General features: G+C 42.3%; 1 long non-coding RNA gene across 1 annotated transcript; it reads right to left on the minus strand.

Annotated features, from left to right (window-relative positions):
• Positions 1-19,139: 19,139 nt before the first annotated feature.
• On the minus strand, positions 19,140-44,940 carry LOC146007109 (uncharacterized). Its single transcript, XR_014444238.1, has 3 exons — positions 44,872-44,940; positions 42,942-43,021; positions 19,140-19,161 (listed from the first exon to the last, which is right to left on the minus strand). It is a non-coding gene; the product is annotated as an uncharacterized LOC146007109 (long non-coding RNA).
• Positions 44,941-72,089: the final 27,149 nt, after the last annotated feature.

Here is a 72,089-nt window from a genome sequence, read left to right on the forward strand (position 1 = left end):
TTAACTCAGAGCCGGCCTTAGGCATAGGCCAACTAGGCAATTGCCTAGGGCATTTGGAATGCCTAGGGGCATCAGCAGCTTCTGCTGATTAAAATGATATGCAGCATGCCTATATTCTGTGTGTGAGTGAGGCTGTATCTGCATATGAAATAGTGTATACATGGAAATCACTGTAACATAGCGTTCCGTATGCAGGTCCAACCACAGTGGCCCACAGAATATAGGCATGCAGCATATCATTTTAATCATTGGAAGCTCCTTGTGTGTGCTGGTCATAACAATGCAAATAAGACGAATTTTCAGCAAAAAAGGCACCCAACGTTAGCAGAACAGGCCAGGAGCTGCATGGCCAATTGAGGCAAGATGTATGAGGAAACATCTGTATCTAAGCAGAGGTAGAGGTCACAGTGTTAGCGGCTGTGCGAGTGCTGTCTGCGGGTGGGTTGGTTGTGCAATAGTGTGTCATGTATAAACACATTATTAATGTGCGACATATGTGTAACAGGCATTATGTGTGTCATGTGTATAAGGGCATTAATAATGTGCAACATATGTGTAAGGGGCATTATGTGTGTCATTATGTGTATGAAGGGCATTAATAAAGGTTGGCATAATGTGTAAGGGGCATTATGGTTATAAGGACATTAACAATGTGTGTCATTTGTAAGGGGCATTACTGTGTGGTATTATCAGGGGTGCCAAGAGAAAGGGGTAGGGGGTACAAATTACCCAGGCCAAAGTCTGATGGAAGGGTCCAGTGGGGGCCCCGGGCCCCCTCCCCTTAAGTGACAGCAGCAGCTGCAGCAGCTCTTCTCCTCTGCCCAGCACACACTGCTTTGTGCTGGGTTGCAGTGTGGCCATGGAGGTGCTTAAAATACAATATTTTCTCAGGATTTTTTCTAAGGGTATAATGTGAAGAGTAATGTACATAAGGTAAAGTGGTACTACTGTGTGATGTAACGTGAATAAGGGACACCATCACATGATATAATGTGAATAAAGTTGCACTACTGTGTGGCATAATTTTAATTGGGGGTACTATTGTGTGGCCATGCCCCTTCCCATCAAGAACACACCCCTGTTTGGGCTGTGCGCCGAATGTGTGCACTGTTTCTATTTAAAATATTGCGGGTAGGGGCACCTAAATGATGACTGCTATGATCAGGGTTGATGGTGCTGGGAAAGGGGAGCAGGGTCAGAGGCGGAACTAGTGGCGGTGCTAGGGGGCACCAGCCAAAATCTTGCCTAGGGCATCATTTAGGCTAGGGCCGGCTCTGGCTTAACTAAAAGTTTTGCGCCCCCTGCCAAAATTTCAGCAGCCCCCCCCCACAGTTAACCCCCCACAGTTAACCCCCCACACAGTAAAGTTAAAAAAAGCTGCTGTAGCAGGTTCCCACACCTTGTCTGCCGTCCTGGCTCCCCTGTCCGCTCCTGGCTCCAGCTTCTACTGAAAACGGACCATCAGAAAATGTCGGCCCCTATACAGCAGAATGTTTAGAATGTTTAGATGATCCATTTAGATTAGAAGCAGAAGCCAGGAGGGGACAGGGGAGCCTTGACCGCAGATAAATCTTCTGTGGTTCCCGGGCACCGGGCAGAGACGTGGCAGATGAGGTCCAGGCTGGCGGCAGTGCCATTACAATTGCCCCGCAGACCCCTGGTGCCCACACCTACACAGCGCCTCCCCACCACCACGGGATCTGCAGGGCTATTGTTACACCACTGGCAGCAGTATTGCTTCCATACCAGACTGTTACACAGTTAGTCAGTAGGCTCTCTATTGCGCAATGATAAAAGTTCCTAACTATGGGCCTTATTTTGGTTCATTCTTTCTGACAAAATCCTTCTTAGATGGACAAAACCATGTGCACTGCAGGGGGGGCAGATGTAACATGTGCAGAGAGAATTAGATTTGGGTGAGTAATTTTGTTTCTGTGCAGGGAAAATACTGACTGCTTTATTTTTAAACTGCAATATAGATCTCACTTTGAAGTAAAACCCCACCCAAATCTAATTCTCTCTGCACATGTTACATCTGCCCCCCCTGCAGTGCACATGGTTTTGTCCATCTAAGAAGGATTTTGTCAAAAAGAATGAACCAAAATAAGGCCCAATATCTGTAGACAGTTGATATATCTTTAATATCCTTAGGAAAAAAGGCATTGGTGACCAGTCAACCAGGTGTTTTACCTTCTCTTTATAGGATGATTCATTATTATTACTGATAAGTCCAATCAAGGTTGTGTCATCTGCAAATTTGATGATAGGATTTGATGGAAAAACAGGCTTACAGTTATGCGATAAAACTGAAAAGTGAAATGGAATTAACACACAGCATTGTGGTACTCCTGTATCAAGTGTTACAGGAGCTGAGCAGGTCTGACCTGACCCAAGATACTGAGGTTGATTAGTTAAAATATTCGCAATCCAGTTGCAAATGTGACCATTTATGCACAGGGCATGTAATGCCACCCTTTCTATAGCATACATTATAATGTGCCTCCCCTACACTATAGTATACAATGTGATGTGCTTCTGTCCCACTGTATACAAAATAATTTACCCACAGCAAGTATTGTAACTTACATTTTCTCTGCTTGTCCTGTTCCTTTGGCAGCTAAAATGACCACTCCTCATGAGGGATGCTAATCCCTGGATCAACAAGATCCCAGGATTTAGGCCATTTTTTGGCTGTATTTCAACAAATGGAGTCTCCTATCCCAGGATTTTTCATCTAAATGTTCATGCACATTTCATCCTTTTGTGCCAGGCAGAACTGAGGGCCGACATTGCTTGGCGCAGGTGCTGCCGAGGAAGCATGTTGTTGAGGCTGTGCACCCACCTCTTCCACCGTGGAGTGCATCATTAAGTGGATGATCCCGTGAATCCCCAGATTGACTATTATTCAATCTCGGGAATGAAAAAATGGTGGGTCTCCACAGGCAATATCACCATAGCTCTCCCTCCCTAGTTACGGCCCTATGATCATGCACAATAGGGTTAATTTTTGTTGGAAGAAAACTAACCTAATAGTATATTTTTCGATTGTGGGAGGAAATTTATATAATAGGAGGAAACCCACCCACACAAGCAGCTACGCACAGTTGTAGATTTATGAAGCAGTGATAAGGGAGGAGAAGTGAGCCAAAGGAGAAGTGGCCCATGGCAACCAATCAGCTGCTCTGTATAATTTTATATTATGCAAATTATAGCTTTTACTTCAGTGCTGATTGGTTGCCATGGACCACTTTTCCTCTGCCTCACTTTTTCTCCCTTATACATCATACATCTACCACACAGTTAGGGATGTGGTGTTAACTGAACCCAAGACCTTAATGCTGTGCAGCAGTTACACCATCCATGCTGACTGCCATGTCAGCAAATACAGCCCAATAATATTGTGGTCATTTGCAATGAACATAAAGAGAAAACTTTAAAAAGAAAAATCCTAGTGATATAAGCAGTAATCGTCTATGGCAGTGGTTCCCAACCCTGGTCATCAAGTACCCCCAACAGTGCACGTTTTCCAGGTCACCCAGCAGGTGCACTCATTATTCAGACACATTTTAAAAGATCTACAGGTGGAGCTAATTATGTCACCCGTGATTCTGTGTGGAGACCTGGAAAACGTGCACTGTTGGGGGTACTTGAGGACCAGGGTTGGGAACCACTGGTCTATGGTCTGAAAAATAACTTATCATAATCACTGAAATATGTAAAGCTTAAATAACCAAAGATTTAGGGGGTTATTCAATTACCCATAGGACTATTCAATTCCTTCCATTGACTGCCGGTAGGCTAAAATAAACACCAATAACAGCCCTATTAGCCCTGTGCTTTTAAAAAAAAAAATAATAATAATCTGTGATGTGCGAAAACAATGCGGGAAAATATATTTCTACAAAAAAATAATAATAAAAAAAAACAGCAAATGGCGGAAATACTGCAGTTTTTTCCACCCAAATGTTTTTTGGGTCTGGCTTAATATATTAAATACTTTTCAGAAAAAGGTATTACAGTATAACAATTTCTGTCAGTATAGCTCATTTTCATATTGAGAAAACACTTTCCCTACTTTTATCCAATTGTAATAACCAGAATTAGTTCATTTTAAATAAATACTATTGACCTTAGTTAATTAGTTCAGCTCAGTTTACTGCAGCTGCAACCAAGTAGGATAGACAGCAACACAGTATTATCATACTGTGAAAAGCTGTCTTGTTGGCAGATATCATATGTACAACAAGAGGTCACACAGAGAAGGGATGAAAGGGTTAAGTTCCCACTAATCAATTAGTGTTAACAAGAATATACTGTTGTTAACATAAGATAAAATGTAGATGAGCATATGTCTTGGTATTGGTAGCAGTTCCAGGTTATAACTATAGAGCTGAAGATGACTGATTCTATTCTGGGAGCCCTCTTGTTAAAAATATTGCAGTCTGTGTTTCACTTCAGCTCGTTGGGCAAAGATAACTCTTATTTCTCGCCAAAAAGGAAAAGAGACTTGTGAAAAGGCCTGGAAGTACAGCACCAGTACTTATATGGCTAATCTAGCTATGCCTCTTGTCTACACTGATCATACCAGGGGCCCAATTCAGACCTGCTCGCTAGGCAGAGCAGGTGAGTGAGAAGGTTAATGCTGCCTGGCAAATGCATGCCCCCCCTCTTCCCTTCAAAGCCATCCCTGTGCAGGGATGCAAACGGATGTGTAAGTGGTTACTTACCATCACATGATGTCTTCTACTGTTCCCTGCACTTGCAGCTGCTGCGTGATCCAGGAGTGACTTGGTGGCTGCCTGTATTAACATTAAACATGTAAAATTCGGCGCGGTAGACGACATCATGCACCTACCGTGCCCAGTGTTTCTATGGGCGCACCCACCCGCATACGCACACAGTGTATCGTGCGCATGCATGGTCTATCAATGTTTGTATGGGCTGCAAATTTACAGCCCTTGGAACGTGTCTAAATTGGGCATTATATTCCGTGGAGTTGTTTTTATATAGTGTGGCGAGCGCAGCGAGCCACTGAGCCTGAAACGTGGCTAGCGCAGCCAGCCCCACGAGGGGACGCGGAATACATGTAAAGTAATCCGGGTCCCCTTGCGGGGCTTGCTGCGCTCACCACGCTACGGGCTCGGTGGCTCACTGCGCTCGCCACACTATATAACTAAGCTCCACGCCGTCATGGATAGTGGGGTAATGAAAAAGTCGGAGGACGCGTTCCGCCGCCCCTCACGGGGCTTGCCACGCTTCGGGGTGGTGTGGATAGTGGGGGGGGGGGGGGGGGGCGTGCGTTACATCTAATTTTGGGACATACAATCATATTATTGTATACCTAATGTCATGGCATCGCACACCCCATAAAATCGCATGAGATTTTGCGGGACATGCGATGCGATGCAATGCGATGCGATATTGTGGTGTAAAAAAAAAATACATGAAAAAATCGCATCGCTTGCCGTTATAATGGGCCATGCGATGCGATTTCCCTATGGTGCCGTACGTATATATATAAAGATATATATATATCTATATATATATATACAGGTTGATGGAGGCGGCGGCACTCAGACAATAATTTACACACGGAAAACCAGCAACTTGTTTGCCAACGTTTCAAAGCCGTGTGGCTTTTTTATCAAGGCATACTGTGAAGAACAAACAATACATGTAGACATACTTACATAAATAGACTCTCCAAGATCCGTTCACGCGTCCTGGCGCGGCCCCAGGCGGTCCAACATCTGATGACGTCATTCCCGTCGGCGTCTGCCAGGGGGCGTGGAGGGAACAATTGCACCTGACCCAAACGGGCCAATCAGCGCTGCATAAGTTGCTATGGAGATATAAACAAGAAAACCCGTGTTAAAAATAGAAAATCAACTGTACAAATGTGCACAAAGTTACATGCAAGGGCACCATAATACATCCATTGAATACATAAGTAAATGGTTTCTTCACTAAATGACATTATTATGATAAACTGACAGTTGCCACTGTGCAGACCGCTGTCAACACTTACTGTGTCTGCTGTCAGCAGTTATATGTGGGCGCACAGTCAGGGGCGAATTTAGGGGTCAGGCCGCCCCTAGGCACAACATTTTTGTGTCCCCCCCTATTTTAATGTAATCATATATGTATATACATTATTATTTATATATTTCATAAAAATGTAACTGTAGCCCACCTTAATATTTTTTTAAGCACTCTGGACTGCTCACTGTACGGAGGACCCAGAGGGAGGGATGCACTTATTAGTACAGTGATTAGCACAGTGTCTCTGTCAGTCTCTCTCCGGCTCACACACTGTGACTAACAACTGAGCGCAGGGGGGATCTGTGTGCTGCTCAGCTCAGCTACTGGATACACAGCAGCCAATAGACTGTGTGTGTGTGTGTAGAGTAGCCAATGGGCGGGAGCCGGCAGCAGGGAGCCTGAGCCATTTTTGGACTCGCAGGGACCCAGCCACTAAGCGGTGATGTAATGTGCATGGAAGAGTGGGTGGGCAGTGGCGGGTGACGAGCGGCGCTGCCAGCGACATATGATAATTCATGTCTGGGGCGCTCGTCACTCGCCGCTGCCCACATGCTGTGCCATGCTGCTATTTAACAGAATGTCAGCCTGCCTGCCGCCCCTTAATTGGTGCCGCCCTGAGGCCGGTGCCTCACTGGCCTAGGCACAAATCCGGCCCTGCGCACAGTCCTCAGTGCGCTGAGCCTTACATGCAATAAATGTCCAATGTATTCCTGAACTGATGGCAGACATGCTATTAATGAAGGAATGATGTTAATAAAACAAATAGCAATATCATAAAAAACATGAAAGACCAAGGCTTTCATTAAGCCCTCTGGGCGCAAGTGTATCCAGCCTATATATCCATCGGCTTTCTGCTTGTAACAACAATTTAGATCTATCCCCGCCTCGCTTCACGGGGGGGGATATGATCAATGATCCTGTAACGTAGTGAGGTGAGTGTATGACGTGCTTCCACGAAGTGTCTGGCCACCGGTTGATCACTGTGGCCAGATTGGATTGCCAATTTTATGGCAGATCTATGTGCCGTGGCTCGAATTTTGAACATACCGTCGGTTTTGCCGACATAATGTCGACCGCACGGACATTCAATTAAATAAACAACTGACTTAGTGGTACAACTTACTCTATGTCGGATTTTAAACTTTTTGCCAGAATAGGGATGATGGAAATTGTCACCCTGGACCATGAAGCTGCAGGTAACACATCCGCAGCAACGATAGCAGCCCAATTTTGGTGTGCCCAGAAATGTAGGGTTGGGCAATGGATATTTAACATCATTTTTTACTAAATGATCTTTTAGATTTTTTTCCCGCTTGTAAGCACACATAATGGATTTACGGTGCAGTGACGGTAGAGCAGGATCAGTAGTAATGATGGGCCAGTTTGATTGAGCTAATCGACGGATGTGTCGACTCTTTGAATGGAAGGAGTTAACCCAAATAATTTTCTCCTCTGTTTTAGATTTTTTAATGGAGGTAAGGGTTTGTTCTCTGGGCAAATTACAAACTTTTTGTTTAGTTTTTAGTAACTCAGATCGGGAATACCCCCTAGCTGTAAATTTTTCCACCATCTCATTGAGAGCGCACTCCAAGTTGTTTGCATCACTGGAGATACGCTTGGCCCACAGCATTTGCGAAAAGGGCAATCCCTTTTTAAGTGGTTCAGGGTGATGACTGCGAGAAGTCCAGATTCCAGCCGATATGCAAACAGAAGAATTAATCTTCAATTTATCAAATCGACCGTTATCAACAATTGAACACCAAGTTTTGTCTAAGGGACTGAACTTTGTACCTGTAACTAAAATGGATCCATTCAAAGTAAAAACTGAATTATTTAAGCTCAATCGCCAACTCAAGCTACGTGAGTTTTTTCAGGACAAAAATGCGGTTGATCAATTATCATGTGAATATCCCAGTGTATTAAAAAAGAAGTCGAAGTTTGATCCGGTATCGTTGAATCCGGCAATAAAGACTTTCAACAACATGATGGAACATGGCACTAACTGTATCGACACTACAGCAGTAGAAGGACATTCTAATTTTAGCCCAGCAGAATGGAAAGCTCTTAAGTCCTTGAGTGATGACCAATCCATTTCTATTAGGCCGGCTGACAAGGGGGGAGCCACCGTCATCCTCAACATGAGCGATTATGTTGCTGAGGCAGACCGTCAACTGCAAGATGTCGACACATATATGTTATTGGATAAGGATCCAACTATGGATTATAAAATCGAATTAGATAAGATATTACAAAGAGCAACACAAGAAAATATAATATCTAAATCCACCATGGAGGCTTTAAGCACTCCCTTCCCCATTTTGCCTTTATTAGATATAATTCCCAAAATCGACAAAAGTCTAGTCAACCCCCCGGGCAGACCCATCATATCTGCCCGGGGTTCCTTATATCAAGCCATTTCCATCTATCTCGACTACTTCTTACAGCCCTGCATTCAAGCCACAGAAACTCACCTGAAAGACACGAACTCTCTACTTCTTAAGCTGGCGGATTTGACGAATATACCTGAACATTGCCTTTTGAGCACCATAGACGTGTCTAGTCTCTATACGTGCATCCCACACGATATGGGTCTGGAAGCAGTGCGAACCTTGATTACTGACAATCCACTATATACAGGACCTGCCATACCACTGTTTATGCAATTGTTACAACTTACGCTTAAACGTAATTATTTTACATTTAATGGCAGATTTTATCTGCAGTTGAGGGGCTGTGCGATGGGGTCCTCTGTGGCCCCATCGTTCACCAACGCGTTTATGTACACCATTTATTGCAGTCTTTTCACCAGGAACCAAGCAGTAACATCGTCTGTCTTTTTCTATATGAGATATATAGACGATCTGCTGTTGTTCTGGGTGGGAGACAGGACTACCTTGGTGGATCATTTAGAAACTCACAAGAACACGCAGTCTCCTGAAAAATTTACTTATGAGATAAATACCAGTGAGGTGCATTACCTCGATGTATGTATCAAGGTCACTGATGGCAATATTAGCACATCGTTATTTACAAAAAGCACTGATAGGAACAACATGCTTCTCGCTTCCAGTCATCACCCTGAACCACTTAAAAAGGGATTGCCCTTTTCGCAAATGCTGCGGGCCAAGCGTATCTCCAGTGATGCAAACAACTTGGAGTGCGCTCTCAATGAGATGGTGGAAAAATTTACAGCTAGGGGGTATTCCCGATCTGCGTTACTAAAAACTAAACAAAAAGTTTGTAATTTGCCCAGAGAACAAACCCTTACCTCCATTAAAAAATCTAAAACAGAGGAGAAAATTATTTGGGTTAACTCCTTCCATTCAAAGAGTCGACACATCCGTCGATTAGCTCAATCAAACTGGCCCATCATTACTACTGATCCTGCTCTACCGTCACTGCACCGTAAATCCATTATGTGTGCTTACAAGCGGGGAAAAAATCTAAAAGAACATTTAGTAAAAAATGATGTTAAATATCCATTGCCCAACCCTACATTTCTGGGCACACCAAAATTGGGCTGCTATCGCTGCTGCGGATGTGTTACCTGCAGCTTCATGGTCCAGGGTGACAATTTCCATCATCCCTATTCTGGCAAAAGGTTTAAAATCCGACATAGAGTGAGTTGTACCACAAAGTCAGTTGTTTATTTAATTGAATGTCCGTGCGGTCGACATTATGTCGGCAAAACCGACGGTATGTTCAAAATTCGAGCCACGGCACATAGATCTGCCATAAAATTGGCAATCCAATCTGGCCACAGTGATCAACCGGTGGCCAGACACTTCGTGGAAGCACGTCATACACTCACCTCACTACGTTACAGGATCATTGATCATATCCCCCCCTTGAAGCGAGGCGGGGATAGATCTAAATTGTTGTTACAAGCAGAAAGCCGATGGATATATAGGCTGGATACACTTGCGCCCAGAGGGCTTAATGAAAGCCTTGGTCTTTCATGTTTTTTATGATATTGCTATTTGTTTTATTAACATCATTCCTTCATTAATAGCATGTCTGCCATCAGTTCAGGAATACATTGGACATTTATTGCATGTGAGGCTCAGCGCACTGAGGACTGTGCGCCCACATATAACTGCTGGCAGCAGACACAGCAAGTGTTGACAGCGGTCTGCACAGTGGCAACTGTCAGTTTATCATAATAATGTCATTTAGTGAAGAAACCATTTACTTATGTATTCAATGGATGTATTATGGTGCCCTTGCATGTAACTTTGTGCACTTTTGTACAGTTGATTTTCTATTTTTAACACGGGTTTTCTTGTTTATATCTCCATAGCAACTTATGCAGCGCTGATTGGCCCGTTTGGGTCAGGTGCAATTGTTCCCTCCACGCCCCCCGGCAGACGCCCACGGGAATGACGTCATCAGATGTTGGACCGCCTGGGGCCGCGCTGGGACGCGTAAACGGATCTTGGAGAGTCTATTTATGTAAGTATGTCTACATGTATTGTTTGTTCTTCACACGGCTTTGAAACGTTGGCAAACAAGTTGCTGGTTTTCCGTGTGTAAATTATTGTCTGAGTGCCGCCGCCTCCATCAACCTGTACATGCAAGGACCGGGACTCCACTCCTGTCTAGAAGGCACCAGCGTTTTTTCCTTTTCTTACCCTTCAAGCCTGTCGGAGTGCCTCCTCAGGGACTTATATATATATATATATATATATATATATATATATATATATATATACAGGGCTGCCAAGAGAAATCCTGGGCCCCGGTACATCAACTTCCAGGGGCCCCCATGGGGGGGTTTACGACCACGGCATGTTAAGGACGTGTTTAGCACATGAGAAGAACCCACTCACAGAAGTATGGCATGCATGCCTCCCAGCAGCTGGGTCATAAGTATTTATATATATATATATATATATATATATATATAGCTTAAGGCTGGGGTAGCCAACTCCAGTCCTCGAGAGCTACCAACAGTTAATGTTTTCCAGGTCTCCTCACAGAATCACAAGTGAAGTAATCAGCTCCACCCGTGGATCTTTTAAAATGTTTCAGCTAGTAATGAGTGCACCTGTGCAGCAGCTAGGTTGTCTGGAAAATGGGCACTGTTGGTAGCTCTCGAGGACCGTGGTTGGCTACCACTGGCTTAAGGGGATGCGGCGGCACTCAGAATGAAGACACAGCAGGCAGTTTTGTCCCCCAACAGTTTCAAAGCCACAAGGCTCCTTTATCAAGGTGCTTTAGAGAACACACACACACACACACACATATATATATATATATATACAGTATATATATATATATATATATATAGACGACAAGTCGGAGCAGCACACCTTAGTAGGAGTCAGGTGCGGTGCCTGCCATGGTATCCCCTCAAGGATCCGGTATACACAGCAAGGTAGTGGTAGCACTCGCTATAAAGAAATTTTCAAACGGACAACGATTCTGCCAAGAGTCGTTGTCCGTTTGAAAATTTCTTTATAGCGAGTGCTACCACTACCTTGCTGTGTATATATATATATATGTATATATATATATATATATATATAATCCTCCAAAGATGGCAGCACTCGGTCTATAGCGTGTGGGTGGTCCGGCACTCCCAACGAAATTAACAGCTATTCCGGTGCCCTCACTAAAACAATTTGCAGACGCTGTAGGACGCTGTTTGCACTCAGGACAAAATATGCGCTGACACTTGGAGACGTATTCTCGTAGTCTCCAAGTGTCAGCGCATATTTTGTCCTGAGTGAGTCCACTATTATGTCGGCACTCCACCTTTCCAAGGTAGTGGAACTGGTGTACTCCAGAAGTCTGTACAGGTAATCCAATGAAGGAGGCAGACAAGGAATTATGCAGAAATTACTGTATTAGCGCCTAGCGCCTTTCAGGGTCTCTCTTGTCCTCAGGGCGATACAGAATAAATATACACACAAAAAGATATTCACTTACCCCTATAAATACCCCACTGTAGTCCCATCTCTCCATCCCCGCCGGGCGCACGGGTCCGACCTACCGGAAGTGCTTTGCACCGTACTTTCAATAGTAAGGACACACTCACGTGCATTCCACTGATCCCCCTCCGCGTTCCACAGGCCGGCAGTACCAAGCTACATCATAAAATCCATAAGATCCACGGCACTCATTCACTGGGGTCTAAAATCGCCTCTTCTGTTACAGCTGGGTGCCGTGGATCCGCCTGTCATGAACTGGGTACTGCCAGTCAGTGGAACGCGGAGGGGGAGCAGTGGAATAAATGCGAGTGTGCCCTGACTTCCTACTGTGCGCGATACGGGAAGTATGGTGCCAAGCACTTTTAGTATGATGGACCCAGGTGCCCAGCGGAGACTACAGTGGGGGTATTTATATGGGAAAGTGAATGTCTTTTTGAGTGTATACAGTATTTATGCTGTATCGCCCTGAGGATGGGGGAGACCCTGCAAGTGCTAGGTGCTAATACAGTCATTTCTGCATAATTGCTAGTGTGCTTTCTTCATTGGATTATCAGTATATAGATATATATCTATAGATATATATATATATCTATAGATATATATAATTTGATATATATATATATATATATATATATATATATATATATATTGATGATCCAATGATGAAGGCACATACTGTATACACATTTATATGGAGAACAATTTAGTATTAAGAAAGGCAGGGCAGAACAAAAATGCACTTACAGGGCAGGACTCGAGTCAGACAGTAGATTCAGGAGCTCCTCCGGCTCCAGCCTCCCTGTCACATGCCGCGCTTCGTGCACCTGACCTTCGACCTTCCCCTCGGTCTCACATCAAGTGTTGTGAAAGCAGCTGCAGTCTACAGACAAACAGAGTTTCTCTGCAGACGCTCCGCAGCAATTTCAACGAGTGAAAGTGACACAGGCTGCCGCTGCTGACCCGCTCTCACCGGCCAGCCGCCACCAACCCTTATCCCGCCCACGCTGCTGCTACACCGCTGCCATAAAAAAAAATGTAAGTGTGACTGTCCCCTGGCCCGGGCCCCCCTGACAGGCCTGGGCCCAGGTAAAATGTACCCGCCCCCCCTGCCTCTCGGCGGCCCTGTATATATATATATAGTAGCAAATGCTCAGTTAGTTTAGTAATAACACTCAGGTGCATGAAAAAGAGGGGTAATACTGGGTAAGTAAAAATACATTGTTCCCGTCAGCTCACTGAATGGTATTAGTAACCAGTCTAGAACACTACATAAAATTTAGAGATATTGGTTACATATATTTGTGTAAATGTATGATATGCCCCCAAGAGTACACATCCGATTGCATTTGGCTGTACAAAGGAGAAATCATTTGATGGTTACTTACCATTGCATGACGTCTCATACTGTGCCCTGCACTTGCAGCTGCTGTGTGACCCGTGAGTCATTTGGTGGCTGCTTGTTTCAATGGAATCCGGGTGTGCAATGGGGCATGCTCCCGCCCCAAACAGGCAGGGGTGCACCAGCATTTGCTGGGGTCTGCCCAGCATTTCTATGGACTCGCCCACCATATTTGTGGACACGCCCATGAAAAACCGGGGGTCACCTGGCATACAGCCAGCAAAGGCTAACCTTTGCACAGTCCATATTCAAGGGGAACCCACACATGCACACAGTGTACCGTGCGCATATGCGGCCTATCGATGTTCGGAAGGGCTGCGATTTTGCAGCCCTCCGAACGGGTCTGAATCGGGTCTCATAATCTATGCTGAGCTGTCCGTAGTGCATACACATGTACCTAGTTTAGTTAGCAATGTTTAATGATTTATGTAATCAGATAAATGGTGCCCATACACGATGCAATGGTGAGCGACTTTGCATATACATTTATGCGCATGTGCAGCCGCTTGGTGTGATCGGGCACAGTGAACTGCTTCTTTGCTGTCCCGTTTGCACCTTGCAGTGCAGGCAAAGGGGGGAGGGGGCAGCGGCGACAGGCTGCGCCCATGGGAATGCCCAGCGTTTTATGGGTCTTCCCATGAAAACGCTGGGCGTTCCCATGCTGATGCGTCTGTGATGCACATGTGGGGGGCAAGCAGCTGACGTCAGCGGATGTCAGCTGCCCCTCCGCTTCCTCTAATGTGCCCCCGCAGATCTAAGGTACCGCAGAGGTGTCTTAGATCTGTGAGCGCTTGCAAAATGATTCTGGCTCTGCCTATTAAGCATTGTGTATTGTACAGCTATAAGAAATATTTAACCTGCTTTATCTGCCTTTTACAGTGTCCACATGCTTTAATTAACCATTAGTTAATTAATTAGTGTTACAGATGCACTAATGTTTAACCATAAGTGGGCATCACATGTTTTACCTCTGCTAGACTCATTCATTTATTGTGCAAATTATCATTATTCCTATTATTAGTATTCCTTAGCAGTGACAGGCTGTAGTAGAGGTATACCTAGAAGCGTATCATTAATTATAGTAAACATTCGTTTCCACCTCGTCAGTTTGTAGTTACTGTGAGCCTTCACAATGAGTTAACTGAAAGTAATGGCAATTAGTAAAAAAATAAAATAAAATAGTTTCAAAGCTACAATAACAGCACTATAGAGTCTATTTATTCTCCCTGTGCCATTGCTGTAGACACCAGGTTAGTTTTCTTGGCGCATACTAAGCTGAAAACAAATAAACAGATGTAGAGAGCACTATTCATCTGTCCACAAAGCTGAAAATAATTGGGTCTGATGTTCCTGCTTTTTCCGCATAATGGTGTGTGTCCCTTTAAGGCGGATTTGCTGATCCTCCATTCTTCTAATTGGATGCAGGGGTTGTTATGGAAACATCTCTCAAAAGCCAGTACTTTGCTCACATAAAAAGCAGATTCTATATGCACAGGAAAAATGTAAACGTAGAACCTAGAAAGAGATAGAGAGTGGGGAGTTGGTGACTACTCACAGATTCTCTCCCAATACATGCAGTATATACAGAGCAGTTGTGGCTTGTTGGACTCATCTATCTAATCAAAGTTTCTGAGCAGTACATACTGTATGTGATGAAAATGTGATCCATCCTGAAATAGCTTAGATATTGTATAGTATATTATTAGTACTGTGCTAATAAGTGAATGATAGATTTTAGCTGCTAATATATATATATATATATATATATATATATATATATATATATATATATATATATATATGCAGTATTGTTCATTATTCAGACATACTCTTGGTAGGATTAATGGATCTATATAATTTAATTTTTAAAGCATTACATGTCCCTAGCATGACTTGATCAATGACTAGGTTTATCATTTGAGTATAATATAGAGTTGATTGACATTGGGTAGCTATTTATCATGTCATAATACAATGTGTGCATACCTGTGGTCAGTTTCGCATGTGGTGATGAATCCAAGTTACATATTAACTGTACTTTTAATTTTAGTTTATACAACTAATTGTCCATCTGAACTCACTGTGCAGCCAAGATCATTTTTGAGGGCGACCCTACTTCCCTGGGGAAAACATTATGGCAGGGGGACCTCACACTGCATGCCACCCTGCTTCATCACTATGCACATTTTCTCACTATGTTTTTCGCTACCAGTGTTAAGCGAGAGTCAGGTGACATCACTGACAAAATCATGAACGATATCGGTCAGTGTGTATACGATATATCATTCTCCTGCAGCACCACCGATATAGTTAAATATATCAGCAGCCATGGGAAAACCCTGAGTCTACTTTTTTACTCTTCATTTTATGATTAACTGTATTATATGATGTCAGGATACTATTAATACTATTAATGCTCCTGTATATAACAATATTTATCTACTATCATTTACCCAACCACCACCACCCTGGGCTGTGGGGTATAGAGCAGTTCTGGTGGCTTTATGGAAAGGGGCCTCCATTTTTGGGAGAACCCAGCCTCTCCAGAAATTCCAACACTGGACTAGTTGACATTCATAGGCAAGCCGCTTAAAATTTTAAGAAATTACAGTCGGGCAGAGAGAGCTGTGTGTTTTCCCTTTGGACCGCCGTCAGCCAATCAGGAGCGGCATTGGTGGTATTGGAACTGAAAATATTGATGCACCTGCAGAGACTACAGCCGGGCAGCGCACATCGCTCTCTGCTCGGCTGTCATTTCTTTCAATTAAGTGAGTCCAGCGGCATGAGACATCCCCCTTGGCAACAAGCAATTCCTTATACTAAATAGCCGGGCAGCACACAGCTCTCTCTGCCCGGCTGTCATTTCTTTAAATTAGGTGCATCCAGTAGTATGACATCCCCCTTGTCAACGAGCAATTCCCTCCCCCCTTGGCAATTAGCAATTCCCTCCCCCTTGGCAACAAGCTAACCCTTCCCCCTTGACAATGAGCTAACCCTCCCCACCTTGGCAGCAAGCACTTCCCTCCCCACCTGGGCAACAAGCAATTCCCTTCCCCCTTGGCAACAAGCAATTCCCTCCCTCTTGGCAACGAGGAATTTCACTCCCTCTTGGCAACAAGCATGTATTCCCCCATGGGATCGAGCATGAAGCCCCCTTGGCATAGAGCAAGAACCCCTAGCAATGAGCACGTAGGTAAGCGGCACTTATGTGTCAAATATGTAATGGGCATTACGGTTTGTTTATATAGTATGTAATGGGCATTATGGTGTGTGGCCTTATGAGTAATTGGCATTACGGCATGTTGATTTATGTGTAATGGGTGTTACGGAGCTGGCTAAAATGTGTAATGGGCATTACGGTGTGTGGTCTAAAGTGTAATACCATGCCCCATTTTGTGATGCCACACCTCCCTCCCATGAGGCCACGCCCCCTTTTCGGTGTGTAGCTTTGCGCGCAAATGGCCCCCTACTTATAAATTTAGATTTAGGACCAGTCATTACCATAATTCTAGATTCTCCTATGTTGACATTATAACAGGGAACCATGCTATGAATACCATAAATAAGTTTGATTAGTATAAATCAAGGTACTTGTGTAGTATCACGGCTCGATTTTTAACAGAAATGCATCCAAATGCATTGAAATTAGTATCAAACATGTTCAATGGCCCCCAAATGTCATTTTTAAGGCAGTACCACCCCCACTATCACCGCGAACAACCTTTTCATACCCCCACTATCCACGTCGGCGAGTGCACGCGAACACCTGTGAAGCCCGCGAGGGGACGCGGATACCTCGCCACGCACTACCTGCACTCGCCATGCTTCGGGCTCGGTGGCTCGCTGCGCTCGCCACACTTTCTATTCTCAACTCCACGCCGTCGTGGATAGTGGGGGTATGAAAAGGTCGTAGGATGCGTACCGCCGCCCCTCGCGGGCTCACTGCGCTTGCCACGCTTCGGGTTCGCGTTGATAGTGGGGGTGGTACAGCCTGAAAAATGACATTTGGGGGCCATTGAACATGTTTGATACTAATTTCAATGCATTTGGATGCATTTCTGTTAAAAAATCGCATGCGATGCGATCGCATGTGATTTTTTGCTATGCGATGGCCATCATGGGAGCCGTGATTCTACACAAGTACCTAAATCAATGTACAGGTTTTACTGAAAATGTTGCTATTTAAAATGTCAACATAAATAATGTCAACATCAAATCATTGTAAATGTCAGCAATGAACAAGTTGGAATGTGCAGAATGTCGACCTGTTCACAATGTCAGTTTGTGAAATGTCTACATGTGAACAGCGACAGTGGAGGGTTAGGGCTAGTTTGTGGGAGCTGGCAGCAAATACACTGAGTGACGGTATTATTAGACTCCAGTTCTAAGCTACAGTTTACTGTGCATGTACAGGAGGACTCAAAAAAAGGGGGGGGGGGGGTGTCATGAGGAAGAATGCAAGACGTGAGGTTTTTTGGGGCACACTTGAAAACTTGTGAACATATTTGCACTAATAATGTTGGTCATTTGATTAAATTTAAGTTCATTTAGTCATTTGATTAAATTTAAGTTCATTACAATAATTTAAGCCTGTGCCAATCCTTTCTGTTACTCCACATGTACAGGACTCTGCTGAGGTAAATATTGACCTATACATACCCGTCCCTTACCGTACTCTTTTATTCTTGCCCACAGGACCAACATAAGAAATATTGTGCCCATCACATATATGTTTTTGGAGCCACCACTCCCCAGGAAGTACAGGTTAGTTGGCCATCTCCTCCCTATGTCCCTCCAACCTACTTCCCTTTATATCACACCTCCTTCCTCATGTTATTTCAGCCACCCCTCCCTAGGAATCTCTGGCCTTCTTCCCTGGGGCTCGACAGCTCTCCTCCCTGCAAATCTGCAGCTACACCCCTTGAATCTCCAACCCACCCTTTTGCTCATCTTCGCGGCTCCACTGACATCAAGTGGCATGACAACATAATGTCCGGCCTGTGTGAAATTTTTGTGAGAATAGTGGGGCACTCCTAGGATTCTACTGCCTTACTTTTGAAACCTTGGGCAATCTCAATTGACCCTGTTGGAAAAACTGGATGAGGGGGTGTGGTTAAGAAAATGAGGGCGCTGAATGTTGCTGAAAGTCTTGATAATACTTATCTTATTCGCGTTGTTCCCACTGCTGAGACGTCCTTCTGTCACCTTCCGTATTTGTTATATTCATATGGTGGAGACATAGAATAGAATTTGGATTTAAGTATATCATATCAGTCACATGTAGAACAGGTGATGGTTAAGCACTCATGATGTGCAGGCAAGAAGGCATACCTGACTTACACATGAATAAAGTGCTTGACACTTATAAAGGTATCTTTTCTAGTGGCAAAGCGGATGCATATCCTACTCACGGTGGGTCTCGTGTTGACACTCCTCAAAAGGTATCTTTTGCCCGGTAGCGAAGGTGACTTTTCATTAAATTTTAATCCACTCCTTGGGTTTGCATAAAAAGGGAAATTTTATTTACATATACAAAGTAAAATGAATAAAGAAAATTTAAAAAGATCTGTCTGCCGGGCAATGAAGGAGGTTAGATTTAGGGTCCAAAACAAAATTGTGCTAAATCGAGTGGCACAGATAGTGATACCTTTTGTTTTTACCTTCTTTCACAACCATCGCCACAAAGACACCTTCAAACAAGAAAGGGGGGGGCGCTCTTCTGCCGACACATTTCGAGCTGCTGCTCTTTATCAAGGCATGCCACTATCAGATTGTGTCTTTCATTTTCTAGGATGCAATAGATAAATGATAGAAATTTTTAGAAGCTTTAGTAAATTTACCCCTATGACTGTTACACAGAGTTTATTAAGGTTTTTATGATGCCAAATAGTGAATGTTTATGTGTGATAAATTGTGATAATATTTATTCTAGTAATTTATGCATTTTTCAACAAGTGCTTTGTATTTCTATACATGTATTATAATAATAACAACAACAACAACAATTGTATTTATATAGCGTTCTTTCTCCAACAGGACTCAAGGGGCTTAGCAGACAGTATGAACATAATACAGAACATAAACAATGAAGTAAAGGAAAGCTTTTCATAAAATACAGAGATACCAAAGGGACATTAAGGAAATGCTTTAGTAAAGAGGAAGATCTGCTATGGACAACATCTCCATTTCTTTAAAACCTGTACTTTAGTAAATGTACCCCTGAATGTGCACATTTCTCAGTGTGTTCTTTCTGATAGCATAACTATACAGGTGCTAGTGAGTTCTCATTATTAATACAGGTTGAGTATCCCTTATCCAAGTATCCGTTATCCAAATTATTCCAGCAAGTGAGGACATGATATGTAACTGGCACTACTGGTGACATCTGTAACAGCACTACTGAGGACATGATATGTGACTGGCACTACTGGGGACATCTGGATCATCACTACTGAGGACATGATATGTGACTGGCACTACTGGTGACATCTGGAACAGCACTACTGAGGACATGATATGTGACTGGCACTACTAGGGACATCTGGAACAGCACTACTGAGTACAATATATGTAACTGCCACTAATGGGAACATCTGGAACAGCACTACAGAGGACATGATATATAATGGTCACTACTGGGAACATCTGTAACAGCACTACTGAGGACATGATATGTAACAGGCACTACTGGTGACATCTGGAACAGCACTACTGAGGACATGATATGTAACTGCACTACTAGGAACATCTGGAACAGCACTACTGAGGACATGATAAGTAACTTCCATTACTGGGAACATCTGGAACAGCACTACTGAGGACATGATATGTAACTGGCACTACTGGTGACATCTGTAACAGCGCTACTGAGGACATGATATGTGACTGGCACTACTGGGGACATCTGGAACAGCACTACTACATGATATGTAACTGCACTACTGGTAACATCTGGAACAACACTACTAAGGACATGATATGTGACTGGCACTACTGGTGACATCTGTAACAGCACTACTGAGGACATGATACTGTATGTCACTGGCACTACTAGGGACATCTGTAACAGCACTACTGAGGACATGATATGTGACTGGCACTACTGGGGACATCTGGAACAGCACTACTGAGGACATGATATATAACTGGCACTACTGGGAACATCTGGAACAGCACTACTGAGGACATGATATGTGACTGGCACTACTGGGGACATCTGGAACAGTGCTACTGAGGACATGATATGTGACTGGCACTACTGGGGACATCTGTAACAGCTCTACTGAGGACATGATATGTGACTGGCACTACTGGATACATCTGTAACAGCACTACCGAGGACATGATATGTGACTGGCACTACTGGGGACATCTGGAACAGCACTACCAAGGACATGATATGTAACTTTCACTACTGGGAACATCTGGAACAGCACTACTGAGGACATGGTATGTAACTGGCACTACTGGTGACATCTGTAACAGCACTACTGAGGACATGATATGTAACTGCCACTACTGGGAACATCTGGAACAGCACTACCAAGGACATGATATGTAACTGTCACTACTGGGAACATCTGGAACAGCACTACTGAGGACATGATATGTAACTTCCATTACTGGGAACATCTGGAACAGCCCTACTGAGGACATGATATGTAACTGGCACTACTGGTGACATCTGTAACAGCGCTACTGAGGACATGATATGTGACTGGCACTACTGGGGACATCTGGAACAGCACTACTACATGATATGTAACTGCACTACTGGGAACATATGGAACAACACTACTAAGGACTTGATATGTGACTGGCACTACTGGTGACATCTGTAACAGCACTACTGAGGACATGCTATGTAATTGCACTACTGGGAACATCTGTAACAACTCTACTGAGGATATCATATGTAACTGCACTACTGGGAACATCTGGAACAGCACTACTGAGGACATTATATGTAAATTCCACTTCTGGGAACATCTGGAACAGCACTACTGAGGACATGATATGTAACTGGCACTACTGGTGACATCTGGAACAGCGCTACTGAGGATATGATATGTGACTGGCACTACTGGGGACATCTGGAACAACTCTACTGAGGATATGATATGTAAATGCACTACTGGGAACATCTGAAACATCACTACTGAGGACACTATATGTAAATTCCACTTCTGGGAACATCTGGAACAGCACTACTGAGGACATGATATGTAACTGGCACTACTGGTGACATCTGGAACAGCGCTACTGAGGACATGATATGTGACTGGCACTACTGGGGACATCTGGAACAGCACTACTGAGGACATGATATGTAACTGCATTACTGGGAACATCTGGAAAAACTCTACTGAGGAGATGATATGTAACTGTCACTACTGGGAACATCTGGAAGAGCACTACTGAGGACATGATATGTGACTGGCACTACTAGGGACATCTGGAACAGCACTACTGAGGACATGGTACAGTATGTGACTGGCACTACTGGGGACATCTGGAACAACACTACTGAGGACATGATATGTAACTGCACTACTGGGAACATCTGGAAAAACACTACTGAGGATATGATATGTAACTGGCTCTACTAGGGACATCTGTAACAGCACTACTGAGGACATGATATGTGACTGGCACTACTGGGGGCATCTGTAACAGCGCTACTGAGGACATGATATGTGACTGGCACTACTGGGGACATCTGTAACAGCACTACTGAGGACATGATATGTGATTGGCACTACTGGAGACATCTGTAAGCACTGCTGAGAACATGATACAGTATTTGACTGGCACTACTGGGGTCAACTGTAACAGTGCTACTCTGGTCATTATATTTAACTGGCACTAAATATGTGCAAGAAAATGATTGCTTAGCATAGTACACAAACTTTGTTTCATGTTTTTAATCCTTGTTTCATGCACACATAAAATATATTTCTGTGTATTTCATGTGTTTGATGTGTGTGTACAACATACATGCAAGATACCTCAAGATATATCATTGATATCTAAAAATATGCTGAAATACGGAATAATCCATTATCCAAAATTCATCTGGTCCCAAGCAATTTGGATAAGTGATACTGAACCTGTAATTATATCGGTAATAATTCAGATGTGGATGACTCTTTTTAGTTGTAGGCAATGGCGCTGAGGTGGTACTAATGGCCTGGACTTCTCCTATCCTGAGTAAATCTATAATTAAGCCAGCGCCGTCTCCCCAGTGCTATCTTTGGAAAGGATGCCTTCCCCCACATTGAAAGCACTTTGCCAGAGTCCTTGCTGTCAAACAAGCACCATATTCACAAATATTACTGGAAAGATGGCACTGGCCGAGGAGGTGAAGGCAAGGCAGGAAGCGAGTTCTCTCTCCCGTGACACCCTGCCCCTCCTGGATTAGAATGGCTCTGCTTGTGGAGAGACTTACAGTAATTGCCCCCTTTTTAGGCCATGAACTCCCCCCCTCTATTTCCCTGCTAATTGCCATGGGCACATTATGGTTTTCTCTCTACTCCCCTCGGTGTAAATATAATTTTATACAACAGTTTTCTGTTGGCTATGGTCACGATATAATACAGAGTTCTACAGAGAAATAGATTATGTTTAAAGCTTATAACCATGCACCACAATTCATTCAAACTGCAGGCTCAGGATTCAAAATGAGCGTGTATTTCCAGCTGCCCATTACCCACATTATGCTTGGTAAAGAGAAACCAGGATATAGAAAACAGAGTTAAGAGAAGGTAAGATTATACAATATTGTGTGTCCAATGCCTATGTAGAATGGACAAATTCTCTGTGGCAGCTTGTGCTATTTCTTATCATGTGACATGCCATCCCACTCAAAGCTCAAAATAATCAGTGTTTATTGATATCTCTGTCACATCTCATTACTTTGACAACTTCAAAGCTGTAACACATTCATCAGAAATAACACAGCAGTAAATACCACAGTAACGTTCAGACTAAGATCATTGATGTCACTGGAATATTGTTCCATACACATACACAACACATACTACTTTCAGGGTCACTTTTTGCATAAACTTCTTATCACAGATAACTTTGCAAGACAGGTTTCTATCCAATCGAAAATAATCTTTCACCAGGTGTCATCTGGCATATGGTTTTTGATGTGTGCTGTCCGAATGCCATGAATCTCAACGTACCCCAAGCAGACCTCCAGAGACTTGACACCCCCTCGTCCCATTAGATTACTGACATGGACCAACTAGCTTCAAGACTTTGGCTATGCAACCTCTTTTATGCACACTGCTATGTGTATGGTGCTGGCTCTGTCTTGTGGTGAATGACTTACTAGAGCATGTGCTTCCTTATTCAGTGGTGTAATTGTAAATAATACGACCCAATAGCAACATTTTTTTTTAAAACTCCATATCTTAAAAAGTTACCTACCCCCCCCCCTCCGTTTTAAGCAGTCAAACAATTTAATTTTCAGCAAAATATCAAGTATTAAAAAACATATGTATATTCTTATTTTCAGCACTAGGGTCAGATAAATGGTTCAATCCCTAACCCTAGAATATTAGGAGAAAAATATATATATATTTTTTCACAAATTTTTCTTAATTAAGGATTGCCAGATTTAAAAAAATAGTATCATTTCAAAAATTAGGATCACCTGAGAGAAAAACTTCAATTTTCACAATCGCTTGACTAAAAAGTAGGGATGTGCACCGGCCACTTTTCGGGTTTTGGGTTCTGATTACCTTGAGGTTTTCGGTTCTAATGGGTTTTGGCAAAACACCTCCTAAGTGTTTTGTTTTTGGATTCTTTGGGTTCTGATTTTTTTGTTAAAAAAGCATAAAAACTGCTAAAATCGCAGATTTCTTTTTTGCTCCTATGCTATATTAACCTCAATAACATTAATTTCCACTCATTTTCAGTCTATTCTGAACACCTCACACCTCACAATATTGTTTTTAATGCAAAAGATTGTACTGAGGTAGCTGGATAACTATGCTAAGCCACACAAGTGTGCGGCACAAACACATGGCTCATCTAAGAGTGGCACTGCAGTGGTAGATACGGCAGTACTAGGCACCAGACAGGTAGATACGGCAGTACTAGGCACAAGCAGGTAGTTACGTCAACAATACTAGTATATGTGCACCAGCAGAATTTATTATAATTCATTTTATTATTAGGTACTGCTTGGCAGTGGCAAACAGTGGCACACGTCAGTGCACCAGCAGCATGGAATTATTTTTTACAGTCCGACACAGCACAAGTATTATTTTTTAATTAAATTATATATAGCAGCCTAATATGTACTAGGTAGGTACACTTAGGCAGTAGCACTGCCAGTGGCAACAGTGGACTGAGTAAATAATACTGGCAGATTCAGTGCAGGCAGCACCAGTGGACTATATATATATAATATAATTAATTATTAATATAATATATAATATTACAGCACAGCACCAGAGGTAGGCCCCAGCACAGAGGAGACAGGTACACAGTTAGACTGTCCTCCTTGCTAGGGAGAGCCCACCCTAAGCAGAGAGGAGAACAGAGCACACAGTAGCACTGAGGGAGACAGCACCAGCGAATAAAGGTAGACCGCACAGAGGAGACAGTAGTACTCAGGGGCGGATCCAGGATAAAATGACAGGGGGGGCACCATGATAAAAAAGGGTTTGGGTGGGTGAGGGGCGGTGTTAGTGGTGGCAGTGTACATGCTAAGAGAGCGGCAGGAGAGGGTGGGAATGGAATTAAAAATAGGCCCTGGCATTTAAAGTACGCAGGCCCACCATGGCGACAAAAGTGAAGGATGTAGTTGTGCGCACGCCAAAGGCGCGCTCCGGAAAAGGGTGTGTGGCCACTCAACAGGGGGCGTGTCAACACCATATACAACTTCTACACATTATGCAACAAAATACTAGACCCCATTATACTTGCCCCTTACACATGATGCCAAATGGAATGAGCCAAAATTGACATAATGCCACATGGATTGAGCCAAAATTCAAATAATGCCACATGGATTGTGTCAAAATTCACATAATGCCACATTGATTGAGCCAAAATTTACATAACAACACACACGGATTGAGCCAAAATTCACATAATGCCAAATGGATTGTGTCAAAATTCACATAATGCCACACGGACTGAGCCAAATGCATAAAATGCTATACGGATTGAGCCAAAATTCACATAATGCCACATGGATTGAGCCAAAATTCACATAATGCCACACGGATTGAGCCAAAAGTCCCATAATGCCACATGGATTGAGCCAAAATTCACATAATGCCACATGGATTGAGACAAAATTCACATAATGCCACATGGATTGAGCCAAAATTTACATAACAACACACACGGATTGAGCCAAAATTCACATAATGCCAAATGGATTGTGTCAAAATTCACATAATGCCACACAGATTAAGCCAAAACTCACAATACACTTCATAAACAGGGACACCAAAGGCTCGCATTAAACATTTACACCATAATGTCCATTACACGTTAAGTTACACGCCATTATGTCCATTATGTGTTATGCCAAACACCATAATGCCTATTAAAAATTATGATACATAAATGCTGCTTCTCTACATGCTCATTGCCAAGGGTTCCATGCTCATTGCCAGAGGTTCCATGCTCATTGCCATGTGGGATTACATGCTCATTGCCAAGGGGGAATACATGCTCGTGGTAAATGGGGGACAGCCGCCAGGCAGAAGTGATAGCCACTGACAGTGGCAGAGCCTGGCTGTATTCAGAGCACTGCAGGTCCCGGCTATTTGAAATATTACCCCTTTCACACCAGAAAATGCATTCCCAGGTTGGCCCCTTTTACACCAGCCTAGTCCCTGCATTTTCTGGTGTGAGGGGGAGAGAAAACCACCCCTCCCCCCTTTAACCAGTTATCGAATTTAACCGGCTATATCTTCGGAACCAACTGACCCATTTACATGAGACAAGTATCATATTAAAGAACTTTTGAGTGGGCTTTGAATGATTTTGGTCCAGTGAAACTGGAACGTTTGGTTCCAGAGTAATCTGCCCTCAAAGAACATGAACAGCCATGAAATTACATTTAAAAAATAAAAAAATCGGTTTACACGCAATATCTCTGGAACCGATTGACTGATTTGGACCAGCCTGGTATCATATTGAAGGCCCAGCGATTTGGAATTGAATGAAATCAACCACAAGCTTCTGTGATGCTAGGGCGGGAACTGGCAGCCGTCGGAACCGGGTGGGGGTCGGAATTGACGGGTCCCATATTATCCTAGGGGTAAAAAATGTTACAGGTTTGCCAGGAAATATCTCCGGTTCCCGGGGGGCTAGAGACACAGGGCTGGGCTCGTTGGAAAGCCCTGGTCCTCAGCTACAAAATAAATGACAGGGGGGGCACGTGCCCGGGTGCCCCCCCCCCTGAATCCGCCACTGGTAGTACTACAAGTACACAGTTAGACTACACAGCAGCACTGAGAGACAGCCCCAGCGAATAAAAAATATTGCGTTCAAGGTCAAGCTCAAGTTTAAGCCCCAGCAGCAGCACCAACACACCCTCTCCCAACCCACTACTAGACTGGAGTGAAGATGGCGGGCGCAGCAGCCGCTATTTAAAGCCTCACGAAATCCAGCTCCGGGAGATGACGTTCTGACCACGCCGACGGACCCGAGTCAGACGGAAGCTCCGAGCGCTGCTCGGAACCGGGCTCGGAATGATGACGTCTGTGGGGGCTCAGATCTCTGGAATCTGAGTCTGCACATCTCTACTAAAAAGCACTTGTTGTTGACCCGAAAACACTATGGGCACTGGCGTAACAATAGCACCGTAGCCCCCGCCACCGTGGGGGGGGGGCGCTGTGCATATGGGGGCGCCGGGGGCTGCGGTGCTTTAGTTACACCTCCCCCCAATCCCCCGCAGGCTTACCTATTTCACTGGTCCCGGCGGCTCCGTTCTTCTGCTGAGGACCACCACAAAATGGCCGCCCCCATATAAAACACTGTTCTCTGAAACTGTCTGCTGTATGGGGGCGGCCATTTTGTGGTGGTCCTCAGCAGAAGAACGGAGCCGCCGGGACCAGCGCAAAAGGTAAGGCTGCGGGGGATTGGGGGGGTTTGAATGGGCGCTATACCCTCTGCCCTGGGGCTCATGTCACCTGATGCCAACGCCGACTGGTTACATTCTATCCCTCTGTCACCCGGGCTCCGTGTCCATCTGCTGGGTGTCAGCTGTGGTGTACAGTGTCCTGGCGTGTTGGCTCCGGGTAGGGTGAGGCATGATCCGCCATGATGGTGTCCGCATCATTCTAGGCCTCAGACTGGAAAGCGCCGGCTGCAGCGCCTCCGCGTTATATACTCCGCCGGCTGGTTTCTGTCGCGGCGGACATCTTCCTGGTTTCCACAGCCTATGCTGCGCGGCTACAATCGTGATGTCACTCGCGCAGCCAATCAGTCGTCAGCTCCACCCTTAAATACTGACTAGCCAGGCCAGACCGGCAGTCAGTACAATGTTGTCCATCTGTTAGCAGCATTGTGCATCCTGGCTATTCCTGCAGTATCGGCTGCAGGCTGACTCTTCGTCTTCCTGGGTTAAAGTCTATCCTGATCTTTCTGCTGGTCGTCCACTGCTTCACCATATCCGTCTACGGAGATCTTCTGACGCCAATTAGGACAAGGAGAAGGTTAACCCCCCAAAGGGTGTCATCTTCCTCCTAGCTTCCTAATGGTTATATCCGTGGCCAGCATCCCTGGTTCTGGCAGCTACGACCTCATTCAGCACAATATTCCAACTGGTCTTCATCTCAGTTTAATTCCTTCTTATCTTCATCCAATCATCCAATCTTCTTTATCATCATCCAATCATCCAATCTTCAAATCATTCAATCATCCAATCTTCAAACCATCCAATCATCCAATCTTCAAATCATCCAATCTTCAAATCATCCAATCTCCTAATCATCTTCAAGCTTCTTCAATAAGTATTATTTATTATTGTCTTCTTTCATTCTAACCAAAATCTACAGTAATTCATTGTGCCATCATTCATATCTTTGTACCGCAGTATCTTCATTAAAAAAGGTTTAATTTTATTCAATTGCTTCACTCCAGTCTGTCGTTCATGCAACAGCCCTACATTAAAGCACCCAGCCTCCTTTACACTCCGGCTGGTGCTTCAGCCAGCTCACACAACGTGACATGCAGGAAGACATGAGAGTAGATTTACTGTACAAGCTTCTGAAATTGAATAGTGATAGTGTTGCACATGGCAACCAATCAGATACTAGCTATATTTTCTCTTTTTCATTGTAGAAAATGATAGAAAGAAGTTGAGTTGATGTGGGAACGTCCCCCAAAAACGAATTGTCACTTCCTACCTACCACTTATTCCTCTTATGTTCTTTACATATCAGACGATGTGCAGACAACACAATGTCATCAACAATTTCCCTTGAACTCCCAGTCAAACAATATACTGTAGTGCATTGTGTATCATTAGGTCCTTTGATTGCCAACAATATATCAGGTATCAATGTACAGTAGGTAGTGCACACACACTGCTTGGGGATATCATCAGATTGAGCTGCATGCAAGGCCAACCTGAAGATGCGATGGATGACTCATAGGAGTGTACCATAGTGTGTACACACAGGATAATGTGGAAGATTTTATATCTGATGTGTACCCAGGGTTGCATTGCTCAGTGACCTCTTCAGCCATACTTTCCCCAATTAAGGTTCCGCATGAAGTCATCCAAAACATTTACTTCCAGAAAGGTTCTTTGGTGCACAGCTATATACAGTGTGCTCAATAGTTATCAACTTGACCTTTAACTCTGTCCATGTGCTGACCTCAGTGGAAAGTATTTAGTATGAACTTTCCTTTTCTTGAAAGAATTGCCCTACAGTCATGCTTTATTACAGTTATATCAGTGTTGGGAAGACTAATAATAGTACTTCCCAGCAAGTGTTACTGCTATAAAAGTGAGGGTTGAAAAGTCTCATGCAGAGTAGTTAGTTCTTTGATCATAAACTACCAACCACCTGCTTCACATGCCAAGTCTAAGCATCCCTTACCCAATGCCACTCTACTGCATAGTATGCCTGGTATAGCTGCCATAACTAACATTTACATCTAGTCAATATCTCCTTTGTGTTTGTAATGTATGATGCTCAACCAGTTGTCTTCTGCTACCAAGACACACACAACACAATCAACTTCATTTGTTGCAAATACAACAGAGAATATCAATTAAAATGCTGCACAAATAGTGATGATTCCCAGGGAAGGCCCAAAATAAGCAAATTGCCTATCCACCAACAGTGGATGCCTCGATCTCTCATTCCAGGGGGAAATCATGAATTGGTGGCACACAATATTTAATATACATTCTGATTTTACTCAAAATTAGGAGCAAATCCAGCTGAAGGATACAAATTTGCACCTGAGCAAATCATGTTTTGATGCAATGGGTATAAATGAGGGGTGTCGTTTTGGCAATCAGGGTGAATAGGCTATATAGGAATAGGGGAATAGATCATAGGGTTGAAATTGTCAAAGTTGACAGTCAATGAGTCAACGCTAAAAGGTTGACATGCACAAGGTCAACAATGGAAAAAAAGATTGACACAGACAAAAGGTCGACATGGATAAGTTTGACACATGAATAGGTCGATGTGAGAATTTCATGCTTTTTTGGTGTCATTGCCAAGTAGTGTACCGCATAGTTTTTTTTACAAAATGTTGCACATTCTCTCCCTGCTAGCTAAATTGTTTTATCATTCCATTTTGGGTACATGCTCCTGTCACCTTTATGGTTTGCTATCATATGTTTAGCATACATTATATAAGAGCAATTCATATAGAATGTAAGCTCTCACAAGCAGGGTCCTCTACCCCATGTGCTTTTTCTTCTCTTACTTACTTTTCTGCCATGCTGACATATATTCCAGTGTCTTCTTCTGCTCCAGCTATGTTTATGTACCCTGAACTTGACCTCAAGTCAGGTGTGGTGTGGCGGGTTGACAGTCGGGATTGCGGTAGTCAGTATACTATCATTGGACCTACACAAGGGAGGATAGCCCCTGTCAGTCGGGATTCCGACTGTCGGACATTTAAACAGTCGGGATTCCGATGACCTTCCAACACCCCATTAATATTCAACTTTAAGTCACTGTTTAGCTGATACATTTATGTGCTCTGTAATTTGGCACTACAAATCCCTTGTGTTACCATATAAATAAAGGATAATATAATATATTGAAGAGTATACCACCACTTTCATATTATTATTACTATTTATGATAAATAACTGTTTATTGTCTGGGCTTTGTGTCATGTTTAATGTCACCTGAAGTTGTATTACACCATTAAACAAAAAGATGATTTATTTGGTGTCAGCTTATAATAACAGATATGCACCCAATTATTGTCTGTGTGATGAATGTAACTAAAATGCCAGGCTTCAGCTTCATTTGATAGCAGTTTGCCTGTGTGTGGTACTCTCTTGTCCACAGGAAGATAGAAGGCAAACTCCTTTTGATCTCTGTTACATGAAAGTGTTCCCACCAGAAGCATTCTCTCATTTGCTGCAAACATCTCTTCCATCTCACAGAACTGAAGAGGCTTCAAATGCAATATAAAGTGCAAGTCTCTGTTCAGTCTGATTACACAAAGTCCATTTCCTCATGTCCCATTACTTGCAGTACAACTGTATGCAGAGAGAGACAAAACCCAATTAAACTAAGTAACTCCCATATCTTGGAAAGATAAAACATAATATCCATTGGTATATTTGTATGCATTTATTGCATTTTTATTTCATTTTACATATTAATTATTTATTGTCTTAATTTTTTTTTTTTCAAGGTAAAACTGCACCTTAATTTTCATATATACTACTTACATATGTAACACTCAAACCATTGAAAACACCATAAATGGGTAACATTTTTCACATTTTTAAATTGTTTTACAGGTACTATTATGAAATATATTGTATACATTAGCTGAAGCGCAGTATTACACACAATTGTACATTTTTCACGGAAATTCAGTTTCTCCCAATCTGACAGGATCTGGGTGGATACACATTTGGTTACAACCACTGAAAATATTAACTTTTTCTTTATTATCTACATTTAAGTTTATGTTTTTAAAATGTAGTAATGTCTATAGCGGTGGTTCGCAAACGGTGTGCTATAGACTTACTTAAATATTTTATTTTAAATTCCTCAAAGAGAAACCAGGACATCATGATTGAAAAAGTGTAGGAACCACTGGTCTATAGACATTTTATCACCGTTCCTTCATTATTCACCTTGATGACAGGAGTGGTTACAGGAGATCACTCTCTTGTGTTCCGTGCACTTATTACTGAATTGGGTGATGTGATGATGGGACGAAGTGATGCAATTCTCAGAGAACCATGTCCAAATAGTCCTGTGCCTTCTTCTTTATCCAGCGATATGCAGAGCGGCATGCATATTGTGCAAATCACTCCAGATCTAACCCCAATAGTCTCTGTGAGGGGAATATTAAAATGTTGACCAATATGTTGAAGATTACTAGCAAAGTCTCTCATAACCTGTCACACTGGGAGGGCCTATTTGATGTCAATACAGTAATGAGGATTGAGGACAAAACCATAGTTTTAAGGGCACAAAATGCAGATGTTCATGTCAATTGATCATTAGTGTGTATCATTTTGTAAAAAGTCACTCAGCGCACATATCACAGGGTATGCCTACAGACAGTCACATGACTAATTGAGAACACGCTGCACCCATTATAGATATGCCACTGCGCAGGTGTATGCTTACTAGTATAAATTGAAGGCACTATTAGTGTTGTGGGACAGTTCTCCTCATGCTGGAAGAGGTCTGGCACAGAGCTTCCCTCACATAAAATTCCTATTGTTTCCTGCAATACTATGTAACAGACTATTTCTGACAATAACATGCTTGGTTTCACTGCAGAAAAAGGTGCTATATATGAGGGATTGAATAGTCTACTTTCTGTTTTTTATTCACTGTTTTCTGCACTGAAAACTACTGACATGTACCTCATTTCATCCATCAGAATCATCTTTGCAAAATGTAATGAAATCATAAATGTTCTCAGCGGAATCCTGTGTGAACAGACCTTTCAACTTTCCACAATGGTGTAAAACAATTCTCAGCTGTATGAACCATAGGAAAAGCAGTCTATCTGTAAAAACAAGGAGAGACCTGCTTGCTTTCATTACAAAAATATCCCCCAAAATGTAAAAAAATATCCTAAGGGAGAAAAAACATTTAATTACAACTAAAAGTAAAACAGAACAGATATTCGTAAAGAGATAAAACAGAGTATTTATCCGAAGTTATTTTCTGTTCAAAATGTGTAAAAAATGTTATATACTGTAGATCAAAAGCAAAGTTTTATAAGGTGCTGAAAATAAGTGTTACATTGTTGTACAGCCCAGTCAGAGCAACGCACCACTAATGTCACACTTATTGTCAGCACTTTATAACGCTTTGTCTTTATTATCTACAGTATGTAACATTTTTCACACATTTAGTGGCAATATTTGTTGCAAAATTGATTATATTTATAATTAGTAAAGATCGAATAGTCCACCTGAATTCTTTATCTTTGTCTGTGAAATCATGTACCAGCTATGTAACAACTACATTTGGTAAAATCCTAGAAGGACAGGTTAGCTCGGTCTGATAAACCATACCTCTCAATTGTCCTAATTTCGGTGAGACAGTCCCACAAGTGCTACCTTGCCATGACACCAAGGCCTGCTGGAAAGTATGGCCAGGATCCCTGTCAGAGCATAGAGATTTCCTGGCCTCTTGGTAGTAATGGGCATTCTGAGCTATATCTTTTACATTATCTTCTAGTGTGTACACTCAATGTCATTAACGATGTGTGCTCTGGTGCATCATTAACGAACCCTCCTGTATAGTGAACATGCAGGTCAATGTGGCTATATACTGTAACCAATTACCCGCATGTTCTGCTGGTCCAGGTAATATCACTGCGCAATATTGTTTACCAATATCATTCAGTGTGTACACTCCATATCAATGTGAACTATTGTTAACTACATCGGCCTCGGCCAGCATGGCGTAGTGTGTATGGGCCTTTCGTGGATTTACAAGGAAATCAAAATGATACAGGAATTAGACATATTTGAAGAGTAGCATAGTGAGTGAAACAATCATATTGTCCTAATACTAAAATGCATGGGAATTTATGCATTTGCAATGATGTTAATTGCCTGTGAGAACGAGCGGATTGCAAGTCTGAAACAGATTGATACTTTACTGCTTCAAAGCTGAAAAGAGGTTTTGACAAGTCTGTGACAGACACTGCAGGTAAAAAGAAAAGATGGATTTATCCATGCTGGAAAGACTATCCATATAAAATTTGTATTACAAATTACTAAAAAAACTGATGGTTAGGATTTTAAAATCCCCAGAAGACTGCTGGAAGAAGTGACGAGAGCAGTAAGTTCAGAGCACTAGAGCACTCAGACCTACTATACATGCGCAAATCTCCAGAAAAATGGTGCAGCAGCCATTTTCATATCACTGCTGCCAGCAGCAGCATTGAGGAATCTTAGGACTAGAGTGCACAGACTCCACTGCACATGCACAGATCACTGGAAAAATGTCCATCACGCCATTTTGTGGTGATTTCATCAGTGATGCTACTGCTGCCACTGGACACTGCACCCATTATAGATACACCACTGTTGTGGCTAGGGTCACACTATCACAGGAAATTCATGTATTTTCCTAGCTTCTGTACACTCTAGGGGTATACACAAACAGGCAAGTTTCGGGCTATGAGAACTCTTTGATTTATTATAATTGAGAGCAGAATTTTGTTTGTTCCTTTTGATAAAAATCTAGTTAAAGGAACATTAATGCTTTACAAGTAGCGTTGAGTGGGTGAAGTATATCTGTAGAATAAATATAGATTGTGTATTCCAGCAAAAATTAAACAATCACAATAACCCTGGTCGATATTTGATAAGTGCACAGCAACATGCTTTTGTAAATAGATGTACAGTACTGTATCAAGGCTGAGTGCTTTATCACAGAGAAAACTGTGGCCATGCATCACTTTAAAGCCTAGTGCTTTTCCCTCACATAAAGTTCATATACAATATGGTGGAGCTACTAAATCTCCATGTTAAAAATTTTTTAAGTGGCCAACGTTAAAACAGAAATCTTTAGCTGTGACTGAAAGTGTCACATCTGAGGGGTGACTTTGAACTGGGGCTGGAGTGTAACGGAAGCTGGATTCTTTAATAAGCTTAGACTGCATGTAGGACCACTAGGGACAATGGTGGAACCCCAAGAAGGAGTAATGAGTAAGTCTCTGGACGACTGGGGCCAGTCAATCACTGGTAAGTATGGACTGGCTTTAGCCAATGCAGACCATCGATGAAGACTGATTTGAGAAAGCACTGCAGATAAGTATGCTCGGGTGCGTATCACTAACACAGGCACAAGAGAGGTCCACCGATACTGATAGTAACAGCAGATGTCTACCAATGGTGGTGATATCGATGTTGACTCTCTGAGTGTTGACTGGTAAATATGATACTGCGGAATGAGCAGGAGGCTATTACAGGCAGAGAGGACTGAGGATCTCGAGGGTCAGGTAGAAACAGATAACACTGTAATGACTGAGGCTATATCCCAATAAGGACACTGGGAGAAGTCAGGCTACAGGGGATTGAAAAGCCGCAGATGCTGAAAATATCAGGAGGTACTCAGAGGAAGCAGGAATGCTGTAACTCTAAGGGCAACATTGCACTGACTGACTTCCTGGACTAGCCTCCGCATATTTATAGGTAGGGCGCGCAGATGATTGCTTGTAGCGGATTGATGTCAGAGATGGTCTAACCAGGATTGGCTGAGAGAATCATTTGAGCCAATTCAATATGGCGGCGCCTATGCTTGTGACTGGCGGGAAGACCTGCATTCCCGTGGACAGGCCTGAGGGGGAGACTAGCGCTGAGTGCCGCTCTGACAAGGCCGCAGATGCGACCAAACAACCCCCACCAGGATGACATTGCAGGAGAGAGTGACCATGTACACTCAGCACCGATCAGACTGCGCTGTGATCCGCCTGATGACAGCGGCCTCTGACTAAGCCTGGAGAAACATTTAGAGGGTAAATAGGTGTTTTTTAAGCATTGAATCGTGACAGAAAGTACAGTAAAGTGAAGGTGGAGAGTAAATAGGGAAATATTTTTTTTTCTTCAACTGCTGATGCATTTCTTGTTTAAATCTAGGTAGACGATTCAACTCCCTACAGCTGACTTTAATCATCAAAGACTGCATCTGTAGGGCCACACACAGGAACCTCAAATTTCTCAGGGTCCCTATCACTGGGATTGCTTAATGACCTTTTAAAGGTCAGATTTTATTATGATTTGATTTGGAATGTATCATAACAATCTTGTCATGTCTAAAGCTTATGGTTTTATGTACTTTCAGTGTTTTACTTCTTATTAGTAGATTGCCTGATTTTGCAGAAATGTGAGGTTTAACCATGATCGCACGCAATGAAAATCTTCTACTTTGTATTACAAAAACCATATGGGTGAAATTTAATGACACACGATTTTTAAGCATGTATAAAAACCGAACAAAATCGCACTTTTTAAAATCGCGTTATTGGGCCGATTTTCGCATATTTAATGATTTCGCTGCAAAATAGCGCAATAAAGTGCGATTTTGTGCGATTTTTAAGTCCTGAAAATGTGTGATTTTCAGTCATGAAAATCGGCACATTTTCAGTAATGTGCGGTGTGTTAAAAAAACAAAAAAAAAACGGCGTGCGGTCCCCCCTCCTAAGCATAACCAGCCCCGGGCTCAAAAAGCCGGTGCTGGTATCATAAAATCAGAGGGACAAACAAATAGGGGTTCCCTTGATTTAATGAAACCAGCACCAGGCTCAAGGTCCGGCGCTGGTTCCCAAAATACGGGGGACAAAATGACCAAGGGTCCCCCGTATTTTAAGAACCAGCACCAGACCCAACCAGCCAGCAGGGTAATGCCACAGCCGGGGGACACTTATTATATAAGGTCCCGCGGCCAAAGCATTATCCCCGTGGTTGGTCAGCATGGGCAGGGGTCCTGGGGAAGTGGGGACCCCCCCAATGAAGGGGTCCCCCCCCTCCAGGACTTACCAGCCCATGCTGAAAGTCCGGGGCTGTCCCCGATGCCCCTGGGCGGTGGGCATCGGGCTGATGAAAAGTGTAAAAAAAAGAATAAAAACTATTGTCTTATACTGTAGAACTATGAGTCCCAGCAAGCCTACCCCGCATGCTGGGACTTGGAGAACCACAAGTCCCAGCATGCAGGGCATTAAAGGGCCCGCTGGCACTTGTAGTTCCACAGTACAAAAAATAGTTAAATAAAACACACACTGACACCCCTAAAAATAAAAGTTTAATACATCCACAGCTCACACATACTGATACTTACCTACCTTGAGCCCGTAGGTCGGTTCCTGGGTCTGGGGTCCTGGGCTCCAGGGCTGATGTCTCCGGGGTCCAGGATCCGAAGTAATCCAAAAGGGGTACCTGAGGAAGGAAATCCTACTCACATGGTCCCCGGCGACGACCCCGGCATCTTCTCCGGCAGACGCGCTGCTCCCGGCTGGTAAACGCTCACGGACTGGAGAGGCGCAGAGATGTTCATCTTCAGCGCCTCTTCTAACTAAAAATCGCACCTTTAAAAAATGCAAATTTTTCCGAAAATCGCAACATATAAAGTAAGCGTTTTTCGGAAAATGTCCGAAAACGGCCGTTTTTGCGAAAAAAATCGCAAAAATAAAGAAAACGCACCCTATTAAATTTCGCCCTATAAGTGTACATGCAATTGGTGCCTTCATGCATAGCGCTTGCATGTAAGCTAAAGGTGACATTGTGCTGTTTTATTTTTTTAAACAGCTTTTTACCGAAGCATGTCAACAAAACATAGAGTATATATTAAAATGTAAAACAGTATAATGAACCTTGGACCTTATTCTGATTCACATGTAGCGCTTCTAAGCTTCTAAGTTCACCTTGTGTGGGTGGACCAAATCATTCAATGGATGCCGACCTCAGTGGCAGATTAAGGGGGGGAGGGGCGGCACCCGGGAACGTGCCCCCTCTGTTATTTCTGACATCGCTCATTTTGTAGCTGAGGACCGGGGCTTTCCAACAAGCCCAACCGGAGATACCGCCGGGCAAAGCTGAAACGTTTTCCCCCTAGGATAACATGGGACCTGCTAATTCCGACCACCATCCAGTTCCGACAGCTGACAGTTTACCCCCTGGCCTCACAGAAGCTCGTGGTTGATCACATTTGAACCCAAATCGCTGGTCCTTCAATCTTATATCAGGCTGGTCCATATGGGTTAATTCAGGGGTGGCCAACCTTTCTTTAATATCTACCAACAGTTCATGTTTTTCAGGCAACCTGTGGATCTATAGTAGGAATTAATGCATGTGACAGTTAGTAATGACCACAGATGTGCACCAGCTAGGTGGTTTGGAAAATGTGGACCGTTAGTCGATCTCGAGGACCAGTTTGGCCACCCCTGGGTTAATTGGTTCTGGAGATATTGCGGATAAACCGATTTTTATATTTCTGAAATGTAATTTCATGGCAGATTTCTCTTCTCTCGAACCAAACGGTCCAGTTTCATGGGACCAAAATCATTCAAAGCCCGCTCAAATGTTCTTTAATTTGATACTGGTCTCATGTAAATGGGTCAGTTGGTTCCAAAGATATAGCCGGTTAAACAATATAGCCGGTTAAAAGGGTGGGGGGGTTTCTCTCTCCCTCACATCAGAAAATGCAGGGACTAGGCTGGTGTAAAAGGGGCCAATCCCTGCATTTACTAGTGTGAAAGGGGTATTATTTAAAATAGCCAAGACCTGCAGTGCTCTGAACACAGCCGGGCAGCCCCCGCTCTCTGCCTGGCTGTCAATGGCTGTCACTTCTGCCCGGTGGTGGCTGTCCCCCAGTTACTGCAAGCATGTATTCCCCCTTAGCAATGAGCATGCAATCCCACATGGCAATGAGCATGGAACCCATGGCAATGAACATGGAACCCCTGGTAATGAGCATGTACGTAAGCAGCACTATGTAGCATAATTTTTAATAGACATTATGGTGCTTGGCATATTATGTAATGGACATAATGATGTGTGGCTTAACATGTAATGGGCATTATGGTGTAAATTTTTAATGTGCACCTTGGCATAATGGGGTCTAGTATTTTGTTGCATAATGTATAGACGTGGTATATGGTGTGGTACACTACACTCAAGGACACGCCCCCTTCTGAGTGTCCCACACCCCCTTTTCCGGAGCCCGCCTTCGTCACGTGCACAGCTGCATCCTTCACTTTTGACACCAAGGTGGGCCTGTGAACTTTAAACGCCAGGACCTATTTTTAATCCCATTCTGGTACTTTGGGGGACAGAGAAAGAGTGTATTTTGTTTGGTGCACCAGAAGAGTTAATTTAGTAAAACATGACTTTTAATGAATTTATTTAAAATAGTTGCGAAGATATAAAAGACATAGACAAGACATGAGACAACATGTAGTGATTTAAAAAGGATAGAAATCCTCACCTAGTGGGACCCCACTACACACTGTCCCTTATTAGTTTTATGGTCAGTCTTAATGAGGCACGGTTGAATTGACTTTGTTATGTTGCTATATCACTGTAGCACATTGCATGGATAACACGGGATTGTTACTAATTTGAAACAGTATGTCAGTAAGATCCCAGGGCTCTCTATGCAGCAGCTGGCAAGCGCTTGAACACGGATATAATACCGCTCCAGCGCCGCCGCTGACTTGCTGGAGCCAGTGGTTCCACAACCTGCGTTCTGCCCGCAGAGCTGAATCAGAGGTGTGCCTGTGTGCACTCCCTCGCTCGTGCGGGTTAGAAGAGACAGGAAGACGCACGGCTCTGGTGCCAGAGACCGTGTCAGTGTACTTGCTGGGGACCGTGTCCGACGGAAGCCCCAATCCGGCCAACAACAGATCAAAATACAGTTTGTAAGGGGGGAAGGGAGAGTGGGGTTTAAACACACTAGGTGTGTAGTTAGTCAAGCGTACGCTTTCGCACAAAGCTTCTTCAGGACCTCCTTTCAGGAGGAAGGGTTTACTTTCCGGGTCCAGGAGGAACTGGACTAAGGTAAGCCAGGGGGAGGGGGAGAGGGGGGTTGGCGGGTTTGCGGCGGAATTGGTGGGTGGCGAAAATAAGTCCATAGGCTTCTATAGGGTATCGCCACCCAAAGATGGCAATACCCTACTATGCGGAAACGTGGCGGCGGGGTGTTAGTACATAGGAAAATGTGGTAAAACAGGGGGTTTACCAAATTTCCCCTTAGTACATCCCGCCCTATATCAACATCTTCCATTTCTACCACAAGGAAATCCTTTCAGCATCTCTTCTTATACAACTCTTCAGTCTGGTAACCATTATATACCCAAGTGCATTGAACTGTTGCATTTCTTTCATCAATTGGAGCAATATGCCAGCAATTTTTTTAATTCCCCCTCTGTTTTTCTTATTGAGAATTCACAATTTTAACATCCATACGCATATACTGTATCTATGTCATTATTGCTTAATAAATGTGTATACATTTTATTAATTTACTAGTTTATTTTGTTCAGTCAAACTCATATATCTGTATATCTGTTTTTCTCAAAATTGCTTAGTGTGTATGGGTGCACACACTGATTCTATAATGGCTCTGTCAGGTGAGAACATTGAGTCAGCATTTCCCCACGTGAAGTAATAGGGAGGATCCAGACCAGATTTAATCAGCAGCACCTGGGATGTCCTGATTTAAGGCTTCCCATGGCAGAGTCTCCTTGCTCTCAATGGTGGACTATCTACCCAAGTGATAGGCCAGGGGTGTGGGTTAGAATAGGAACCATTTGATCCTTATCTGCTATGCCTGTATGCTACTGCCTGTGATATTAACTGTATATGAATATCACCTGTTATGCTGTACCTGCTGATGAGAATAATCTACAAAGTCATCATCTGAGACCCTGTGTTTGTGATCCTTGTCACAACATTTATCCCATCTGCAGAATTCATCTGCTAGTGTGTACTTGGCATATTTGAGATACAATATACACTTCAGTGCTGCTTTCCTTTTTTTATGATTTATTGTTTAATAATTGTCACACAATTTGTCAGACAATATGATGGGTGTACAATAGTTTTCAGTGCAGTGTATAGATAAAGTACAACCCAGTTTAAAGTGCACCACCACAGAAGTTCCAACATGAGTGCAACATGGCTAAGAAGATTGTGGTTATTTTTTGTGGCCAAGACTGGTTATGTAGCTACTGTACCACAATTACTGGGGACTGGTACACAAATCAATGCCAACTACATGTGCTAAGAACAAGAATTTGTTTTAAATCACCAGAAGCTACAGTGGAGACCATCATCCAGCATGTAGAAGACACACCTTCCTGGGACTGGTCTAATGTTTTACCAGGTGGTTTGAGCTCAGGAAACTCTTATATTGGACACAAACATATAATGTACATTTTTTTTGTAAATATAATACTTTTTGTGGATCCAGATAATTATTACACACCTGTGATATGTCTCTGAAAGAATTCACAATCTTACATTTAGTAATGAAACTCAATAGTAATATACTGTAAAAATGAATAAAATCCTGGTTGCTATCACTGACACTAAGGGGGTATTCAATCTTGACCCTGTCCCGTTCTCGGTCAGCTCGACTGAGAATTTACAGGATTCAATGCCCCGCCTGCAGCAGGACGAAAAGGGGGCGTGGCCACGAGCTGCAGCCGGGAAGAGGTAAGCTGCAGCCAGGAGCTCGTCACTTCCTGGCCATTCTCGGCAAAACTAGTCCGGCTGCTTGTGAAGTCGGGCTCGTTCTGCCGAGATCCCCTGTTCAATGTTGTCGGGGAAGACAGCATTGAATAGGGCCCCGCAGCCATCTCCCCCGTCGGGAGATGGCTGCGGGAGATTGAATACCCCCCTTAATCACTGGATAAGTGAGGTGTACGGCTGCATAAGTGCCGATTTATGTTTTTGCTGGTGGGTGCTCAAACCAAAAATATAGGGGAGTGGCTTCATGGGAAAGGGGCGTGGCCACAAAATAGTACGGATTTAAATTACGCACCACAATTGTCTCCAATATTCAAATTATGACATCAATTTCCGTGGGTGCTTGGGCCCTCAAGCACCCACAGAATCGGCACCTATGTACAGCTGTACACACAACCTTGCAGGATACAGTATTTAGAGGCTTCTGTTTCAGCCAAAGGTATAATCATTTTTTATTTAGTCCTTCCAAACAAGATTGCCTTAAGCCGCAGAGAGCAGTATCCCTGCCAACACTCACTGTTGTAATGTTTTTAAATACAGGTAACTCCTCAATTATTCTCAAAAGCCAAGAATGTAAATAATGATCGTAAGAAAGTGTTTCCCAGGGGCACCAGGGCAATGCAGCCAGTTAGTGCTTGAAAGTGAAGAAAATCCAAAACAGAAAAGGCATAATTAAAAGCAAATTACATGTACACAAGGCAGTGTTTTGCCATGGTAATGCTGGTAAAAGCTTCACTAAGGCACAATATTTACAGATGATACAGTATCATGCAGCTTGGTAATCCGTAGCAATGTACTGTGTGGTAATATGAATACTTTCTTTTTTCTCTGATGGTACGTAACAGTAAACAGTACCAGAACCTTAAAATAAGTGTCTGAAAACTTGTCCAGAGAATGTAAGCTACTACAATATAATCATGTATCAGTTTATAACAAAAAACACTGGTATCAGGCATGCAAAATCCTGTTTTGAACAAAAAAAAGATTTATGAACACAAATGTGTTTTTTTTTATATTTAAAATAACAAATTAAAAACTAACTTTATTTAAAAAATAGTGAAGTCCACTCTGGGCAGCATATTTGAAATTTCTCTGATAAATAGCAATTATGAACATAAATACTATTAACTATATAAATGAACAGTCTATATAAATAGATTAAAACTGTAATATATTGGATCTGCTGAGTCATACTGACTAAAAAAACACAGCAGTAGTATATTTAGCAATTGTGAAGAAATACAATTAATTTGGGAGTTTCATCTTGGCAAAAGTTTATGGAACTTATTTAATCTTGTATCTTTGTTATCATCTTGCTTGATAAAATACTACCTAACTATGTATTAGTCAATAACATTGATATTTTTTTCCCTTTGGTGTTAAGTATCAAGAAAATGGCAACTAGGAGAGCGCCTGGGATACTTAATGTAACTTATTACATATTACTAAATATTACTAATGCATAAAAGACTAATATTTTTGCCATTGTCTTTCCTAGTTATTATCACCCTTCAAGAGCTTTTTTTTTTACTAGTGCTTCACCTGTAGCTACTAGAAAGACTGGGAATCCTATGTTGTGGACCTCAGTATTCTGCAGGTGACCTCCCCGCTCCGGAGTCCCTCCTGACACAAGCACACAAGAGAAACTCACCTGGGGGATGCTCTAAATGCAGAGGACTGGAAACACATTGACTTTTGAGTAGCCTCTAGTTCTTTTGTGTGCAAGAATACCTACAAAAAGAACTTCTACAAGTTACTGTAAAAGTTATTCTATGTATCCACCAGCTGTTAAAGGAACTTTAATTAGGTTGGCGCATATCTTCATTAATGGTAGCAATGTCCCATGCTCTGCCTATTTTGGTTAGATATTGGGAACATAATTACCTTTATTATGCATTTTGCAGTCTTGTTTTTCCTTAATTATCACTTCTGGCCTGCTGAAATCCCAGGTGCATCCCACCCACAAACTAAGCTGATCTGCCATATTTTTGACCCTACTTTGCAAACTGCCCTCCCAGTATCCGGCATTTTTACAAAGGGGAATTTATGTCCTCTCCATCTTTTTCTAAAATATTTGACCCTTGAAACTATTTTAATCACCGCCCATTTGATTTATTGTTTATTTTACTGCCCCTCCCCTTCCATCTGACACTATACCCCTTATTCCTATCCTAGCCTTCCTTTATCATTGTCACTCTGCACCATTGTGTACTAGTTTAAAACAAAAAAATGGTAAATGTCAGAGTTATCTTGCTGGGCCCACTTTTGGAGCCTCTTGATTTCTTAAAGTCATTCACTATTTTACTATCAAGGGGCTAAAAAGTAGAATCATTTCCAAGGTTTATTCATTCCACCCATAAAAGTACAAGTTAATGCAGTACTACTTGTATGATATAACTGATGTAATAAAAAATGGACAGAGATGTGACTACACATTTGGAAGATTTAATGTACAAAATACAATACACAGACTAAATATAGTAGCTACAGAATCATCGGTTCCACAGAGCATGAGAAGATGAGCATCTATTGAGTAAAAAATGGCATACCAAATTCACACACAAGTGGAACAGATTCCACTTATAAAGATTTATTTAAGTACTGTGTAGATGTAAAGGGGCACTTAACTGCATGGGGTAAAATTTTCCCCCACAGGATGTCCACTCTCTCACCAATGCCTTAAAACTTATAGTCTTCCTCTGGGTGTCCTAAAGCAAGAAAGATACCCTTAGGAGAGTTACACAGTATCCTGAGCTGTAAGTTAGGTATACCCACTTTTCCTTTAACTACACAATTGGGTGACTTCTGGCTATTCATGAAAAAAATTGGATATCTTGGAATTAATGGTTCTTAAAGAAACCTTTATAGGTGGAATCCACTACACATAGGTGGAATCCACTACACATTGGTAAGTACGTTACGACAATTTCTACTATAAAAATATCCATATTAGAAAATGAGTAAATTAAATTACCATTCCCATTTATGAAAATAGAAATGTGATACTACTGTATCTCTATTCTATATACTCCTCTCGTTTCTTCTCTTTATCTTGTTTATATGGATTCTGAGAATATCTTATTTGAAGGACCACTTAAGGACCAGATAAGAAAGAGTTTTATGACTACCTAATTGGACTCCCCACATAAGTATATATTGTATTTTTTACAGTTTCTAGTTTTTCTATATGGTTTATGTTTGTTTTTCCTGTTAATGTATTTTCTATTTATGATGGGTGACATTGAAAACATACCTGTATTGCTGCTTCTAGAGTGTGAGGATATGTAGACCCTCTATACTACATGTATAGATTATCACTAGAATATGCTAATGTTTATTCACATACTATCGTTGTAAAGCACAATATGCTGTGGGTAACATACAAATTTTGCTTACTGAAACATTACTTCCTCTGGGAAATGGTTAACATACTTTTGCTTGATGTTTTTTTTTTTACTTCTGAAACTCATTATGATTTAACTTCACAGCATGTCATCTGAGATATATGACCATTCAAACAACCTCATGATTGAAATTCCAGGCAAGTATGTAAGGACGTGATTGATTGCTCTTGCTCTTACCAGTCATGACTTCTATACTGAATTCACATTGATGGGTGTTTCTTTTGATCCACAGTTCTCATTTGCTACTGCATTTGTAAAGAAAAAAAAAATGGCATTGTGTAAATATACTACTTGGATCAATTCTATTGATCATAATATTTGTGAAAAACACCACATTTTGCCAGATATGAAGCATACTTTAGTTTAAAAATGACAACAAATTCCATGTTTTTAATATGGACAGGACTAAAACCTCTTTAAATAACGAACAATTAGCTTTTTTTTTTTTTTTTGCTACATGAGAGAGTTATTTGTCCTCTTTGACTAGGGAACTCCCAAATAGGTTTTTAGATGCACTGATGAACACTAGGTGGTATGAACAACAGAGAATATTGGGATTGTGTATACTGTATGATGGGAAAGAAAATGTCTCCCTTTCCACTGGTATTAAAAAAAGACCATGAAGGCTGGGTCATATCTTTAATGTGGCTGATTTTAGATGCTACCAATTTCATCCAAGGCAGGGAAGAGGAACTGCATGAGTTTTCAAATATGGTGGGTGCTAGAATGAACACTAAAGTGTCTTGTCATATTTTGGATATGTTTTTTAGATGCATGTAACATGATTTGGAGACTGATTGAATGTGGGAAACAAAGGACAGTTAAGAGTCAGGTATTACCACTAGGCAACTAGCTTGTGGGGTAGGGTAGATTGTTGTCAACAGTTATGGAGATATCAGGATAGTAACCACTCTTGGCTGGTAGGAATATAATTAATTCCATTTTTTAAATATTGAGTTTAAGGTGGCGAGAAGACATCTAAGATGAAATGGCAGATAGACCATCAGAGACTTGGCCCAAAACTACTGGTGACAACTATGGGGTTGATAGAAGCAAACACTGAAAGAGCGATCATATAGGTAAGATGAGAACCAGGAAAGGGCTGTATCATTAAGACCTAGGGAGTGCAGTGTTTGTATGAGAAGAGTGTGACCAGCAGTGTGAAACGCAGCAGAAAGATCTAGAAGAATGAGTAGTGAGTAATGGCCTTTAGACTTAGCAGTGACCAGATCATTCACCACTTTAGTCAGTGCTGTCTCAGTGGAGTGTTGGGAACGAAAGCCTGACTGAAGCGGGTCTAATAGGGTTTGAGAGTTAAGAAAGTGTGAGAGGCGAGAGTAGACAAATCTCTCAAGTAGAATGGAAGCTGAGAGATGGGATGGTAGTTAGGGAGATAATCTAGCAAAGGAAGATCAGTAGTGATGGATCTTTTTTTTATTAAATTGTTCTACTGAATAGAATGGGATTTAAAAAAGTGGCAGTCTATAGATCGGATATAGTTTAATAGTTAAAGTTAAAAGTTAATTAACAAGTCAATACAATACAAGTTTATAAATTAAGCAACAATGTAACCCTCTGCAAGTACAGTAGCTTGGTAGATAAGGACTGCAATGAATGCTGTTACTAGATGTGTTTTGTAGTAAATGTTATGATGTATATCTTCAGATATCTTCAGCTGAGAAGTGCATTGGAGGCACACTTCAAGAATACCCCACCAAGATTTGGGTTAATCCCAATTAAGAAATTGCTAAAATCCGAAAAGAAAATCAAACTAATTTCTATAATATATAACCAACAATTGCAATCGTAAGGGGGCGGATTGGACGAGGTTAGAGAGAAATGGGAGAGTGATGTGGGGCCGATAGAGATAGATGAATGGTCTAGTGCGATGTCATCAGTACCAAAAGCCATGAATTCAATCAGAGTGCAGCAAGTACAATCATTTATGTTACACAGGTCTTACTCAACAACGATAAGATTGATGAAATTTGGTGGAAGGACCTCTAATAAATGTCCAAAGTGTAAATGCGCCCCCCCCGGCACATTTTATCATTTGGTCTGGGAGTGCCCAATAGTACAGGAATTTTGGGAGAAAGTTAAACAAACCCTGGTAGACATGGGGGGTAACAGGGAGAGCCTGACAAATAAATGCTGTCTTTTGAATATGATAGGCGACGGGAGTATGTGCAGGGTGGAAAAAGCCTTTATTATTAATGTATGTGCCCTGGCCAAGGCAATGATAGCCAGGACTTGGCTGGCAGATACAGGCCCGGAGTTTGAAGGTTGGAATGCACTTGTAGAATACACAGTGACACATGAAAAATATATACACATATATAGAAACACTATAAGTAAATTTAACAAAATATGGAGTAAATGGATAAATTGATGAGGGATTTATGTAAAAGAAAAACACAGATAAATATAAGATAATCCATTTACCCTTTTTGTTTCTTTTTTTCACAAAGTATATTAAATATAGAGAAGAAACACAGAAATGATATATGGGAAAGAGCCCAGATCACAAACGAGAGTCATACTCATTAAAAAGCACAAGGCACACAGGAAGAGACGTAGATATCTGGCCGGGCCAAGAAACAAGGCCATTGATGGTATAGCGAACGAAGGACAGCATAAATACAGCACAAATATTGATATAAACTAAAGGGAAAGTAATATTAATATAAAAGGACCCGGGGAAAAATTAGTCCATAGTAAACATCAGTCCTCTCTCTAATCTATCATAGGCCCAAAATGAGCTCATAAATCTGGCTAAGCAGTATTAGAATTATTAAGGGATGAATAGGAATATGAAATGGGCATGGGAAAGGGCAAGGGTGGGCAAAAGGGGGCAAGTGTCATTAGTAGTGTGATGTTATATGTACCACTGGGAATAGCCGGATAAATATACTATATGATAGATAATGTGATGTATATGACTAGGTGCTTTATCCCAGTGATAATGTTTTGTAATTGTGTATTGTTTTATGTATATGCAGGGGCGGATCCAGGATAAAATGACAGGGGGGGCACCATGATAAAAAAGGGTTTGGGTGGGGGAGGGGCAGTGTTAGTGGTGCCAGTGTACATGCTAAGAGAGCGGCAGGAGAGGGTGGGAATGGAATAAAAAAATAGACCCTGGCATTTAAAGTTCGCAGGCCCACCATGGCGACAAAAGTGAAGGATGTAGTTGTGCGCGCGCCACAGGCACGTTCTGGAAAAGGGTGTGTGGCCACTCAACAGGGTGCATGTCAACACCATATAAAACTTCTACACATTATGCAACAAAATACTAGACCCCATTATACTTGCCCCTTACACATGATGCCAAATGGAATGAGCCAAAATTCAAATAATGCCACATGGATTGTGTCAAAATTCACATAATGCCACATGGATTGTGTCAAAATTCACATAATGCCACATGGATTGAGCCAAAATTTACATAATAACACACACAGAATTGAGCCAAAATTCACATAATGCCAAATGGATTGTGTCAAAATTCACATAATGCCACACGGATTGAGCCAAATGCATAAAGTGCCATACGGATTGAGCCAAAATTCACATAATGCCACATGGATTGAGCCAAAATTCACATAATGCCACACGGATTGAGCCAAAATTCACATACTGCCACACGGATTGGAAAAAAAAATTCACATAATGCCACACGGATTGAGCCAAAATTCCCATAATGCCACATGGATTGAGCCAAAATTCACATAATGCCACCAGGATTGAGACAAAATTCACATAATGCCACATGGATTGAGCCAGAATTCACATAATGCCACACAGATTAAGCCAAAATTCACAATACACTTCATAAACAGGGACATTGTCGACCAAAGGCTCGCATTAAACATTTACACCATAATGTCCATTACACGTTAAGTTACACGCCATTATGTCCATTATGTGTTATGCCAAACACCATAATGCCTATTAAAAATTATGCTACATAAGTGCTGCTTCTCTACATGCTCATTGCCAAGGGTTTTATGCTCATTGCCAGAGGTTCCATGCTCGTTGCCATGTGGGATTACATGCTCATTGCCAAGGGGGAATACATGCTCGTGGTAAATGGGGGACAGCCGCCGCCAGGCAGAAGTGATAGCCACTGACAGTGGCAGAGCCTGGCTGTATTCAGAGCACTGCAGGTCCCGGCTATTTGAAATAATACCCCTTTCACACCAGAAAATGCATTCCCAGGTTGGCCTCTTTTACACCAGCCTAGTCCCTGCATTTTCTGGTGTGAGGGGTAGAGAAAACCACCCCTCCCCCCTTTAACCAGTTATCTCATTTAACCGGCTATATCTTTGGAACCAACTGACCCATTAACATGAGACAAGTATTATATTGAAGAACTTTTGAGTGGGCTTTAAATGATTTTGGTCCAGTGAAACTGGAACGTTTGGTTCCAGAGTAATCTGCCCTCAAAGAACATGAACAGACATGAAATTACATTTCAAAAATAAAAAAATCGGTTTACACGCAATATCTCTAGAATTGATTGACCGATTTGGACGAGCCTGGTATCATATTGAAGGCTTAGCGATTTGGAATTGAATGAAATCAACCACAAGCTTCTGTGATGCCAGGGCGGGAACTGGCAGCCGTCGGAACCGGGTGGGGGTCGGAATTGACGGGTCCCATATTATCCTATGGGGAAAAAACGTTACATGTTTGCCAGGCGATATCTCCGGTTCCCGGGGGGCTAGAGACACGGGGCTGGGCTCGTTGGAAAGCCCTGGTCCTCAGCTACAAAATAAATGACAGGGGGGCACGTGCCCGGTTGCCCCCCCCCCTGAATCCACCACTGTGTATATGCTGTTTTGTATGTAAAAGAAATTTAATAAAAAGAATTAAAAAAAATAAAATGTTATGATGTGTTGTGTCAGCTATATCGACCATAAGTCAATGATGTTTGTGTTCATGGTTATGAAGAACTGCCAAAAAGTATGAAATGGACTCTTTACAGCTAGCAACTAGAAATACTAAAGGGCAGGATTTACTAGAGTGTAAATGAGGTTAAAACCAAGTTTTCTAGGTTTTTACCATATTTTCATACGTAGTAAGGGTTTTGGTACGGAGCATCAACTGTTGCTGATGTTTCCCTGTAGAAGCCTATGAACTTCCTTTCCACAGACCTAGCTTAGATCTGATTGGATCCCTGCCAGCATCCCCAGTGGCTGACCCTTCCTTCTGCACATGGCAGACATCCCCCCCTGATATAAACCTGGAAGTCGAGGGACTGGCGCTAATCACAAATGGCATCTCATATTGAAAGAGCTGCCCTTTGCGATACTAATCAAATATGTTAGTACATATACAATTAGTATCAGCGAAATTTGTTTCAGGATGTACAGCACAAGGTTGGTACATCATGCACCCAATCATTATGGTGGAGATAGAAAACAAGTCTACAACTAACTTTTGTTGGAGTTCCTACCAGAGGAACAACTCATTTTGTATTACAGCGTGCCTATGTAACATATATAGGAATTTACCAGATACAGGTCGGGTCTCCCTTATCCGTGTAATCCAAAAACTGAAATATTCCGAAAACTGTGGTTTTTCAGAATTCTGTATTTAGTTTTTTCCCCCATCCCTTTTTTTCATACTAACCTCATCCCCCGATGTCGTCGTCCCCCAGGATTTTCAGTGGCATCTCCGGTCCCAGGGGTGCATTGCGCGAGTTTGCGTGCGCGCTAGTGATGTCACCAGTGCACCCGCATGCTCGCACAATGCACCCCAGGGACCAGAGATGCCACTGAAAAGGATCCTGAAGGCCGTCGTGGACGCCGGGGGACACCCTGGACGCCAGGGGACCATCAGTGCAGGGCCGGCGCTACCCGCTCAGCAGAGGATGCAAAGCAGGTAGTTGCTGGGCAGGAGAGGCACTGTAACTGCTCTGCATCCCCTGCTGTCTCTGTGGCTGCTGGCTGCCGGCTGCTGCTGCGCCCGTCACACTGCAGGGCACGCAGCAGCGCCGGAGACAGAGAGCTCTCTCCAGGCTCCTAAACAGGTCAGCAAGATCTAAAATCCCCCCCCCCCATATCCTAAACAGGTCAGCAAGCAGTACGGACGAAAAGGGGTAGGGCTACATGTACAGAAAGGGGCGGGGATACACTGGCGGAGGGGGCGGGGCTATGAGGTAGCAAGACTGTCACTGAAGACACAGGAGAGGCTGAGCTGCCAGGAGACTAAAGTGTAAGTGTACTATGTCGGCAACTCATGTGAACATGTGTACAGGCAACACTACTAATGTTGGCAACTGGTGTGAGCATGTGTGTAGACAGTGCTACTAATGTCGGCAACTGGTGTGAGCATGTGTATAGGCAGCGCTACTAATGTCGGCAACTGGTGTGAGCATGTGTGTAGACAGCGCTACTAATGTCGGCAACTGGTGTGGGTACGTGTATAGACAGCGATACTACTGTTGGCAACTGGTGTGAGCATGTGTATAAGCAGTGCTACTACTGTCAGCAACTGGTGTGAGCACATGTATAGGCAGCGCTACTAATGTCGGCCACTGGTGTGGGCATGTGTATAGGCAGCACTACTACTGTCGGCATGTGTATAGGCAGTGCTACTAATGTTGGCAACTGGTGTGAGTATGTCTATAGGCAGCGCTACTAATGTCGGCAACTGGTGTGGGCACGTGTATAGGCAGCTCTACTGCTGTCGGCAACTGGTGTGGGCACGTGTAGAGGCAGTGCTACTGCTGTTGGCAACTGGTGTGGGCATATGGTTACACAGTGCTACTAATGTCGGCAACTGGTGTGGGCATATGGTTACACAGTGCTACTAATGTCGGCAACTTGTTTGGGCATATGGTTACACAGTGCTACTAATGTCAGCAACTGGTGTGAGCACTACATATAAGCAGAGCAACTACTTTTGGCAACTGGTGTGGGCATTATGAATAAGCAGCCCTTCAAATGTGGGCATATCCAGGAGTACTCAGGGCATTATGTGTAGCATAGTGTGTGTCAATGTCATATGGGCATTATGGTGCATGGCATATTTTGTAAGGGGAATTACGGTGTGTGGCATAATTTGTAATGGGCATTATGGTGTGCTGCATATTGTGTAAGGGGCATCATGATGTGTGGCATAATGTATAATTTGCATTACTGTGTGTGGTATAATGTGTAATGGGCATTGAGGTGTGAATCATAATGTGTTATTGGTATTTTTATGTGACCACGCCCCTTTCCGATGAAGCCACGTTCCTACATTTTTGCGCGCTCCTACGGCGCGAACTCTCCCTGTTTTTTAACTCATGGCACCAAAATGGCTAGTTACAGCTGTGTAAGGTGAATAATATTGTGCTACTATGTGGTATAATTTGGAGTGGGAGTACTATTGTGTGGCCATTCCCCTTCCTTGTGAGATCACACATTTTTCTTTTGGTGTGCGCTGTCTCTTTGTAAAGCTTTTGTGGGTGCAAATTTATAGTTTGCAGGAGGGCGCCGAACCCCCTAGCACTGGCCCTGCATCAGTGCACCACCAGGGGACCAGGTAAGTATGAAAAAAAATGATATTCCAAAATCCCCCAAAAATCCCTTATTCAAAATGCTCATGGTGCCGAGCATTTGGGATAAGGTATACTCAACCTGTAATAATAATTTTACTTTTTAGAGGGCTAGATCCTAGGGACAAACAAAAAATATTTGCTTCATTGTGACAAACCAGGGCATCTATCAAATTAGGACATCTATGTTTTTTTCTGATGTAATAAATTAATTTAAAATAACACTATTGACAGGACCTTGATTCATTTGGAGGAGTTATAGTAATCATAATTGGGTACTTATGTATTATCTGGGCTCCCATGTTAAATGCACCCCATTTTTTCATACCCCTACTATCCAATTACGCATGGAGTTGATTTTATATAGTGTGGCGAGCGCAGCGAGCCACCGTGCCCGAAGCGTGGCGAGCGCAGCGAGCCCCGCGAGGGTACGCAGTGTCATAAGAAAAACGGGAGCCCAGATATTACATAAGTACCCATAATTGTGTGTATACGAATTGGCACAGAGCCATAAAGCCAATATTATTATTGGGAGAAATACAATACTGTATATTGCATTTTACCTCAGCAAATGTCACTAAAAGGTTCCACTAAGTATCTTGTCGCAATACTTTTTTTTTCATTTTTGACTCGTGTCGTTCAGTGTGTTTTATCTTTCTTGTGATGTGACAAGTGACATAACACGACAAGGGGAATTCCATATCAATAAAATAAAGAGAAAACTATTACAGAACATAACGTTTTTATGATGGCGTCCCTTTAACGTCAATATCGGGAAATAATATTTCTTGCAGAGAGGATTAAGATCTGTAAATAAGACAGGACCCCCACCATGTAATTGATAATGTCTACAATTCCAACGGCAGCAGTAATGAGAAAGTTGAATATGCAGTGTTCTCAGAAGTAATCCACTATTCTAGTCATCAATTCTCTATTTGTCATATGATATGTCATTTGAGCAGAGTGTATGTTGTAACATATATAATAATTGCAAGTAAGCATTATACCAACAAAGGACATTAATTATTCACACACTTGCAGACCATATTTGTTCAACTAATGGAAGTGGGCAATCAAAAGACATTACAGCCACCAGACATATATTGTGGTGAAAGCTGCATATGTCACTTGCACAGTGAAGGCAGACATGTTTTCTGATGAAAAAATAGACCATGCTCCGTCCATATCACTCAACCACATCCAATCAAAAAAAAAACATGTCCAATTCTATACATGTAGTACAAGCAGTACATCACGATGCAGTAAACATACTGTACATTGAATGGAACAGTTAATGAAATAAAACTGCCAGTTTATTTTATTCCAAGGACTAAAACATTTAATTCTTGAATATCTTATTTCTTGTTTCCTTTGCATTTCAACATACAATGCTCAGAAATTTCTGTTTGCATTCATTATTAAGAGGGCAACAGATGGTGAATGTTTAGTTCAAAATAATTTGTCCATTAAAATATGCTGCTGATTCTTCACAGTAATGAATTTGCTGCCTTCAAAAGGCCTATGAATAGATTAAGAAATCTTGGATGGGTTGAGGCAGACATATTATTGAAGTCTATCTGCCTACTGTAAATATGTAGCTTGCTGTAGAATAGATTATGGTATTTATTAATAATATCTTTACTAAATTAATGTGAGAACACCCTTTTCACATTATTTTAGTATCACCTAAAATGCATTCTAGGACTTTTAGTTTTCATGAACAGTTTTCATGGAAAAAGTGCTTCAGACCCTTTTATTCACATTTTTTAAGTAACCAGATCACATTTCCCATAATTATAATGAGAAATGCAATCTGGCCAAATGTATTTTATAAAAACCTGTAATCACAGGGATAACTGTGAATCACCTATCCCTACACAGCTTTCTCTGCCTAGGAGCAGTGCGGTCACCAGGCCATTGTGTGTGTGTCCAATGTCACAGTGCAAAAAATAAAAAAATAGAAATTCCAAGAGACCTACCTATTGACCAGGGATTTGTGCTCCGGTGAGAGCTGTCGGTAATCAGAACTCTTAGCTGCTTGTGTGACCCCCAGTGCAGTATGTGATGATGCAAAGTGGCAGCTTAGGTCACAGCATTGAAGGTCAATGATAATTGATACATCTGTGCAATGTATTAAATTATTGCATTGCGAATTGGGCTGATATTATTACAGCCCATCAGCATCTGAGGATTTGGATGGTAACAAATTGGCCCCTGCAATCTTATATATAAAATTATATATATAAAAATATAAAAGACAAATATAAAAGTTTGTCTGTCAGGTTATTCCTTTGGACATCACTGCACCCAGTTGGATTAAACCAGTGGGAGGTCTATTTGAATCCTGTCCAGGTTTGTGGGTGGGGGTAGGGTTCTGGTTCAGCTCTCCCATTCGTGTGTGCTGGGCAAAACTTTGATTTGGGCAGCCTTAGGCTTCCATTGGATGGATCAATGCACACTTAGGTTGCACCAGCTTTATCTGTGCAATAAATCTGACGTATCTCCGTGTATGCACACCTCTGCATGGCCCACAGTTGTAACAGCACATGCTCACTGAACTAAGGTTAGGTGTGAGTCTGCCATTAGAACCCATTATGCCCCTTCAACTGCAAGAATAGTTGCAACTGAGCTCTAGATGTGAAGGCTTGGGTACAGACAGGGGCAAATTTAAGGTTGAGCCCATACCTCTCAACATGACCCTCTCCAGGTGGGATGCAGTGCTCTGTTTCTGGACTTCCCTCTTAATTTTTAATCGCCATCCCCTGTTTTAAACAGGTTAACTGATGAGAGATCATCACGGATTCAGTATTGAATCCCGGCGGTCGGGATCCCGGCGTTCAGAATCCCAACGCCGTAATCCCGACAGCCGAAATGCCGACAAGGGGGGGACGTGGATCGCCCCCCCTTGCGGGCTCGCTGCGCTCGCCACGCAGTGGGCCCGCTGCGCTCGCCACGCAGCGGGCCCGGTGCCTCGCTACGCTCGGCACGCTATTTTATTCTCCCTCCAGGGGTGTCGTGGACACCCCAGGAGGGAGAAAGTGTCGGCATTTCGGCGGTCAGGATTCCGGCGTCGGGATTCTGAACGCCGGGATCCCGACCGCCGGGATCTTAACTGCATCCCATCATCACATCTCATTACTCCTGTATTCTCTGAACAATCTATTTCTTTCTTTTCATGTACCTGTTATTGAGCATATCCTGACAAACCCCAATCCTGTCTGGGTGCATATTGATCAAGCCTGTGTTAATCCTGTATTCTGACTCAGTCCTTGCCTGTGCTCACCTACAGTACCTGGATCCTGTTTCCCAGAGTTTGTGTAACCCTTCATGTACAGTACCTTTGCTGTGTTTGGTTCTTTTTTCCCCAGCTGATCCTTCCTCCACTGGGGCTTCTGTTTGTATCCTGTAATCAGGGCCGGCGCCACCACTAGGCAGCCTTAAGCATTTGCCTAGGGCGCCGGCCACTGGAGGGTGGCCACTTGGGAGCAGCTCCCGGATGAAGGTGAAGGTGAGCGTCCATGGTCTCCCTCTCTGCCCCCCCATGGAGCAACGCATCTTCCGCCGCCCCATGGAGAGCCCCTCCCCGTGGAGCAAGACGCATCATGATGCTCTCTCTCCCCCCGTGGAGTTACTTTATGCCCGCCGTAACTCTACGCAGCCGCATCTCCCGCCGCCTGCATCCCCCGCGTGGAGCAGGAGGGCGCCGGGGAGCCCCCTCCCGCCTGGGCCACTTCGGGGCCTAGCACCGGCCCTGCCTTTAATTAATTATACCTGTGTCCTGTCTATAAACTTGAACCACTCCTCAGTCCGTTCCCTGTATCTGTTTGTCCATCTGTGTTGCTCTAGCGTCTATTCTGCTCTTGCGGATTCTGTAGCCAGTTGTCTGTCTGTCAGTGCGTTACTGGTATTAGCTGCTTGTTACAGCTATTGCCGCAGTCTGGCTCTGTATGTCTGTATTGCAATTGCACAGCTCCAAAGTTTGGTCTGGTTGTCAGTAACCAGTGTAGTTCCACTACTGCACTTAGACACTATCAGCAACCATTACACTACATATCGGTCATTGCGGTCTTCTACCCCGTAATTACGCTAACATCTGCAGTGCAGTGATGTTAGTGTACAAAGTGGTCCGGTGCCAGTTGCACACAATAATGTATTCTTGTTCCTTATCTTGACTGTCTGGTCCTTTCTTTGTTTCCCAGCCTGACACCAATTACATATCTGCCTTGCCCAGCCTTCTGTAGCAGCCTCGTCCCCTAGTAAGTCTTGGCAGCACCCCAGTTCCTGGTGGACCTAATCCACTGGGGAAAAGTGTCTATTAAAGGGGAAGTACATGCAGGAGGCTTTAAGGACTGCTGGGCAAGTGTACCTGGTATTGCCCCAGAACATTCTATGTGGAAACCTGAGCTGATGTGGCTGGCTCAATGCCACATACATTTCTTATTTAAAACTCTCAAGATTGTAGACTTCGAGATTACATGTGATTACCTTATCTTTGAACTAGTGCATAACACTTAGGATCTTTACTGGTGCGTTGTATTATATGTAATCCGTAGGTGACTATGCTCAGTACAAGGCAATAGGGGATTGAGCTCAGTTCGTTACAACATTCATCTAATGCAGGTTTAATGCTGAGGGACACTGACATTGAGAATCAGTGAGCACTGAAGCTCACTAGTACCTGGTCACCTGGGGTAAGTCGGCATAAATTATTTTAAAGTCACACACATACAAATGAGTGAGCTCCAGAAAATACATGTCAGCATTATAGTGGTTGGAAGACTACAAAAGAAATAAGTAACAGATAGTCCTATATGTGATGTACTGTAAATGTTATATGCTTCCACACATATGCATTACATTTACACCTGTTGACATTTTGTGCTGTACCCAGACTAACTAGCTGCTATAAAGCAATTTATGTAATTCACTCATCTCGTGACAGTGTTTTGATATACCGGTATGCACTGTACATATATATATATATATATATATATATATATATATATATATATATATGTTTTGTCAGTTATACTGTTTGATAAATCTATAATACTGTATATACAGTATTAATCCTTTATTTTTGTGCAGAAACACTTTATGAACACATAACTTAAACATGTCAGGGGTAGTTTTAAGAATTTTTCACGTTAAAACCTTGACCAGATCTGGAGTCATTTATTTTATACTTTAAGTTTACCCATATTTACTGACTTTGTATTATATCCCTCTGGGAGATTTTAGAAGTGGCCAAGTCTGATGGGCAGCTAGTTTGGTGCCACAGTTTCCTCATCAGTATCCCACCGCCCCCCCCCCCCCCTAATTTAACCCATACTTGCCTTCTTTAGAGAAACGCAGAGAGAAGACACAGCACTTAAGAAATAGAACCATTACTCATACTCTTCTACATGGCCATCATCCAATCAGTACTCTGTTTTTCAATCATTGTATGGTTTGGCTCGGCCTCAGTTCACGACAGACACATACTACAACAAGAAAATCATAGGCACAAACCTACCTGCAGTTGAGGACATCTATCATGCCAGGGTGCTGAAACGAGCATGCAAGAATTATTGAGGATGAGTCCCACCCTGCACATATCCTGTTCAGGAGGCTACCATCTGGCAGATGGTACAGCTTAAGGCCTACAAGGACTACTAGACACAGAAACAGCTTTTTCTCCCAGGCAGCTATCCTAGTCAATTCCTCATTACCATAACCCGCACCCCGTCCCGATCATATACTCATGTATCTATAATTGCCTCTTACCTATGTCGCGTAAAGAATGTTGTGTACTGTTTATTGTGTAAGTAACTGCATGTATTGTAATGTCACAATGGGTGGTAGTTATCGGAAACAAATTAATTTGTATTATGCTTTTTGTATTGGTACACCTGGCAATAAACTGATTCTGATTTTGATTAAACATGCAGAAATGGTTGCGCATGAATACTTTTATAAATTAGTCCTTGTGTCATAATGCCTACACAACAAAATATACTGTACTTGTGTATGCAGATGTCAATCTTAAACAATTATCTAAAATTGTGTAGACAGTAATTAGAGCTATTCTTATATAAATGTAAAAATCCCCCATGGTTTGTTGAGGTAATGACAATTTGGGACATAAGTAAGCTGGGCTATAGGCAGGACATAGGTAAGCTGGGCTATAGGCAGGACATAGGTAAGCTGGGCTATAGGCAGGACATAGGTAAGCTGGGCTATAGGCAGGACATAGGTAAGCTGGGCTATAGGCAGGACATAGGTAAGCTGGGCTATAGGCAGGACATGGGTAAGCTGGGCTATTGGCAGGGCATAGGTAAGCTGGGCTATAGGCAGGACATAGGTAAGCTGGGCTATTGGCAGGACATAGGTAAGCTGGGCTATAGGCAGGACATAGGTAAGCTGGGCTATAGGCAGGACATAGGTAAGCTGGGCTATAGGCAGGACATAGGTAAGCTGGGCTATAGGCAGGACATAGGTAAGCTGGGCTATAGGCAGGACATAGGTAAGCTGGGCTATTGGCAGAACATAAGTAAGCTGGGCTATTGGCAGGACATATGTAAGCTGGGGTATAGGCAGGACATAGGTAAGCCGGGCTATAGGCAGGACATAGGTTAGCTGGGCTATAGGCAGGATATACAGTAGGTAAAATGTGTTATAGGCAGGACATAAGTAAGCCGGGCTATAGGCAGGACATAGGTAAGCTGGGCTATAGGCAAGACATAGGTAAGCTGGGCTATCAGGGCCATCTTAACAGCAGTGTGGGCTCCTGGGCAAAGCAATGCACTGGGGCCCTTACCCATTCTCCCCTCCTAGGGGTGGGGGGTGCTATCAGCAGCAGCTTTGATGTACCACGGGTGGCAGGGGGTGCTCTATCTTCCATTCAACATGTAGGACCTGGAGCAGTAACTTCTGCTAATTACTCCTTTACTGCACAGGTGGTGGGAGGGGGAACACTAACGTGTGGAAGGGGGCACTGAGCTGTATGAAGGGTCCCTTGTAAATGACTTCCAGGGAGGTAGGGGGTGTTTTATACGCAGGGGAGGGTTGGATAATGGAGTGGGCTTAATAGTCTTCATTTTCCAGTGGAAGGGCAGCTTGTTTGACTGCAGATATCCTCATTATCTGGAAATAGATTTCTTAGCCTTCAATAGTATAAAAACCTAGAGTCCCACTTTCAGGAGGTGCTGGGAACTTGGGGATCAGAGCAATCCATTGACAAAAATATAAAACTGTACACCAGACAGAAAGGGGAGAGTCCCAGCTTTTAGAATATACTCTCAGAAAAACTCTAAGTCAGAGAGAACCTGAGAAATATGACTGGAAATTGCAATTAACAGGTCGGATGTGGACTGCTGCTTTGAAGTTCGATATCTCCAGTTCCCCAGGGCCGATTTTCTAAATTCTGGTATCTCTGGAAAAAGGGGATCATCAGCTATCAGCATAGGGCCCTTATACACCTGGGGCCCATGGGCAAGTGCCCATTAAGCCCATACAAAAAGACGGCCCTGTGGGCTATAGGCAGGACATACAGTAGGTAAGATCATGATGTGTTAAAGGCAGGACATAGGTAACCTGGGTATAGGGACATATGTTGATTGGACTGTTAGGACATCGTTAAGCTGGTTATTTTTAAATAATGTAGATACGCTGGGCTATTGGGACATTCTGTAGCTGGTATATATTGTACATAGGTAGACTAGGCATCTGTACATAGGTAGGATGATCTATTTACATCTGCATAGCTAGGCAGATCCCTTGAAACAAATGTAGACAGGGCTATTGGTACATAGTGAGATTACGCTATATAGAAATACTGTAGGAAGGCTAAGCAATTAAACATACAATAGGTAAGAAGTACACTGCCATAACTATTATGAACCATTCCAGGCAAGCAACTTTCATTGGATAAACTTCTGCACATTTTAAGGTAGGCAGAGAAATGTGAAAATAACCTTACATGCTGCACTCAGGTTCAGAATACATATATTTTCTTCTTGCAATGCACTTTGTGAATGACCCTACAACTTGCTTATCTTTGAGACCTAGCGCACACACCATGTGATTGCTTTCTGCTTTTGGCATTCCAATCAGATCACATATGGAGCATGAAGAGAGAGAATGTGTTTATGGAAGTGCAAGTTAACGGAGCACACACAAAGAATACAGCATGCACTTATCTATTGATGGAAGTTTGCTGCTCACACCCATGGATGCAGAAACAGTAACCTGATGAAAAATAGGGGGCTTTTAAAATAGCATAATATAGTTGAATCTATTCTGCCTTTAAAACTGTGCTTTGCTGTCAAAAGATGTTTTGGGGGTACTGTCCCGTATCCCACCAACGGGCAGCAGTGTCCCACGGTGGGTTTGAGGGAGGCAGCTTGGAGTCCATCCTACCTGTTGCTGCTCTGCTGAGGAGAGCAGCGTTGAATAGACATTGTGCGCATGCGTTAAACATTTATTAAAGGAAACAGAGCGGTTTGGGTCAGTTACAGTGTGAAACGCATGAACCAAGTCATGACTAAAAGGCTGCTGATTGTAGGCTCAGGATTGCTGGGAGATTATGCCATCTCCAAGCATCCTGTGTGAACAATGATAACCTGAGAATACTGTAACCCGAGTACTGGTGGCGGTCTGAAAGGGTAAGTATTCCGAAGCACGACCTGAAGCCCATGTTCAGTATCCCGGGTTGAACACTGGTTGGAGCCAGATATCCTTTCTGAAAGGGGTGTAACACACATGGCCACATGCCAATAATCTGAACCAGACTGATATGCAGAGGCAGAACTCTGGGAGGCAATGGAGTCATCTGCCGTCATCTACCTGCTCCCCAGGGGGCACCTCTCCCCCCCTGGAAGTTTAAATCAGTTATTTAAAAGCCATCGATAATGCTTCTGTGGCTGAGTTCTGAAATATATATGTGTTCTCCATCTATCTATCTATCTATCTATCTATCTATCTATCTATCTATCTATCTATCTATCTATCTAAACAGAAATATATATTTTGTATAAGCTTATATAGGGTTGTATATGTGTGTGTGTGTGTGTGTGTGTGTGGGGGGGGGGGGTGCACCAGTATATATCTTGCCTCCGGGCAACTGGAACGAACTTACGCCACTGCTGATATGGCTATAACATAATCATTAGACCACTACTCCTCCCATCATTCTTGTTACATGTATATTAGTCAGTTGCAAATGGGCTAGTTATATAATTACACAAGTAACTTTTGACACTTTTTAGAAATGAGTGTGTCGCAAAGAAAATAACATGTCCCACAAAGGCATATGTGTGTCATAGTTTTAAAACACATAATGGAGAGCTGTACAAAACCCCTGAGTGATAAAGTGGCCGGAGATCTAATACAAGACAATCAGCTCCTAACTGCCCTGTTACAGACTGTGGGCCAGATGCACTAAGCTTCAAAAGTGATAAAATGGAAAGTGATAAACAACCAGCCAATCAGCTCCTGTCTGACATTTTAAACACAGTCTGTGACATAGCAAGAAAAGAATGTGTGTAAGTCCCTCCCAATGCGCAAATAGGCTGCCAATGCGGTTAATCCCTTCAGGTGTCCTCCCACCTGTTTTAAGATAGTACAGAAAAGAGAAAGTTGGGATAAGCCCAATATCTGCGCCACTAATGAGTAGAGGAGATTAATTAAGAAATGTGCATCCCTTGTAGGGAAGTACCGTTTATCCCAACTTTCTCTTTTCTGTAGAGTCCGTGACATGGCAGGTAGGAGCTGATTGTCTGGCTGTTTATCACTCTCCATTTTATCACTTTTGAAGCGTAGTGTATCTGGCCCTGTGTTTGAAAAATATCAGGAGCTGATTGGTTGATAGTCTCTCTCTCTCCACTTTATCATTCTTCAAAGCTTATTACTTCTGCCCCATAATATTATTCACTGTACATCTGTCATTAACTACTATTATAAACTCAGATTAAGTCTTCAATATACTGTTGCTACAGTGCAGATATGTGTTCTGCCCGGCTAAGCTGCGCATGTTAAGTACTCCGAGAGTTAAAAGGAACTTCTCACCAAACGTTTACCGTACAGCGATTTCTATTAAAACGAAAAGCTCCACTTTGGAAGTGAGCGGAAAAAGAGGAAGAAAAACATTGTCACTTTAATTGCAATAGCATAAATATTTGATATTCAGTAAATTAGATCTCTAGCTAGGAAAACATCCTTGCAAATGGATTTTTACCTGTAGCACACTGCCATTAGCAGGAGAAAGTCAGCACAGCCCTGGGCCCTGTAATTAACTCCAACCATGCAGAACTAAACATTTTTGACAGTTTCCCTGGTCTGGAATTAACTGTCATAGGAAAAAAAGAAAGAAACTGCATTGTCACATCGTGTTTACATAAAGTCAGTAAAATGCTGTGTATCTGTATTTTCCTTTCGTTAGAGTTAGGTTTCATGCCCAATTATTTTTCCCTTGTTAGAGAATGTCCTCTTTGAATATTTTAGGAGAGAGGGGTCCATTTTAAAATACCCTACCCTTGTTTGTACCTTTTTCATGAGGAGATTATGAACAGAAATGGTAGACTACCCCCCAGATGAGGTCCTCATCTGATTGAGATGCATGAAATTGTGCCCCTCCTCCTGAAATCTAATAAGCAGTAACTATGTCACTGACTCGATCCTGCGTCATTAGGAAAATTACCTAGCGATCAATCTCTGGAAATGCTTAGATATCAAGGCAGATTTTACTGAGAGCTTTACTGGGTAGAACAACATGTTCATTTCCTCCCAGAAACCAGGTCAGAGCTGAAAGCAAAAGCACTTTGATGGTTTTCATAACAAGATGGTATTGTGAGGCCCAACTGGAAATAAAACTGTGTATAGTGATAAAGATATCATTTTGTTTCTATTGGACTCATAATTTGTCTAAATAAACTTTCACAACAACCTACCTTACAAGAAATGGAATGAACTTAAAACTGTATCTGGTCTTGATTTTCCTACAGTATCTCATAGTTATTTAACCTATGATCATGTTGATTAAAAAGCAATAACTGTCACTTTTACTAAATGAGTGGTGACTAATTGGCCGATTTATCACCATCTGAGAATGTGATTATGATGTAATACATTCACCCCAGTCCCAGTGAAGTAAATTATTACATTACAGTGGTGTATCGATTATCGCATACAGGGACAGAGCTTGCAAGAAATGTGAATGCATTTTGCAGCCTTATAGTGCTAATATTTATGTAAAATATCCCTAGTTTGTGCTGCACATGTGCCACCTGCATCGCTTCTACTGCCGCCGGCAAGCCCCCTCCCGGGCATTATACAGACTGTGATCGAAGTGCTGCTGGCCATCAGATCCTCTTCCTGTTGCATGACCCCCAGTGCTGTAAAGTGCGCTGCCGCCTTGCAGCTTCACTTAACTATACCAGCGGCCTCACAGTAGGGCAGGAGGACCCAATGACTAGCAGCCCTCACTAGAGTACTGAGGAGGACCCAATGACTGTCAGTCCTCACCAGTCCCTAGGTGTAACTGAGTACAATGTTTGTGTCTCAGGATAGTGTAATTTTCACAGGGATCAGGGCCTGATTCAAAATCTTTTACAGGCTTATATAGGAAGTATGTGTCAAGCTACTCAGGGAAGAGTCAGTTCTTGATATGACACTGGATAAAAACTAAATTAAAAAGCGCTAAAGTGTTCAGAAAGTTATTTCCGTTGGATCACATGATAAAATAAATAGACATATATAATGAAATAAATTCCTATGAATAAAATATTGACACAATGAGGAACATAAATATGCAAGCTCAGAATTTTATACTAGCGGTCTTGTTTGTTCCTATGTTGCTCAGTCCTCTCTAGAGTATTAAGTAGTTTAGCGAACCCCTACAATATAATCCATTCAAATGAAATAATCTCAGAACTGGAGTCTCTCCTAGGAGCACTGCATTGGACACAATAGAGAACGCTCATTACATCTGCATCTCGACTTGGACCAGCTCAAGAACCCCTCAACTATTTTGGGAACAAGAATCCCCCTCTTTGTCTACCAGCCTTGGGACTTTGCGTCACATGTACACTTATCCACACTGGATTTAAAAATAATCCACCTTCTAGTGAGGTCACTCTTTGCCAACACGGAGCAATATTTCTCGGTGAACTTCTACCATATGGCTGGTTAGAGGCTCCAGTGATGACATATTATTTCATTTAATTGGATTACATTGATGGGTTGGTACCTTATATATCTTTACTTTATCAGTATATTTATTAAATCTCCCCTTAACTGTACAGTGATTTGCCTCTTATTATGACCATAACTGTGTTGCTGGAAGATATATTTAACAAACATGCATTTTAAAAAGGCATTACCATGCATGGATGGTATTTTTAACTGGTGCAATGTGATTGTGTCCTTAGTTAAACTATGGTACAAGCTTAATAGCACTGATCAGTTAGAGCAGTTTTCCATGTAATACCCCTTATAGACATAGTACCCGTGAATTCACTCCCGGGTTTAATCCCGGGATTTTGGAGATATCCCGGGTAGACCGTTTCAGACATACGCTAGTCCCGGGATGATGCACGGTCATGTAAAAAAAAAAAAAACGGGATTGTCGCTTATGTCTGAAAGGGGTATTAGTAGCAAAATGTATGCTAAGATTCCAAACTTAGAAAGTGCAAACACATGTTGGTGAAGTTCCTATGAGGTCAATAATGTGGGGATAATTAAGAACCTTGATTAAGATTAAATGAATTCAAGACACATCGACATTGTTTTTCTGGTCATGCAGCCATGCAACCTCATTGTTGTTGCATCTGATGGGCAACTCTGTTATCAATTTGTATAATAACTATAATATTAGTTTTATATAATATATTATAGGCAGTGTAAGCCAGGATCAAGAAGCAAACATTTCAACAACAAAATGTGATACATAAAGGTTGAAGTAAGCAATAAATTAAGCATGTTAAACTAAACCTCTTTTTAAAATGGGCAATTATTGGTAATATTAAAAACAATATACATAAGAATTCTTCAGTATTGAACATATGGGTAAAACATGCAGCAGAATGCATAAGTATCCAATAGGATATCATTTTATATATATATATATATATATATATATATATATATATATATATAGTTTGTTCAGAGAGCACTCACCAGTCTTCAAGAAATATGATGCAAATAAAATTTTTAATACATCACCAGAGTCTCAGGTATAATGTCGACGTTTCGAGCCGCACCGGGCTCTTTGTCAAGACCAAAAGATAGGATGGGTCACAGCCCCAGAAGATGATTCACCATTGACACATACAGAGTTTATATACCCCAGAGACAGGAAGTGCCCGCACCGGTCAGCAATTAAGTCACAATTCACATATAATCTAACATTGTACAACCAGCACTATCCCAGCGCTACGCTGTAGCCAAAAACATATAAAGTGAAACTTACTTGTGCATGGCATTATAGTTTACACGATATTCTGTGTACTCAAAGCTGCTAACAACCCGGCGTGCGTTCCACTGCCCTGGAACGCACATATCCGGAAGCAGCTTCTACCAATGAGGCGGCAGGACGGGATAATAAAAATTCCCGAAACGTTGCAAGACAACTGGCTGTTGCCTTTTGATTGATTGTGAGTGGAAAACAGTCCCGTGCTGTGCGGCTCTCTCGCCTATATATAATACTACAATTGCCGGCACCCGGGCGGATGCAACAAGAGGGGAGTGTGCCAGCCTATCGTGCAGTATATATATATATATATATATATATATATATATATATATATATATTTGTGGACTTAGAAGGCTGGAGTGCTGCTCTTTTGGATAATATATATATATATATATATATATATATATATATATATGTACAAACCTATATCTAAAAATAAAACCTAAGAATGAAATTGTATGTACATAATAAATTATTCCAGTACTCAGATTCCATAATTATGTAAAGAATACAAGGGGGATAGAGATCTACTATCAACTCTTGGAGTGTAAAGTGAATTTGTCAAAATAGGTGTACAAATTGCCAAGTAAACATTTTTATTCATCATAATGATGTTTACCTTACATAGGAAATATAATCTTTTTTTTACACAACATTTTTTTATTGAATTTATATAACAAATGTGAGCGATGCTGGAATTTTTAGCAGATATTTTGCACATCTCTGTGAGAGATGTTGGCACTCAAAGGGTTGAAATCTGAGATTTGGCCCAGAGGAGGTTATCAGTGACCTTAGTAGATTCAGTGGAATGAAGAAACCAAACAGAGAAATGACAGTACAGTAGGTATTCTTAAGAATGGTGCAGAACATGGAATATTTTTAGAATGAGAGTAAAGTGCAAGACAAGAGTTTACCAGGTGGGCAAAGTGAGAGGAGTCATTGGGAGGGAAGTATAAGAGGAGAGATGTGGACAACGGGAAAGATTGATTGTAGAGGGGGTGTGGGAAGTTTAACACCAGAGATAGTGGACAAAGCAGTAAAGTTTGTGAGTGCTGGAAGGAATGGATGGCGAGATTGAGGTGGACAGGAAAACAAGCTTATCAAATTATAGAGCCACCCACATAACCAGCATAAGCTACAGTACTCTGATAAATATAACTTGATATATCTTCATCTTCTGTACACAACCCACTACCCCGGGCCATCATTATTGTGTTACTGGAACTGAGAGCCAACCAATTACTTTTTGATTTGGCTGGACCACTTTGCAATGGCATGTGGCCACAGGGTTGACACTGGGGCCCTTATTTAGTTCTGATCGCAGTACAAATTTGTTCTCAAAATGGGCAAAACCATGTGCACTGCCAGGGGCGGATCCAGGATAAAATGACGGGGGGGGGGGACACCATGATAAAAGATGGTTTAGGTGGGGGAGGGGAGGTGTTAGTGGTGCCAGTGTACGTGCTAAGAGAGCGGCAGAGAGAGGGTGGGAATGGGATTAAAAATAGGCCCCATTATACTTGCCCCTTACACATGATGCCAAATGGAATGAGCCAAAATTCACATAATGCCACATGTATTGAGCCAAAATTCAAATAATGTCACAGGGATTGTGTCAAAATTCACATAATGCCACACGGTTTGAGCCAAAATGTACATAACAACACACGGATTGAGCCAAAATTCACATAATGCCAAATGGATTGAGCCAAAATTCACATAATGCCACATGAATTGTGTCAAAATTCACATAATGCCACACGGATTGAGCCAAATTCATAAAATGCCATACGGATTGAGCCAAAGTTCACATAATGCCACATGGATTGAGCCAAAATTCACATAATGCCACACGGTTTGAGCCAAAATTCACATAATGCCACACTAATTGAGACAAAATTCACATAATGCCACACGGATTGAGCCAAAATTCACATAATGCCACATGGATTGAGCCAAATTCACATAATGCCACATGGATTGAGCCAAAATTCACATAATGCCACACGGATTGAGCCAGAATTCACATGATGCCACACAGATTCACAATACGCTTCATAAACTGGGACATTGTCCACCAAAGGCGCGCATTAAAAATTTACACCATAATGTCCATTACACGTTAAGTTACACGCCATTATGTCCATTATGTATTATACCAAACACCATAATGCCTATTAAAAATTATGCTACATATGTGCTGCTTATCTACATGCTCATTGCCAAGGGTTCCATGCTCATTGCCAGAGGTTCCATGCTCGTTGCCATGTGGGATTACATGCTCATTGCCAAGGGGGAATACATGCTCGCGGTAAATGGGGGACAGCCACCGCCAGGCAGAAGTGATAGCCACTGACAGTGGCAGAGCCTGGCTGTATTCAGAGCACTGCAGGTCCCGGCTATTTGAAATAATACCCCTTTCACACCAGAAAATGCATTCCCAGGTTGGCTCCTTTTACACCAGCCTAGACCCTGCATTTTCTGGTGTGAGAGGGAGAGAAAACCACCCCTCCCCCCCCTTTAACCAGTTATCTAATTTAACCGGCTATATCTTCGGAACTAACTGACCCATTTACATGAGACAAGTATCATATTGAAGAACTTTTGAGTGGGCTTTGAATGATTTTGGTCCAGTGAAAATGGAACATTTGGTTCCAGAGTAATCTGCCCTCAAAGAACATGAACAGCAATGAAATTACATTTAAAAAAACAGACCAAAAAAAATCAGTTTACATGCAATATCTCTGGAACCGATTGACCGATATGGACCATCCTGGTATCATATTGAAGGCCCAGCGATTTAGAATTGAATGAAATCCCAAGCTTCTGTGATGCCAGGGGGGGAGCTGGCAGGCGTCGGAACTGGGTGGGGGTCAGAATTGATGGGTCCCATATTATCCTATGGGGAAAAAATGTTACAACTTTGCCAGGCGATATCTCTGGTTCCCGGGGGGCTAGAGACACGGGGCTGGGGTCATTGGAAAGCCCTGGTCCTCAGCTACAAAATGAAATGACAGGGGGGGCACGTGTCTGGGTGGCCACCCCCTGAATCCGCCACTGTGCACTGCAGGTGGGTGAGATGCAACATGTGCAGAGAGAGTTAAATTTGGGTGGGGTGTGTTGAAACTGAAATCTAAATTGTCAGTGTAAAAATAATGCAGCCAGAGTTTACCCTGCACAGAAACAAAATAACTCACCCAAATCTAACACTCTCTATACATATTACATCTGCCCCACCTGCAGTGCACATGGTTTTGCCCATTTTGAGAACAAATTTGTACTGCGATAAGATCTTAATAAGAGCCTATGTCTACAGTAAGTATGTTGACAGGACAATGTCTGCCTTTTAATTGCAACATAGATGTAATGTTACATAGAACAAATGTGCAGTTATTATAACTTTAAAAAATAAATATAAAACCTCTGTGTTTATTTTACCTATATAGATTGCTGCAACTTCGGAATTCCAGTTGTTTGGTCTTAGGTTTGCCTTGATGGTTACAGCTGCACAGCACATTCTTTATTCATTCCACACCAGACTCAGATCATAACCTCCCTGAAGGGCACAAGCAACAAACAAAATACTTTGCTCATCATAGACGGATGCTGGGTGGGACCTACGCCAATTTGCATAGCATGAAATGTTTAATATAATATATGCAAATTGCCTGTGGGCATGCCCATAAAACAGGCTGAACACATTTACTTGTAAGCAGACTTGCTGGAATCTGATACTTTGCCTCCTTAGGCTAGGAGAAGTGGGACATGGAAGGCAGGTTGCATGTAAATGCAGACCCAGTACAGTAAGGGCAATCTTGCATAACCCAGAACATAGAGGAATGCATTCTATATCTATGAATTCTCGCACCTTTAACTAAAATTCAGTTTCTGTCTATGAGGAAAATGCCTACTAACGGATCCATTGTTATCAACAAGTTTATTTTATGTTTTGAAATGTAGCTAAACTGTACATCTATTTTTTATGCCTCTTCTCCATCCACATTATAATTATCTGCAAAATCCGAACCTTGCATTAGTTCTTCATAATAAGTTATTTGGACACTGTCAGTTGCTATTGCTGCTAGTTTTTTTGAATAATAAAACTGCGGCCTGTCTACACCAGTAAATAGATTGTCAATAGCAATAAGAATATAAAAGGCTTAATATTGAGGCGGATGTACTTTTAATTTTAAACATATTGAAGCATAACTGGGGAGATTAACAAGTGTATTCCAAGTAAGTTAGGCAGCCATTAAATTAATAACAGAATACTTCATAAAAGTACTATGTATGAATTGGGTGCTGCAAATTTTACTACTAACATTGTCAAGTCAATTATCCTGGTGCAAAATAGCACATACAGGGGCAAATGTATTAAGCCTTAACAAGACATAAATGCAAGGGTGATAAAGAGAGATAAATGTCCAGCCAATCACCTGCTAACTGCCATGTTACAGGCTGTATTTGAAAAAAAGTCAGTTAGCAGGTGATTGGCTGGACATTTATCTTTCTTTATCACCCTTGCATTTATCTCTTGTTAAGTCTTAATGCTACTGTTTCATCTTAGTATAAAGCAAAACCAAGAAAAAAGAACAGCGCCATTCCAGAGGTATATGAATTTTTTTTTTATAAAAATGATATGTTTTTTACAAACAATACATTTAGAATAATCACCGGCTGGTAATATAAAATACACTAATTACATTTATTAATAATTCCTTAAAAACAGACAGCTTACCAGTATTATAAGACTTATTAGTGGAGTGGAAAAACCCACAGTCTTGGGTTTGGTTAGTAAGCTCCAAACAACAGTGTCCTCTGTCTGACCGTGGTGAGCGGGCGGTGGGCTTGCACCAATTTTACAGCTGCCCACCGCCCGCTATCCAATAAACCATCCCTTGGAGGAACCTTGAAGGGCTGCATTCTTGGATGAAGCACCAGCAGCCAGGTTACCATGGCCAGACAGAGGGCACTGTTGTTTGGACGGAGAAAGGCGAGCTTGAGTTTAATAGTACTCCACCATCTTGCACCATATTTCAAATTCATCTGGAGCTGGTAAACATTGGCAAATAATCACACTTTCCTGGCATGCAAATTTATACTAATCAACTAACAGCTGTGAGAGAGCTTACTAACCCAAACCCAAGACTGTACCTATTAATTTATTATTATCAATTGTTTTTCCACTTCACTAATAAGTCTTATAATACTGGTTAGCTGTATGTTTTTAAGGAATTTTTAATAAATGTAATTAGTGTATTTTATATTACCGGCCGGTGATTATTCTAAATGTATTGTTTCTAAAAAATATATAATTTTTAGTAAAAAAAAAATTAATATACCTCTGGATTGGCGCTGTTCTTTTCTTCTTGGTTTTGCTTTGTTTTTCTAAGGGGTGGAGTACTCTCTTATTAAAGGACAGCAGAAGATCCAGAGCATATATATCTGCGCTTGGTCACCTACTGTTTTCTGCCATCTTAGTAGAAACCTGGAGCATATGCTATCCATGCAGAACTTGCCATATCTTGAGACGAGACATTCTAATTCTGTATAATTTGTACAGTATATCATTTTTTTATTTTTATAAAATGCATGTACATGAGCACCTCTGAGGAATGTTCTGTTTTGCGTAAATGCCACTTTGCTCATCTCTACTCTTTGGCATTGTAATGTAATTGGTGTAATCAAGGGTGTAACTACCATAGGTGCAGAGGGTTCAGCTGCTATAGGGCTCAGAACTAGGGGGAGGGTACATGGCTGCCCTCTACTACATGGCCTACAAATATATATTTACACCTCTAGATGCACATAGTCACTGACTTTGTTTTCCAAAATGTAAAGTTTATTTATTATGTGTATTTATTATGATGGTGCGGCTGCCAAAATGTGACGGCTTGGCATGTGCACATTAACGCCCTAGAAATGGCCTATATGTGTAAGACTGTTGCAAATAGGGAAAGTAAGTTGTAATGGGCCTTATTCTGGTTGGTGCGGCCGGGCCGTACGCGTACGTCCCGGGGTTTTTTATGATCTGCGCATGCGTACATTCGCTAATGCGCAGGCGCGAGCACAACACAACGCTTACGGACGGGTCTCTACGTGCGAAAAAACCTGTGCGCGAGTGTACGGGCATTGGGGGCGGCATAGGGGCGTGTTGAGGGGAGCGGCCGAAATAATGAGGGAAAATGGGCGTAAATATGGGCGTACACGGGGGTGTGCACCAAAAATGAGCGGTGCTACTACCGCACGATCGCCTAAAGCACCGTTCATTTCGGACACAAAACAGGCGGCCGCCAACCGCCAGCTCAGACCACCCCTACAGATACCGCATGCCAGCGTGCGCCTGGGTTTGCTAATTAACGCTGATTACTACTCAAACACATACACCTGAATGTAATA

Source organism: Crinia signifera, chromosome 6 (assembly GCF_055691185.1).
Source record: "Crinia signifera chromosome 6, ASM5569118v1, whole genome shotgun sequence".
Lineage (NCBI taxonomy): Eukaryota > Metazoa > Chordata > Amphibia > Anura > Myobatrachidae > Crinia > Crinia signifera.